The sequence below is a fragment of the Myotis daubentonii genome, chromosome 1 (assembly GCF_963259705.1).
Source record: "Myotis daubentonii chromosome 1, mMyoDau2.1, whole genome shotgun sequence".
NCBI lineage: Eukaryota > Metazoa > Chordata > Mammalia > Chiroptera > Vespertilionidae > Myotis > Myotis daubentonii.
In genome coordinates this window covers 131,106,485-131,178,573 of record NC_081840.1, presented here as the reverse complement: position 1 = coordinate 131,178,573, position 72,089 = coordinate 131,106,485, and the positions used below count along the sequence as shown (strand labels likewise).

At 45.1% G+C, this 72,089-nt stretch overlaps 1 protein-coding gene across 1 annotated transcript; it reads left to right on the top strand.

Moving 5' to 3' along the window:
- Window positions 1-12,286: 12,286 nt before the first annotated feature.
- Window positions 12,287-70,084, top strand: LOC132234758 (cyclin-Y-like protein 1). Its single transcript, XM_059696104.1, has 7 exons — window positions 12,287-12,482; window positions 36,262-36,394; window positions 41,577-41,612; window positions 46,124-46,175; window positions 50,109-50,228; window positions 54,737-54,903; window positions 70,018-70,084. The coding sequence occupies exons 1-7, from the start codon at window positions 12,287-12,289 to the stop codon at window positions 70,082-70,084; spliced, it is 771 nt and encodes a 256-aa protein (XP_059552087.1).
- Window positions 70,085-72,089: the final 2,005 nt, after the last annotated feature.

Here is a 72,089-nt window from a genome sequence, read left to right as displayed (position 1 = left end):
GGAAAACAACATTTGAAGAGACATTTAAGCCTTTGGATATTTTCTTTGTGAAGCTATTTTGTGATATGTGTAATGTAGTTCTTGTGATTTCTGATGCATTAAACTTTAAAAATAGAAATGATTTTCTTGCTATTACCCCCAGAGTAAGAAGGGAAAGTAGACAGCAAGAAGAATACATTAGAGCCCATGAGTGTCTCCCCATCACTATGTAAATGCCTAACAATGTAAGCACCTATAGCTGAAAATACATTTAAACAAATCAATAGAAAATTCTTCAGGTCCTCAGTAAATATCACTAATTTCTCTGGTCCTGGCCTGAGGCAAAAAAAAAAAAAATGAATAGCTGAATGAAGATTGTGAAGATAGGTCACAAGGAAGTAGAAATGTTTGTCAGCTAAAAATAATCATGAATACATGATTCAAATAAGAGTGTAAACTGAATGGAAGCTAAAAACCCATACTATATTTTTTATTACATTTGGAAACCTGTGACTATTAGATCTCACTAGAATACAAATTATTTTAAAACTAAATATAAGATCAAGAAAAAGTAGCTACTGAATGTTACCTATTCAAATGCATTTCATTGCAATAGATTATAAAATTATGAATATAGATGATGATTAGAATTTTGTTTTCTTAATGAAGCTTTGAAAGTTATAAAGCTGCTATTACACACTTTTTGAGCTTTCAGTACTGCCCTAGGTAAGCACTCAGAGGTTTTATAATTGCCTTCATGTCTAGATATTTCTTAAACATAAAATCTATACAAGAACCTACCATGCTAGTGATGATACTAAGGTTTATTTTGAATAGTCTTAGTCAACTGAAAAGTGACTTCATTTACATAAAACAATGAATACCAAAATAAGGACCAATGGCAAAAATGAAGTCTATGGCATAGACCAGAGTCCTACCGAGGTTCAGAAGGAAGGACTTCTGAACCCTGGGTTTATAATATAACTATATCCTTTATAGGTACAGTAGAGAATGGTGTGAGGCAGGAGCCCCTCTTGGGTTACATAGGTGTTATAAGTGGTTTTCTTCAGAGAGAGGCCAATTGTGTATGCTGACTTCGTATTACAGAATGGAGTTATCATCCCTGCATTTCTTCAGGGATGGTAGTAACAAGAGGCTTTTATGTGGAAATAGGCTAAACAGAAAATAACTACTTTCAGTCAAGCAGTTCCCGAAGGTGGAATCAAAGAATTCAAAGGAAACTGCATTCAAGAGGTATGATCAATGGAGACAAGAAATTGCATTTGAACGGGGGAAAACACCTGAAAGGGACTTGATGCCAACTGTCAACTTCATGAGATGACTCGGGTGGTTTCAGTTACATTTATCTAATTAAGTGAGTTCTTAATTTAAATTAAACTATCTAGAACGTTAAATATTTGATTTTGAAATGTATTTAAGTTCACAATTTACTAATACATTTAAAACACTGGGATTCACACTTGAAAAGCCATGAAATGTCATATAGCAGCCATAACATATTTCATCAGAGATCAAAGTGAGCAAATCTTATAAACTATAGAGACTTGAAAGTTACAGTTTTCCAAATGTGTTTAAAAAAAGTGTTGTGTTTTAGCTTCATTCAGTTTATATTTTTTATAATTTTAAAAATTGAAGTTTATTTCAACTAAAAAGCAAAAACAAAAAAGCAGTTTGCCCATATGTTTCTCCCAACCTGCCCAGGAATCAGAGGGCCACACAGAGTTCACCCCAGCCCTACATCATGGTGATGCCAGGAAGGAGACCCATGTGCCAGAGCCCAGCACTGTCATGACCTCCAGTCTCACCCATGGTGACAGCACCTTCTCTCTTCTGCCTCTGCCCCCGAAACCCTGCTCTGGACTTGACCCCACCCAAACATGACTCTTCTCCCCCTCTTCCATCAGGAACCTATTGTATGTAGATTAGGGGTCATCAGGGCTGAGAAATGTGCATGAATGACAAATCCATTCCTTCAGACCATCCTCTCAGCAAGGACCAGGGAGAGCCCGGGGAGAGCAGCACTGTCCCATGGCACAAGACAGGCCAGGACCCGACTGGACATGGTGTCAATTCTAGGGGACGGGCAGGAGGAGGGAGAGGGAAAAGTTAAATGTCCTGGCATCAAAGGATCTGTACAAGAGGAACAAGGTTCCCTCTGTGCTCTCCCATTGCCATCGAAAGACCCTAGCTGGGCCAAGTATATAAATTGATTATAACACTTCATCTGTAAAATGGGCCGACATTGCTACTGCTGTCTCTTCCCAATAAAGTTGTGCATCTGAGAGGGAGGGTGTGCAGGTCAGAGGGGTTGTGCAGGTCATACCCAGGACTTGTGAGGATCACGATCTGCTTTATGGCATGAAGGGACAGAAACAGGCAGAGAGGAAAGGAAAAGCTGCTCCAGGCAGGAGAGACACAGAAACATAAAATGTGTGATTCATGCTGGAGGTGAGGCTGAGTGAGATTACAATATTATTTTTCTAGAGCTATGACTCCTTTAATTTTGCTGGAGTTATTGGCTTTGTACAGTAAACCAGAGACTGTTTTTATCAACCTAGGGGAAGAAATGAGGGCCCAATCCCTGGGCTGCTGACTGGGAAGTGATTTATCTGAAACAAAGGTTGACCCTTTGCTGATAACAGAGTCTGAAGGGGGCCCTGGGCCCTGCTCTTGTCTGAGCTCAGCACCTCAGTCCTCAGTGACATGGGGACCGCTGAGGGCACCTGGCCTCCGCTAAACCAGGCCCAGCCACACAAAAGAAACAAACACCGGGCCGGGCAGGCAGGACATCCTCTCCAGCATTCCCGGGCCACCTGCCCTCCGGCCTGGAGTCACAGAGTCCTAGGGAGCAGCACCTGAACTGGCAGGAGCACAATGGACACTTTGTGCCTGACGTCCACCCAGGCCTGTCATACACTTCCCAGCCAGGGTCACATGGTGCAGGACTCATCAAACAGACCCATCTGCAGGACAGTTGCATTTGGATTTTCTCAACAGAGCTCACACTGTTTGGAAGACACAACTCATCTCTTTGCAGATTTGCTGTTTGATTTGCTGGAGTTTCCTGACCAAGAAGAAACAGCCCTTCCCTATGGACAGCATGTCTGCCTCTTCTATTTCCAAAGCATCTGCTTTCTCAATTCCAGGGGACCATCCAGACACCCGACATCAGCCTCTCCCTGAACCTCAAAGGCAACCAGGAGGGGAGCTGCCATCCAGGAGGGGTAGCCAGGCAGCAGGCCAGTTAGTGGGGGGCTTCGGGAGGGCTTGACCCACACCGCCTGCCCCCCTCCCCCCGCAGGCTTGAAGCCAGGAGCAAAGAGCATGGGGCTGCCCCACATTCAATGGTCACAATTCCTGGTCCCCAAGTAAGAAATGAACCAGAGCTCAAGGATTAGGATCATCAGAGCATGCACAGCCCTGAGATGGGGTCCCCTGGCACCACCGGAAGTAGTACCAGGCGGGTGAACATGAGATGAGGTGTCAGGACCACTGCCAGTCAACTGGCCACCAGAGGCCTGAGGGCAGGCTAGTGGGGAAAGGTGGACAGGAGGCACATCCTAGTGTGAACCGGGTCTGCTGTCAGGATCCTCTCCCCCTCTGAGGCAGCTCACAGAGCAACTACTGCATTTCTGAACTAAAAATTAACACACAGGTTTTGACAAAAAATATTTGTCTTTGTGAATTTATATATTTGGGATGTCCTAAAGAGGTTTTAAAAAACTTATGTAGCCCTAGCTGGTTTGGCTCAGTGGATAGAGCGTCAGCCTGTGGACCAAAAGGTCCCAGGTTCGATTCCAGCCAAGAGCACATGCCTGGGTAGCAGGCTCCATCCCCAGTAGGGGGTGTGCAAAAGGCAGCTAATCAATGATTCTCTTTCATCATTGATGTTTCTCTCTCTCTCTCTCTCTCTCTCTCTCTCTCTCTCTCTCTCTTCCCTTTCTCTTTGAAATCAATAAAAATATTTTTTAAAATAAAAATCATATGTATTTATATGTGAATCAATCAGGTTTATTACAAAAATAACATTTTATAAAATCAAAAAAGAGCCCTTCACTCCCGAAATCATTGAACACATGTGTGCCCCTCCATGTCCCTCCCTGGACTGGGTCTTTGGGGGCAGGGCCTTCACATTTTACCTTTCAGGAGCTGAGAGGGGCTGGGAGACAGACAGGAGAACAAGAACCACATTTTATTTCAGAAGATACCCAAAGCCATGGAGAACACAGGCTTGGTGATATGAAGAGGGGGTGACAGGGACTACATGGTCTCCTATTGTTGCCCTAACAAATGACTCAAAGGAAGTGGCCTTCACCACAAAGTGTGTGATCCCAGGGACTGTGGGTCAGAAACCGGAGGCAGTTGCATCCAGCTGAGCTCCTCCCTGGAAGGTCGGGAGACCCTGCTCCTGGCTCCTGGGGAACTGGAAGAGCCCTCTCCTTGCAGAGCACTTTCCTGCTGTGTCCCTGCCAGAGCCACTCCCAGTTCCAGGGCCTCCAGAAAACCTTGGTTCCTGGTCCCTTCCTCCAGCCTCAACTTCCTGCAGCCAGCAACTCAGACTGAGCCCCTCCCACGGGCATCTGTGACCCACCCACTTTCAAGAGCACATGGTTACTGAGGGCCAGGACCTTGGGGGAGAGCTGCACCTTCTGTACATTCTGTAGAGGGTCTGGGGTTGGTTGGTGCTGAATAAATGTTCATTCAGTGATTTAAAACAACCACACAAGAACCCCAGGTTACATTGGCCCACCTGGCTGACCTCAATGAGAGAGAAATATCAATCGGCTGCCACCTGCACACTTTCTACTGGGGATCGAGCCTGAAGCCCTGCAACCCTGCAACTCTGGCATGTGCCCTGACCAGGAATCGAACTAGCGACCTCTCCTCCTTAGTGCATGGACACCACTCAACCTACTGAGCCACACCAGCTGGGCTGATCAATTTTTAATTGGATTACTTATTTTCTACTATTGAGTTTAAAGAATTCTTTACATATTTGGGGTAGAAGTCTATTGTATTTAAGATTCGCAAATGTTTTCTCTACACTTGTCTTTTTAATGATTTCTGTCTAATTGTAGCATTTTTTTAATGAGTTTTAATTTATTAATTTTTTAAAATTTTTACACCTGAGCTTTGGTGGCATGGCTAAGAATCCTTTGTCTAACCCAAGGCCGCAAATGTGTTATCTAGGTTTTCTTTTGGAAGTTTATAGTTTCAACTCTTACCTTTATATCTATAATCTGTTTCAGTTAATTTTTTGTGTATGGTGTAGGTAAGGACCTAAGTTTTTGTATGTGTGTGCTTGCATATCCAATTATCCCCAAGCCTCTTGTTAAACAGATTTCAATATAGATTTAGCTTTAGTTTTAGATTCAGGATAGAGTTTCTCTCAGATGAGAGGAATCCAGGAGAGGAAGGCAGAACATTACATAAGAGATGCACTTACCATCATTGTACTAGCTTCATTGTTCATGAGCATTTGATATTATAAGCACAAACAAGTAAGCAAAAGAGAGCTTCACTCACCAATGATAAGGATATGTCTACAACTAGAGATTTGACCAAGTCCAAGTATTTGTACCTGAAGTCCAATATATCTGTATATTTTTAATGAGGATAATGCTGCCTAATTGGTAGAGTTGCTTTAAGGATCAGAAAATGCACACATATAAAGTGGTTGACATGTGGTAGATGCTCAACCCACAGTAGCTCTCTTGGTTATTATGACACTCCTGTTACGAGTACTGGAGAAAACAGGATCATGTCAGAGTGAAGGGCCACACGAATTTTCTGGATTTAGGTTTGCCGCAGAAAGAAGGCTTTATTAAAGGTGCTTCTTCAATAAAACTGTCTCTCTGTTTATTCCTGAGAATCCCTTATATGCTCATACGTCTATCCAAAATAATGAAAGGAAGACTATGCTTTTCATCTCTACCCTGGTGAAATACTGGTTTTAAAAAAATAACAAAAACCTGATCGAAGCGATTCAGGAAAATTTGTCATTAAAATCAAAAGACTTCCCTGTGTCCAACAAGTACACTTTCTCAGACAGCCTCTGTCGGGCAGGTGCATCTGCCTCCTGGTGCTGCTCCCACAGCAGATCCACCGGTGAATCCAGACACCAGGGGTGACATAGAAACCGCTCTCTTTCAGTACCTCTCCAGGAACATAAAGCCATATTTACATATGCAAACATAGGTAGCTCTATAGTAGAGCTGAGGATATCTAGCAATAAAATATACAAACTATTAGAATTCTAAATCCTCTTCCCTTTTGAGTCTAGCAACTGAAAGGAATGGAAACAGGCCAGACATTTTGCTGTGACAAGCCAAAACTTCACGGACAATGCTGAAAGGCAGGGAGATTATTTAGTTTCTTGATGTGAGCAAAAACTAAAGTTACCTGATCATTCATAATCATGAGACATGCTGAGGAAACTCTTAGAAACTTGGATTCCTTACTCATTAATAAAAGTCTGAGTATAATCTAACTTATTAGAGAAACTGGGGAATAAAAATATGCTTGGTCCCAACGCCAGGAAAGTCAATATCTTAGAAGGACAATACCCCGAAACAAAATAACAAATAGTAGATGTCAGGAACAGTCAGACTGAACCTACAGCTCATGTGACTAGATCCAAAGAGGCTGTGTTGGTGAAGGCATGGCAAAGATAACCATCCCCAGTCTCTACTCCTCAAGCCAGGCTTTGTTTTGTTTGTTTGTTTCTCCCTCTCCCATCACATGGCATTTGTATCAACTTTTGCCCCAAATTGTCTCCCTCTTGTGTATTTCCTCTACCAATGAACTCAGGACCCCAGGTACCCAAGGCAGAAATCCACAAGCCTCACTACATTGCCCCTCAGCCATTGCCAAGTATCTGATCAATTACAAAATTGTGCTGATTCTCTCCCCTTACTGTTTCTTTTTAAAGTGTGCGTGTGTGTGTGTGTGTGTGTGTGCATGCGTGTGTGTATTTTTAGTGATTGTGTTAGAGGGAGAGGACGGGAGAGAGATCGAGAGATGGAAGCATTGATCAACTGCCTCCTATGTGCCCCCTACTGGGGATGGAGCCTACCACCCAGACATGTGCCCTGACCAGGAATCAAACTGGGGACCACTTGGTTCATGGGTCACCACGCAACCACTGAGCCACACCAGCTGGGCCCCTTACTGTATCTTGAATCTGTTCACCATCCCCACTGCTACCTTTTCAGGCCTCGCCATTTCTTGCCTGAATTATTGCAACTGTGTCTTAGGCCCCTTGCCCGTTTGTTTACCTCCTTCAACCCATTCTCCAAAAGCAGCCAATGGACTTGCTGAAGTGAACATCAGCACGTCAGTGACTCCCAATGATAGAACAATAACATGTAAATTACATGGCATACGATTCCCCACCTCACATGAGCCAGCAGCCCTGCTTCATTCCCCAACCTCACCGCTTTCCATATCTTCCTTGTGCTTTTCATTTCGGTCTGTCCAAGCCAACATTGCTCCCCAAAAAAGTAAAAAATAAACAGAAGAGTTGAAATTTTAAAAAGTGTTATATTTAAGCTATCATATCTAAAATATTACCATTCCAGATAAATATATGCCACACACACAGACACACACACACACACACACACACACACACACACGTATATGTGCGATGGAACATTAATTAGCCACGACAAAGAAGGAAATCCTGCCATTTGCAACATGGATGGAATTTAAGGGCATTATGCTCAGTGAAATAAGTCAGACAGAGAAAGACAAAATTGTATTATATCACTTATATGTGAAATCTGAAAAGCCAAATGCATAAAAACAGAGTAGATGGCGGTTACTAGGGTCTGGGGGTGAGGAAATTGGAGAAATATTAAGGGTACAAACTTGCAACTAGTAGATAAGTCTTGGAGATCTAATGCACAGCATAGTGGTTCTAGACAAAAATATGTATTATACTGTAAACTTCAAAGTTGCTAAGAGAGAAATCTTAATTGTTCCCATTATAAAAATATATATAATTACAGGAGTTGACAGAGGTATTAGCTACCACTGTGGTGGCAATTATGTTACAATATATATATGTATCAAATCAACATGTTATACATCTTAAACTTTCACAGTGCTACATGTCAATTATATCTCAATAAAAAATTATCATTCCAACATGTGACATTAGCCACATGTCAAGTACTCAATAGTCACATGTGGACAGTAGCTACCATACCAGATAGTGGAAGTCTAGGATGCTTGAGTGTTCCCCAGTCTTCCCCATGCCTACCTATCTTTGGGATTTTCCATTAGCTGCCACCTCTGGCTGAAATTTTTTCTCCTCCTCATTCACATCCCACCACCCCACTGGGATCGTTGTTCCTCCATTATTGTGCCCTTCCTGATACACCTCCTTCAAATTATGTCTCTTTCATACATTCCCAGAGCATACTCAGCTTTCCTCAGCAAGGTAGGTTTTGAGTTTGTTTTAACTAGCGTCACAGATACCTCAAAATGTCCAACAATTAGCAAAACATTTGGCACGTAGCAAATTAAATGGACACTAATGGTTGCCTGCCAAGCCATAATTCCCGCCTTAGTCAGGCATCTACTCAGAGGCCATGAAGCCCCATTCAGCTCTAAGGTCAAATCCATCAGCACATGCTATTACCCTGGGGATTGTTATTGGTCTGGGATGGGCATGTGGCCTAAGTTAGTTCAATGAGCCAAAGGGGAAAGAAAGGCTTTTGCTTTTTCCCACAGTGTGATCAAGAAAGTGTGCTTCCCCTATTACTGCTGGCAGGCTTCTTATGAGGAGCCCTCCAACAGGGCAAAGACAAGGAGAGAAGACGGGGCCATTAAGTAGCCAGGAGTTGAAGTCTAGATTGAGTCTGGACTTCAAGATTTATGAGATAACAAGTTTCCTAATTGTTAAAGCCAGTTTGAGTGAGTCTTTTATTACCTGCTTCCCAGAGTATATAATAGATCTTATTAAATTATGTTAAATGAATGTTTATTATGTGACAGACATTGTTCTAGACCAGTGGTTCTCAACCTTCCTAATGCCGCGACCCTTTAATACAGTTCCTCATGTTGTGGTGACCCCCGACCATAAAATTATTTTCGTTGCTACTTCATAACTGTAATGTTGCTACTGTTATGAATCGTAATGTAAATATCTGATATGCAGGATGTATTTAGGCGACCCCTGTGAAAGGGTTGTTCGATCCCCAAAGGGGTCATGACCCACAGGTTGAGAACCACTGTTCTAGACATTATACAGATAATATCCCCTTTTAGAAAACCTATGTAAGCTTGATATTTTTAGTGTCTTTCAATTTTTACTTCTATGTTTTGTTAAAAAAAATCATCTTCAGAGATAAGATCTTCCTAGATGAATTAGGGCATTTTTTCCTTCTACTAGCCCAGAGGTGGGAAGCCTTCTTGGTGTCTGTTCCCTGGGACTTTAGATTGCTGGAGATCAGAGGCTGTGGAGTGTTCCCATTCTTCACCTTTCTGCTGTATTTATTGCTATTTGATAGTCCCCATTCTTCAGCTGTATATGGACGTTGGGTGGTAAATCATTTGTCTCTTTAATCTTTACATCATCAAGCCAACAAGATGTGACCGAAAGGACTGCACACGACCCACTGATACTGGATCTTGACTATATGGGATTTGGGTTCTGTTTCTTAGGGAGAAAATGGGAGTGGGGAGTGTTCTGTATTTGGGAACATACTGAGGTTGGTATCTGATGAGCTGTGGCAGAGAACAAGCTAAGCGTCAACTGAAAGGGCGAGTCATCGCGGGGCCGACGTGGGGCTGGCCGCCGGGCCCCATGAGGCACAGCCTGACCACACTGCTGGCGGCCTCGGGCACCGACTCCCCAGCCCACGGCGGGAGCCCGGCACAGGCCACCCGCCCGCCGCCCCTGACCAGACCCAAGTGGCAGCGGTAGCGGCGGCGGCGGGGCAGGACGTGTGCCCTTGCCCGAGGAGATGGAGGAGGAGGCGATCGCCAGCGCCCCCAGGGACTAGACAGAGGATGTGGACTTCCTGTCTGGGCTGGGACTGGTCGATCTGATGGACCGCCGGCAACTGGACTGGCCCCTGGAGCCCGGGCTCAGCTCGCCCTTGGGGGGGGGGGGGGGGCGAGGACTGTGCCCTCCATCTTGCCCTGGGTCCTCCATTTTTGGGCAGAGCCATGTGCTCGGCGGTGGCTTCTTCCCGGAGGCCCAGGCCTCTGCTGGCCACGCCCAGGATTTCTCTGGAAGAACCAATGATAATCAAGGGACGTGTGCGCCATAGAGATGACCACATCCTGTGTAACAAGACCCGACTTGCGCCTGGCCAATCGGAGGGGCCCACAGTCCCCTCCCCTGCCCTTACTATAAAACCCACAATCCCATCAGGCCTTGCTCTCTTTCGGCCACTGGGCTTACCGTTGTATCTGTGAGTGTGGTCGGGGAGCCGAACTAGTTCGAAATGAAGGACTCTTTGCTTTTGCCTCGGACTCGCTGGCTCCCTGATGGGCTTTTTGGGAACCTTGAAATCTGGGCACAACATCCACAGAACCCCTTTCCCTCTATTTTTCCTGGCCCGCTCATTTACGGTTAGGTTGGAGGCCATATGACTAAATCTAAATAAAGGAATAGGACTGTATGTAACATAAGCCACTTGAGAGCTGATCCTTGAAATAATCTTATGTAATAATCTATATTTACCTACAGGGCAACAAACCAGAGACAGTAGAGAAAGCTGGGGAGTGGGGATGGGGGGTTGTGGGGGCGGGGGGTGGGGGGGTGGGGGGCTGGGGAGTGTTGGGGGTGGGGAGCTCCCAGGGCGGATTCCATGGACACCCCCTCTCCGGGGTGGAAGTGCCCAGATAGAAGGCTGGCTGGGCGGCTCCTTCCTTCCCACATCTGTGTCCACCCGCATCCATGGAGCCTGCCCTGCGGGGAGAAGCCCCAGACACCGGTGACCCCGTGGCAACAGGATATCTTACCCTGCGCGCAGGGCCCTGGCTCCCTGGGATCTGGCAGCAGTGTTTGGGGCGCTGTCGGAAAAGTAGAAGGGGGTGGGGAGAGGAGAGTGAGCTCCTGGTGCTGTAGGGACAGGCTTATGCCCTTATGCCCGCTGTCACAGGCTTTCTCCTGGCTGATCCAGGGAAGGGACAGCGGGAGGAGGGGCGGAGTCCGCGGAAAGAGCAGGTGTTCTTAGGGTTCTGGGGCCTGGAGGGAAGACCTTAAATGTCTGGCACATGAAGTCTGAATTTTGTTGTGTGCGTCTCTGTCGTTAAGTGCAGGCACTGTTTACAACATAATCTTCAGTGTTGTCTCAAGCTTCCAAGAGCCATCCAAAATGCTATCTAATGACATTCCTAGGACTTTAGACAATAATATTATTAATAGCATCCAGTTACATCCAGGTTCTAAGGATGTAACTAAGTGCTATTTCAAAGAAACTGAAGTTCATCAGATCATTTCCCATTCCACTGTGGTCTCCACATGTTAATATATTGCTCATGTCACCAGACTTACATCTTTTATACTGTTGAATATTAATAATCTCTGCTTCCCTGATTTTTTGAGGTGACCTTTCTCTCCTATTCTTTTAATAAAGGAGACCGCTCCCTCTGGTCCTCTGGGGGGCAACTATTTGATTGAAGGGTTTGTAAATGTTTGTACATTTTGCAATTGCTGAACACGTCTTTTTCTCCCTGATACGTTTTCTGTTCTTCTCCAAAACGTGTACAGTAATTGAACATTGTGTTCACCTCTTTGCCATCGCCAAGGGCATTTGTAGGTTTCCTGCCCTCCTGACCACATTTGAGTGTGTTTAGGAAATTCTGTTTGGAGCCCGAGGCTGGGAAAGGGGATAGAGGGGCTGCAGGGCAGGGAGGGCCAGCATTCTGACCCACTGCCTTCCCTGCCAGGTGGGCACGTGGAGGGAACGCTGCCGTGATTGGTCCCTCGTAACCAGGTGACCACAGGCTGTGTTCTGGTTGGCTGGGGCCGGCCAGGAGCCCTGCCTTCAGTTGAGAAGCAGCTGTGGCAGGCGGTGGAGCTTCGGCTGCGCTCTCTTCTTGCAGTGGTTGTGATTCTCAGCACTTGCCTGATCAGCACACCTTTTAAATACGTGAGACTGCTGGCTGTCCTCACAGACTAGTCAACTCTGTGGAGGCGGCAGCAGCTGACAGCTGGGCGGGGGCGGCGGGGGCCCCTGGGTTTGCCCTTTTGGGGGTGGGGCGGGGGGTGGTTAGGGGGACTGTTGAGTGAAGGCAGTGACAGCGGCGCGGGTAGAGGTTCCTCATGGGGAACAAACTCAGCTGCTGCCTGAAGCCCAATGCCAGCCCCAAGGTGGGCCGGAGCTTGGAGTGGGTGAATCCACACCCTGAGTCTGATGCCTGTGAGGTGACTCAAGCTGCCAGGGCACATGAGGACTTGGGTTTCCAGTTCTGCACATGCCACCCTGTGCTGCGCCTCAGTGACCTGCAAAGGCCCAAAGGTAAGGAGTGGCAGGGGTTCGCTGATCTCAGTCACACCTCTGGGCGCTGCTGACCCCAGGACCCCCTAGATGGGCACCACCTCAGACTCCTCCTTGCCTTCTTTCTGGCATCCTGATCCTTTATTTTTCCCTGTCATGTCTGGCCAGTTTCTTTCCCTGTTCAGTACCCAAATACCCAATTCTTTCTTCCATCCCCACTCACCCTGAGACACTCCAGTTGGCCCTTCCTGTTCGTGGCTCTGTTTAGTGTCTCCTGGGAATCCAGGAAGAATTTGGGGTATATTCTCTCCTTTTTCTCAGTGAAAACTTTAACATCCCGACTTCCAAGGTTCCCTCCCATCTCCCTGTCCTTACCTAGCCTTTTGGTTCTTAGTGAAGGAATCAGGTAGGGCCCAGTGATACCCTTGTTTCTATCTGTTAAGACAGTTGATACTCTGAACAGTTCCGCTGCAAAGATTTTAAGGGTTGTTATGTAAACTCAAAATCAATAACCGACATAGAACCTATATAGTGTTACTACATTGGCTGTTTTCAGTTGCCTGGATAGAAGCTATTTATTCCTTCCAACTTATAATTTGAACACAGAAGGAAATGGTGGGAGAGGGAACTCAAAATTTCTCGAATCATGTGAAGTGTTACTGCCAGTCCTATAGAGAATAGTTGCTTGTTTGTTTTTTTACTTATAGGAGAACCCAGGGAGTTCTGGTTACTTTGATATGTCCAGGCTGACGCAAAATTTCCTCAGTCTTACTTCAGTGACCTAACAGACTTCCCTGTCACATTGCTTGTTCTAAAGGAGCGTGGGTGGTTCACAAGGTGTTGGTCAAAAGTTTCTAAAGAGAACACACATATGTAGACTTTAGTTTGTAACATAAGTCTAGGCAGTTAAGATGTAAAATTGTGCACAAGAATGTTTGTCTTCATCGTCTCCCCTACTGCCAGTAGGTTTCTGTTTAACTGTAAGAATGTTGAGGTCAAAGTTCTGAAGACCAAATTCCTGAAGAGGGGTTTGGGGAGTGGAGAAGTGGGAGGAGAGAGGGAGGAGAGAGGAAATATGGTACTTGGTTTCAAATAATTCTGGGTAACAATATAGCTAATGAAGACTGTGATTTGTGAAGTAGGAAACATACATTTACAAAGATGTTAAAGCCTCTTTGACCCCTTTTTTTTTTTTTTCATTTAAATGGCAGAGATTATTTCATAGAGAAAACACATCATAGCTCTTATTCTATTTAAACTCTAGTTGAGCTTTTCACTCCTTTAAAAGTTAGAATAATTAAGCCTAGGGGTTCACCTGGATCTTGGCTATGTCTTTATAACTGAAAAGTACTCCCTGTTCAGTATATTAAAATAGTATGAGAAAACGAGCAAATTACGTGAATTAATGAATTGTACCTTAAACACAAAACAAGTGAGAACCTCTGAAAATTTCTGTTCACTCTGTTTGGTGCTGTAAGGCAAGCCTCTGAGTGATTTTATAAACCAGGTAGTAGATGGGTGGTGTTGGATGAGAGACCAAAATAGGACCTTTATACACTTCTTTTAAGATTTACAGCTCACTCCCCTGTATAGCCCATTTGGTCCTTCTAACTGCAAACAAGTCCCGTGTATATTCTTCTATTGCTGATGAAGAAACTGAGACTTAGAGATGTGAACGGATGTGTGACCAGCCGCTGAACAGGAGAGGCTGACATGCAGGGGATAGATGCGCCCAATTCAATTTGGTGATGCATCCAGCGCTCCTTAGAATGCAGCCTGTATGTTATAAACTCTCCACAAAGCGAGCCTATTTAACTTGCTCCAGTCTTGATTATTTCCATTTGAAATTATTGTATACAACTCAGAAGCAACAATTACCACTCCATCTATGTCTAAAACAGCAACAACAACAAACTGATGAACAACATAGATCCACAGACATAGAAATATGAAACAGCTGATGAATCTCAGAGGGAAGGCTGGAGTGGGTGGGTGGGTGGGTGGGACTAGATCAGCCGTGGGCAAACTATGGCCTGCGGGCCAGATTCGGCCCGTTTGAAATGAATAAAACTAAAAAAAAAAAAAAAAAAGACCGTACCCTTTTATTTGAATTTATATTAGTTCACACAAACACTCCATCCATGCTTTTGTTCCGGCCCTCCGGTCCAGTTTAAGAACCCATTGTGGCCCTCGAGTCAAAAAGTTTGCCCACCCCTGGACTAGATCAAGCAAAGAACTTGCGTGCATATATGCATAACCCATGGACACAGACAGTAGGGTGGTGAAGGCCTGGGGGTGGGCTAGACAGGGACAATTGTGGAAAATAGGGGACATCTGTAATACTTTGAACAATAAAGATTGAAAAAAATCACTTTGATGAAAGTATAAAAAGTCACTGTCGTGAAAGTTTCCCCGGAGATTAAAGCATTGAACTTTTATATTATCCTTTTAAACATGCCACAATGAATAGCCCCAAGTAAGCCACAGCTAACTAAATAAGTTCATTTTGTGAATGGCGTTAGAATTAGCCAAACGGTGAAGAACATTTGCCAAATACAGCTCATGTGATTTGGGCATATTTGATATATTAGCAGGTATCTGACACTAATTGGCCACAGTTTAATTTGTTTCTTAACACTGTTTCTGAAATGTGCTTGTAATATCAGGGTGAAAGAGAGTGACTGTATTTCTAATTGATAGGTAGAAGTGGGGAAACACATAAATAATCCATAGATTATTTAGGTGCACGTTAAAAAAAAAGTCTAAGACATAGCCTGGTTTTACTGCACATGTATAGCAAGATTCTGCAATTTTGAATTTTCTCAGTAGAATTTTTATATTGTTGCTTTTACTAAAATTGGCTGATTACCATTACTTAAAAGTCGTCCCAACAGTAAGTGATATAAATTGATGTGTAGCTAATTTTTAAATTATGAATTTTTCTACTCAACAAAATTGTATGCTTTTTTCTCTTCTTCCTTCAGGTTTAATCCCTTCTGACCATCCTGGGGCTGGCACAATTTTCCTGAAGAAATGTCAAATGACTGGTAAGTCAAGATAGGATTTAGGTCACAGGTTTTTGTTTGAACAAATAAAAAACATTTCAGTTGTTTACATATGAGGATTGAATTTGTGATCTTACGTAGTGCTCAAGCAAAGGATCCTGTCTCACATTAGAATTGGAAGCTATTCAAACTCTCTCGCCCTATGCAATGCTGTCAGGGTACATCAGAGGAACAGAGCCCTATGGGGTTCCCCAGAAGCCTAGCAGGAGCATGTGCAACTATGTCAATTTCCTGTGTCCTGTTTGACTTTACTGTAGGACTTTACTGCTTCTGCTTGCCTGCGTATTTCCTTAATGTTATGTTCAGTCGCGTTTACTTGCTTAAAAAGGCACACGGATTGAGTCTTTCCGTTGATTGTGACAGTTGAAGTACAGGCGGGGAAGGGTCCATTTTATTTGAATCCATGCAGCTCAATAAAGAGTGGGGGTTCTAACATGCGTTTTCATGGCATGTGTGCATGACTGTCTGGAGCTGATCATTTTGCTTAGGAATGCTGCATTTCTCAGTTTCTTCCAGAACCAGGGGCTGCTCACCTGTAGAGAGAGGGTGAGAGAGTAAAGGAAGTGCTATCCCATGCCCCTCTCCTCAGTCCTAAGGAATGTGTGCCTATGATGCCCCTCCCACGTTAAAGGAGGCAGAGTGGGAAACAGAGTTCAGCCCAAGACCCTCTTTGGAGCTTTCATTTTTCTTCAGATCTTTATTAGAGCAAAATGATTTTGTGTGTTGTACACTTGTTTACTTAGGTTAGCCGCATCATTTTAAAGTTTAAATTGGATAGGTTACTTTGCAGTTGAGTAGAGACGCATTTAATTTCTTAGTAAGATATTCTAGGTGGTTACCTAAGTGGTTCAGGATGCTTGCAGGTGCCTGGCCAGAAACTGGTTCTTAGAGCCCTCAACTGTTAGATCCTGGTGGTTCAAGTACAGAGGGTGTCCACGTAGAATTGGAAACTACGACCGAGTAGTGGCTCAGAGGCACAACAGATAAGCTTTTTTATTAGCTAAGTTTCTCCCCTGGCTTTGCCCTTTGCCCTTTCCTTCTGGACATGAGAGACTTTTATTTGTACCTAAAACAGAATATCCATTAGGTCAAAAGTGTAAAACTTAGTTTTAAGATACTGCTAATAGGACCCATCTTGCCAGGTGCTTTAAATTTTATATTTTGTTGGAAGTTATAAAAGAAATGGAATAAAATTTGGTCTTATCTATATATATAGAAAAAGCCAGCGACTAGAACACTGTAATGGGTGGGGTCCGGCCAGTCATTTTGATGCCCACTGTGGTCAGCAAAGTAACCGTATTGTGGGGGGGCTGGCTGGGCCAACCTCCTGCAGCCCCTCCCCCAGGCCGGCCCCACCCCTGCTGGGCCCCCACCACTTAGATTGGCCCACAGCCCCTCCCCCAGGCTGGCCCTGCCCCTGATTGCTCCCCGCCCCAATAGGGGGCAGGGCTGGCCAGCCAACCTCCTGCAGCTCATACCCCCAGCCGGCCCACTCCTGATCACCCCCCACCACCCTGATCATCCGGTGGCCCCTCCCCACAGCCAGCTCTGCCCCTGATCGCCGACCCCCCACACACCCAGCCCCTCCCCACAGCTGGCCCCGCCCTCAATCAGCCTCCCCCACCCCTATTGGGGGCAGGGCCTGCTGGCCAATCACCCATGGCCCCTCCCCACAGCCAGCCAGGCCCTGATCAGGCCCTGGTCAGGGCAGGCTGGCCAGCCAACCTTCTGCCATTTCCTCCTCTCAACAGGCCCACCCACATCTATCCTGATTGGGGCCTGGCCAGCCAGACTCCACCTGTGCACGAATTTGTTCCCTGGGCCTCTAGTTTTGTATATTAGTAACCTTTCAGGTAATCAGTAACTTCTGTTTTCCTATGGCATTTGTATTAGTATTGATCAGTTAATTCTTTTTATTCTTAGTGGGAGGAAAGAGGAAGAACAACTATTCCCACCATGTAAGTAAATACTTGAAAAGTTATGTAAGAAATTAATCATTTGAATTAAAAATTGTCTGCCATAATTGTAAAAAATCTATAATGAGTCCAGTATCATTAGCATGAACCTGCTTTAGAAGATTTTCTTAATCACTTCAGTTACCTTAGTTAACAAGTTTACGTATTCAGGAAAGTTTTTGGCTTAGTAATGGTCATTTTTTAAGGGGTTCTGACCTTTAAGTTAAATGTCAGTAACATGGTTGTGATATAAAGATCTGCCTTAATTTTTTGCCTTAACTTTTAATTTTGCTTTTTAACAAAATTAACAACAATATAATAGCTAAGGCAATTTTTGTGTTATCTATTGACTTATTGTTTTAGCAGCTGAACGCTTAGCTTTCTCCCTCCAGTGTGGTCTTTTTTCCCTCCTTCTGTTCTCCCAACATGTATCATGGTTTTTAGTAAATCCGAATCATTGTTTCTGTTATCATGACTATGCAAATATTTGTTACCGTTGAGCCATCTAGTTCTCTGGCTATGCCTTTTTCTTGTATACCCTTCACTCTTTTGATCAAAAAATGTATACGCACTCTGCATGATTATGTTGGTGTTTATTAACTTACTAGGGGCCCTGTGCATGTGATTCATGCACTGGTGGGTGGTGTGGCCTGTGGGGATAGGCCCGCTGTGGGAGCAGCCGAGTGGCACATCATAGCGACCGGTCATTCCACCATTTGGTCGTTTTGCACATTAGGCTTTTATTATATAGGATAGTTAATTTATAAAATTTGAAAGAATCTACAGAAGTGAATAATTTTGTGAATACCTGTTTTCAAACTGGTAACCATTCTGGTCCAGGCACTGCTAAGAAAACTAAGCAATGGAATCAAAAATGTCAAGAATTATTTATTTTAGTCGATATTTGTGTGCCCTCAATTTGTCACCTATTGCCGGTTTTATATCTCCCCATTAAAAAAAAGTCTAGTCAGAGTTTAGAATAAGTTTTCTTTATTCAAAGCATAGTCTGACTTTACCTATTATTTTGAATCAATTAAACCTGAAAAGGAGTGAAAATTGAGTTATCATCTGTAAAAATGTGTATTCCTTTTTGGTACCCCCTATATTACTGAAATTTGAGCACTGCTACACTTCTTCAGAATAATCCAAACCCCTCTTCCTCATCAACATGATCTCCTGTAGCCAAAGGCAGCAAGTAGGCTGGTCTCTCTGAATTCAGAAATAACTGCTTTATATCTAACAATCTAGTAACTTGGCAGAGAAAGATGACTGTTGGACAAAAACTCTACGTTTATGCTTCATTAACATAATACCTAGTAAGTTTTCATTTTTATGTTGTGGAATTCACTTTTTTAGTGTATTCACTTCTTCTTTTCTATTTTTCTTTCCGAACATGCTGTGACATTTGTCACAGGCCTCTCAAAAATATTTTCCATGTACTGACCACATTTGTTCCATTTCTTCCTGGAAGCCATCTCCGTAGCCTTTTGCTACCCTCCTCTACTATGCACTTGTTCTCTGAAGGCCTGCTCTGGGCCTGCTTTTAAGCATATTTCTTTAAAGTCATCTGGGATCTCACATACTGTTCTCTTGTGTTGGATCCCTGTTTTCTTAGATCAGCAATTTTCAACCTTTGTCATCTCATGGCATGCCTAAACTAATGGCTAAAATTCTGTGACACACCAAAAAAATATGTGTTTTACCAATCTAAAAATAAAAAAGTATAATTGTGATTCATTCACTTTTGGCATCTATTGTGGTGTTGGTTCTTGTCATTTTGTTATTTGACAATGTAAGGGAAAAGGTCAGTGTCCCTGCCCAAGGAGTCAGGTATTGCATTTTGTAAATATTCTTGCCGCACACCAGTGTGCTGAGTGGTACACTGGTTGAAAATCTTTGTCCCGTGTTTATGTTTTCCTCTGCATTGTGATTCTCCTTTGTTTCACTGAAGCACTTTTTGGTGGGAAAGGATACATGGGCAGATATTGTTTGAAGATCTAGCCTGTCTGAAATGCCTCCTACTTAATGAAGCAGAGAATTCTAGGTTGAAATTAATTTTTGCCGTTCTAAAGACATTTCTACTGTTTTCTCATTATAGTGTTGCTCTTAAATATATTGGTAATGTATGATACATTGTATATTTGCAACTTCAATAATTGCCTCCACCCTTTCTTCTCTGGAAATGTTTAGAGGCTTATCTATTCCTGGGATTGTGAAATTTGATGGTATGTTTTGGTATGCACTTTGCATTTTATTGTGGCCATCAAGACTCCAGGTCTTATCTACTTTCAGGGGATATTTTTGTTTCTTTCATACGTTCTTCATTCCTTCTTTTTCCTAACATTCCCATTACTCAGACGTTGGAACTCTTAGACCAGTATTCCTGGACAAATCTCTAAATATTTCCCCCTCCTATTTCCCATTTTGTCTTTTTCTGCTTCCTGGAGATTTCCTTGACTTTGTTCACCAACCTCCTTTTTTAAAAATTTTTATTGATTTCAGAGAGGAATGGAGAAATAGTAACATCAATGATAAAAGGTAATCATTGATCGGCTGCTTTCTGCACGACCCCTACTGGGGATTGAGCCCGAAACCTGGGCATGTGCCCTTAAACAGAATCAAGCCCGGGACCCTTCAGTCCGCTGGCCAGTGCTCTATCCACTGAACCAAATTGGCTAGGGCCGCCAATACTTTATAATTCTGTTTTGTTTATCTAGTTTTTAATTGATAGTGTTCTCTTATATCCTGTCATTTTTTATAGCATTTCATTCTTTTACCAGTACAATGTTTTGCTTTCCTGAAGTTTATTTACTTACTTGTTTGTTTGTTTACTAGAGGCCTGGTGCACAAAGTCGTGCGCAGGTAGGGTCCCTCGGTGATTGGGACCAATGGGGGGGAGTGGCCTGCAGGAGGGAGGGACCTTGGGAAGTTGGCCAGCCAGCCCCCCCTAATTGGTAGCAGCAAGCAAGGCACGGCCAATTCCATGAGGAATCAGGCTTACTCCACCCTCCTGTCTGGGTCTAGGGTGTGGGTGAACGAGATTCCAGGCTGTCAGGGCCCCAGCTGCAAGTTCTGGGTTAGTGGGCATCATAGCTACCGGCCAGTCGGCCAGTTGTTCCGGTTGTTAGGCTTTTATATAGAGAAAATTTGCTGTTCAGAGAGAGTAGAAGGATGGGAGGTAGGAAGCGGGAGAGGGGGGAGAGAGAGAGAGAGAGAGAGAGAGAGAGAGAGAGAGAGAGAAAGAAAGAGAAAGAAACATCTATGTGAGAGATACATCCACTGACTGCCTCTCAAATGCTCCCCCACCAGGGGAAGGGAGTGAACCTAAAACCCAGGTACTCGCCCTTGACTAGGAACCAAACCCTAGACCTTTTGGTGCAAAGGACAATGCTCTAACTACTGAACATCACTGGCCAAAGGAAGACTGATTTATTTATTTATTTATTTTTGCTTCTGAATTTTATCGCTCACATTAATGATTTCCTTTTATGCTATTGGTTTATTTTATACTGGAGGCCCGACGCATGAAATTCATGGACTGGTACAGTCACTAGGCCTGGCCTGTGATCAGGGCCATCTTCCCCAGCTTCCCGCTGCCAGCCCTGCTGCCCACTACCACCCACCCCGTTTACCATCAGGTGATCGGTGTGTGATGGCTAGGGGAAGGGACTATGAGAGGTAGTCAGTGAACCTCATAGTGACTGGTCCAGCAGTCATTCTGGTCATTCTGCCGTTTGGGTCAATTTGCATATAGTCCTTTTATCATATATGATAGAGGACTAGTACATGGGTGGAGGCCGGCAGGCCTGCCCTGAAAAGCGTCCTGGATCAGGGTGGGGGAAGCCTACAGGGTGGAAGGGCCACTGGGGCAGGGGCTGTGGGGTTTGCAAGCTGGCCCTGTCCCCAATCTGAGTGGGGGTCCCCGCTGGGGGCAGGGCTGGCCTGGGTAAGGGGCCACCTGGAGTATGCAGGAAAGCCACGCCCCCAATCAAGGTGGGTGGTCCCCACTGGTGCAGATCCAGCCTGGGTGGGGGGTCTGGGGTGGTTTGCATGAAGGCCACACCCCTGATCGGGGTAGGGGTCCCTGCTGGGGGTGGAGCCAGCCTGGGTGAGGGGTCTGGCGCGATATACTGGCAGGCCACACCTTCTGGTCAGGGTGGGGGTCCATGTTGGGGGTGGAACCAGCCTGGGTTATGGGCATGGAGTGATTTGCAGGCTGGCCACACCCCCTGATCAGGTTGGGGTCTCCGCTGGGGGTGGGCCTGGCCTCTGTGAGGGGTCTGGGGCAGTTTGCAGGCTGACCATGCCCCCAATTGGGGTGGGGGTCCCTGCTAGGGGGCGGGGCTGGCCTGGGCGAGGTGCTGAGGGTGGTTTTCAGGCCAACCACACCCCCAATTGGGTTGGGGTCCCCACTGGGGGCAGAGCCGGCCTGGGTGAGGGGCCTGGGTGGTTTGCAAGCTGACCTCATCTCCAATCAGGGTGGGGGGGTCCCGGCTGGGGGTTGGGATGGCCTAGGCAAGGGTCCTGAGGTAGTTTATAGGCCAGCCAAGTCCCTGGCTTTGTCAGGACAGGCGTGTGGAAGATGTCTGGTCTAATTAGCATATTTCCCTTTTATTAGTATAGATAGGACAACTCATTTGCTGATACCACAGATTCTAAATTGTCCTATGAAAGTAATAACTAATAAATGTGATGTTCTTAGCATGTAGATTTTAGTAAATGCTTTCAATTTGCTTTTTCTTTATGAGTTCAGATTTTTTAAATTAAATTCATTGGGGTGACATTTGTTAAAATCCTCATTTAGATTTCAAGTGTACATGTCTATGATACATGATTGCTACATTGCATTGTGTGTCCACCACCTAAAGTCAAATCATCTTCCCTCACCATATATTTGGTCCCCTTTACCCTTTACTTACCCCCACACCCCTTCCCTCTGGTAACCACCCTACTGTTGTCTATGTCTATGAGTTTTAGTTTTATATTCCACATATGAGTGAGATCATATGCTTCTTAGCTTTTTCTGTCTGACTTCATTTAGCATATAACACCCATGTTGTGACAAATGGCAGTACTTCCTCCTTTCTTATGGCTGAGTAGTAGCCACACACACACACACACACACACACACACACACACGCACACGCACACCACATCTTCTTTATCCAAACATTTACTGAGGACCCTTTATTTTCATGTTTTGGCCATCAGGAATAATGCTACAATGAACATACATCTTTGCGAATAACTGTTTTTCAATTTTTCTGGTAGATAACCAAAAGAGGGGTTGTCGGGTCATATGGTAATTCTCTTCTAGTTTTTCTGAGGTAATTCCATACACTTTTCCATAGTGGATGTACAGTTTATATTCCTACCAGCAGTGAATGAAGGTTCCTTTTTCTCCACAACTTCTACAACACTTGTGATTACCATTCTGCTTTGGTCTATCTTTCTTGTTGGCTTCCTTCAGATGTGTGGTGGTCCCCGGCTGTCTTTTTATATCTAACAAAAGGCCCAGTACACAAAATTCGTGCACTGGAGGGTGGGGGTGGGGGGCATGGGTTGTCCCTCAGCCCAGCTGCACCCTCTCCAATCAGGGACATCCCCCTCATCACAATCCAGGACTGCTGGCTCCTAACCACTCGCCTGCCTGCCTGCCTAATCACCCCCAACCACTTCCCTGCCAGCCTGATTGACACCTAACTGCTCCCCTGCCAGCCTGATCTCACCCTGAACTGCCTTCCCTGCAGGCCATCTTGTGACAACATGGGAGTGGCCATCTTGTGATGACATGGGGGTAGCCATCTTGCGGCAGCCATCTTGTGACAATGTGGGGCGGCCATCTTATGATGATGTGAGGGGCAGCCATCTTGTGATGACATGAGGGTGTGAGGGTCAATTTGCATAGTACGTCTTTATTATATAGGATTGGAAGCACAAGGTGTGAGCATAATTTTTTTTTCATATTTACTCCAGAATTTCATTATTTCTTTTTTTGTTTAAATAGGTCTTTATTATTCAGGTTATTACAGTTGTTCATCTTCTTTCCCCCCATAGCTCCCCTCTACCTGGTTCCCACCCCACCCCATGCCGTTATCCCCCATTGTCCTCATCCATAGCTGTTCAATTTTTGTCCAGTCTCATCCTGCACCACCCGATCCCCTTCCCCCCAAGAATTGTAAGTCCACTCCCTTTCTATGCCCCTGATTCTATTATATTCACCAGTTTATTCCATTCATTTTGTTTTTTATTCACTTTATTTTTAGATTAACTTGTTGATAGATATGTATTTGTTGCCACTTGGTTGTTCATAATTTTTATCTTTACCTTTTTCTTCTTCCTCCTCTTCTTAAAGAATACCCTTCAGCGTTTTGTATAATACTGGTTTGGAGGTGATGAACTCCTTTAGCTTTTTCTTATCTGATCTGGGAAGCTCTTTATCTGACCTTCAATGCTAAATGATAGATTTGCTGGGTATAGTAATCTTGGTCCTGGTTCTTGCTATTCATCACTTTGAATATTTCTTGCCTCTCCCTTCTGATCTTCATATCTTTTGTTGAGAAATCCTCTGACAGTATGGGTATTCTCTTGTACGTAACTAACTGCTTTTCCCTTGCTGCTTTTAAGATTCTCTCTTTGTCTTTTGCCCTTGGCATTTTAATTATGATGTGTCTTGGTGTGGTCCTCTTTGGATTCCGCTGATGGGGGTTTTCTGAGCATCCTGAACTTGTAAGTGTATTTCTTTCACCAGGTAGGGGAAGTTTTCTATCATTATTTCTTCAAATAGGTTTTCAATATCTTGCTCTCTCTCTTCATCTGGCACCCCCATAATTCAGATGTTGGTACATCTGAAGTTGTCCCAGAGGCTCCTTACACTGTCTTCATATTTTTGGATTCTTTTTGCAGTGTGCTTTTCAGGTTGGGTGTTTTTAGCTTCTTCAATATTTCAAATCTTTGACTTGATTCTTGGGATCCTCTAGTGTGCTGTTGGATCCCTGTATAATATTCTTTATTTCAGTCAGTGTATGCTTAATTTCTGATTGGTCCTGTTTCATATCCTTAAGGGTCTCACTAAATTTCTTGGAGGTTTCTAGAAGATTCTTGAGTAACCTTATAACCGTGGTTTTGAACTCTGTATCCAGTAGTTTGCTCTCCTCCATTTATTTCGTTTGTGACATGTTTCTTTGTCTTTGCATTTTGGCTGCTTCCCTGTATTGATAGAGTGGCTTTGTGTGTTAGGTGTCCTGTAGGGCCCAGTGCCTCAGCCTCCCCAGTCACCTGAGGTGGACGCTCTTAGTGCACTCCTCTGTGGGCTTTGTGCACAGTCTTGTTGTAGTTAAGCCTTGACTGCTGTTGGTATCACTGGAAGGAACTGACCTTCAGGCCAATCGGCTGTGATGACCAGTTGGGCCTACAATGGGAGAACTGCTGTGCTGGAGACACCCTTATGGGGCAGGACTTGTTTCAGTGAGTCTTTGATGCTCACTGATTCTGCTCCCTGGGTGTGTCTCTTAGGAATCTGAGGAGTTCTAATCTGGTGTGGTCTCACTTTGACCACTGGGTACACTGGCTCTTGGATCTCCAAGGAGGTGCAAAGTCAGCCACTGCCTGAAGCCACCCAGCAGGAGCTACAGAGAGATCTGCAGATTCCTCCTCTTTGTTTGGGGTTTGGAGGTGCCCAGATGAAGCGCAGCTGTGAAGCAGTGCGGGCTGCTAAGGAGCCTTAGGCCTTCTTTTGGAAGCTCTGGGGTTCTTTGACCCAGTTGCAGTTTGTTAGATTAGGTTGCAAAAGGCCAGGCCATTCATATGAAAAGCCTCTGTGCACAGCTTGGGTGAGGTTGTAAATTGGGTGGAGTGTGGTCTCAGGGAATCACAGGGCGGTGCAAACAGCAATGGTTACCCATCAGCCCTGCCCCGTTAGGTTCCTGGGTCTCTGTGTCCCGTGGCCCTGTGCAGGAACAATGATCGCTGCAAGCACCTCTGTGAGAAAGCCGCCCTCGTGTTCTGGCCTGATGCCAGACAATCCAGTTTCTCCCCATATGAGTCTGGGTCCCCAGAGTCCCACCGAGAACTGGATTTCAGAGCATTCAGGAGTTTGTATCTCCCTCCCGACTGAAAAAGACAACAGCGTACCCTGTTGCCAGCCCATTTCGCATGCCTGCGTACCTCTGCTCTTCCACACCTCTGCATCTCCTACCAGTCTAGATGCGCTTTTCTCTTTCCCTCTAGTCGTTGGACTTCCGCTCAGCCAGCCTTCCCATGGTTCTGGATGATATCCATTTTGTCTTTTAGTAGTAGTTTTGATGTAGTTGTGGGAGGCAGCAAATACAGGCGTTTACCTATGCAGCCATCTTGGTTCTCCCGTGAGTAGGAACTTTTAACTGACAGGACTACACTGCAAGAATGTGGGGTCTGCATTTTGAGCCTGCCTTGGGTTCTGTAAGACAAAGTGGCTTTCTTATCCTTATTCCAGTCACTCTCTTTAGACACCAAAGTGTGCTTCCTCTGTTTTGTTCTTATACTTTGGGTAGCTTTTTTATGCCTTTAATTCTAATGACATATCTCTGAAAGGAAGGGGAAAGGAAATGGAATTGTGGTCAATTTAAAAATCTCAAACTTACAAGTTCTAACTCAAACTTGTAAAGTAAAGTGTAAATCAAAGTTTAAAGTTTTAATTCAATGAAGTTAAAAATATTAATTCAGAGAATATTTTTGGTTACTTTTATAGTTAGCATACTGCACTTTTCTACAAAAGCCTTGGTTAAGAGTTCTATTCAAACTGCATTTCATCAAATTTTCCCATTTCTGTGCCACATAGATGGAGCAGTTCACATTAATGCATATAAGTGTTAGAAATTTTAAGTGATTCAGAAGTGATTATTATTTCTTAATATCCAAAACTTGTGAAAAAGTAGAGAGAAAACAGTAAAGTTCCATTTCATTTTTTAACTAGATGCCCGGTCCTTGAAATTCATGCACGGAGGGGTGGGGTGGTCCCCCAGCCCAGCCTGCACCCTCTTCAATATTGGACCCCTTGGGGGATGTCTGACTGCCGGCCTAAACCGGCAGTCGGACATCCCTCTCACAGTCTAGGACTGCTGGATCCTAACCGCCTGCCTTCCTGCCTTCCTAGTTGCCCCTAACCACTTCTACCTTCCAGGCTGATTGCCCCCTAACCACTCCCCTGCCTACCTGATTGATACTTAACTGCACCCCTTATAGCCCGATCACCCCCAAGTGCCCTTCCTTGCTGGCCCAATCACCCCCAACTGCCCTACAAGCCTGGTGAGCTCCAGTTGTCCTCCCCTGCAGGCCTGGTCACCCCTAACACCCTCCCCTGCAGGCCTGATCACCCCTAACTGCCCTCTACTGCTGGCCTGTTCACCCCCAAATGCACACCCTGTCAGCCTAATCGCCTACAACTGCCCTCCCTTGCCAACCATCTTGTGGTGACCATCTTGTGGCAGCCATCTTGTGACAATGTCACGCAACAATACCTAGGCTTTTATCATATAGGATAGGTTAAGATGGGACAGGAGGCAGGATTTCAACAGGTACTTGATAGTAAGGTTTGAGTTGTCACTTACACTCCTAGGCATGATAATTTTTCTAGACTTTGCTATTGAACTTCAATCTGAGGATCCCTGGGTTCTCTGTTCTGTTCATTGGTCTATATGTCTTTTCTTGTCCCAGTACCAGGCAGTTGTGAGAACCATGTCTTGCTAATATAGCTTGATATCTGGTATTGTGATCCCTCCAACTTTGATCTCCTTTCTCAGCATTGCAGTGGTTATTCAGGGTCTTTTTTTATTCCAGATAAATTTTTGAAAAGTTTGTTATAGATCTTTGAAATGTTCAGTTGGTATTTTAATGGGGATTGCATTGAATCCGTAGATTGCTTTGGGTAATATGGACATTTTAATGATGTTGATTCTACCAATCCATGAACATAATATGTAAATCCATTTGTTTAGATCTTCCTCTATCTCTTTTTTCAATGTCCTATAGTTTTTGGAGTAGAGGTCTTTTACATCTTTAGTTAAATTTATTCAAAGTTATCTTAATTTCTTTGGTGCACTGATAAATGGTATTTGTTTTCATTTCCCTTTCTGTGAGTTCATTATCCTATATAATAAGAAAGAAACATGCAAATTAACCGTCCCTCTGCTATGCTCAAGCCACACCCACAAGCCATGCCCACAAGCCAATCCAAGTGACTATGCAAAGTATCCAACAAGGATGGCGGTTAATTTGCATACGCAGGTGTCACGTGCCCCAGGAGGCGATGGTGGCCGCAGCCACAGGCTCCTGGAACCATTGCCAGCCCCAGGAGGCACGCCAAGCCACACCCATGGGAGCCCAGGATTTTCGCAAACCCTGGGAACATCCCTCCGCTACACTCACCAGGTTGAGTATGCAAATTAACCCAACAAAGATGGCAGGCCTGTGGGCAGCGTGCATGTGCATAGGCACCGAGTGGCTGGGGGCAGGTGTCCGACTTTGGCTGCTCCATGCCAGTGTGCAGTGCGTGGAGGCATGGAGCGGCCAGCCACAGCGGGGCGGGACACCTGGCTTTCGCCACACCCCAGCCGCTCTGAGCCAGTGAGCAGCATGTGCGGGCACCCCACCCCACTCAGGCCGCTCTGTGCCTGTGGGCAGCACGTAAGAAGAGCCTCTGGACAGGGAAGGCGGGCCTGCGGAGGGCGACCTGTACTCCCCACATGGTGGCGATGGCAGCCGTGAGCGTGCCAACCAGAGCCTGTGGGTCAAGCTGAAGTGCCAAGGAATGGCTGCACAAGTCCCACCTCCTGGCCCAGAAGGTGTGTGATCGCCGGGACAGCCACTGTGGAGGGCCAGACTGATGTCCTCCTGGCCACACCATGGGGGTTTGCATATCTGCAAAGCCATATGCCTCCGGTGTGCATGTCCTCTCCTCCCCCACTTGCATGCAAACATCCCACAGGGCATTTTCACCCTTGCGTGCCTGCAACAGTCCTGGAACATGGCGCGCACAAGTTCCCCCCGCCCCTCTACTGCCATTCCATCAACCCCCGCATGCCTAAGACCCACAGGATGTGCACACGTCCCCTCCGACATGCTCAAGTCCTTTGGAGAGTGTCTGGGTGTTCTGGGTTCTGAGGGTGGGTGCCTGTGAGATGAAAGTGGGAGGGTGGGGTTGTGTTGCCCTATTCCCATGGAGGCCAGTGCAGCTATGAGATCACCTCTTGGGGCTAATGCAGGTGCTGAGGTGGGAGCAGGTGCAGACAGACACACCTGGTGGGCTCGGGCGGCCCTCACTGAGGTGCCTTTGGTCAGCATTCAAGATCAAGAACCCAGAGGAGGCGAAGAGGTCTGTCCTCTCAGTGAAACGATGGGAGAGTCAGGGTGACTGCAGAGGAGGAATGGGCACTTTGGGTGCCAGCACCCATGAGCATAGGCTGCCCTGACTGAGCCTCGCTCGCATGGGTCCTAGCGCACTCCTGCAGGGCAGCCGGTGACAGGATGTGCGTTTCCGAGTTAATGAGAGAAAACATTGATTCTCCCGCTGCCCGTGAAGGTGGAAAGTGAAGCGGGGAGACATGCAGGGAGTGAGCAAGGTTCCCTGTCTGGGGGTTCCAAATCTGCTGTTGGTTCCTTTCACCGCTGACTAGAGATACACAGAGTGTCCCCCCAAAATGTATACACACTTTGAATACCTACTAATTCCAATGGTTTTAAGCATGAGAAGAAAGAAACAACAATGGAGCTGTCATCTGTTAAAAGTGCGGGCACAAACAAGCAGTCAGACATTTCCCAAGGGGTCCTGGATTGGAGACGGTGCAGGCCATACTGAGGGGCCCCCTTTCCCCCCACCCCCATGCATGAATTTTCTGCACCGGGCTACTAGTCAACACTAATAAAAGAGAAAAATGGTAATTGGCGTACGAGCTACCCTTTTCATTGGCTAATCAGGGCTATATGCAAATTAACTGCCAACTAAGATTGGCAGTTAACTGCCAACTAAGATTGGCAGTTAACTGCCAACTAAGATTGGCAGTTAACTGCCAAGAAGATGGCGGTTAATTTGCATATGTAGGCACAATGCAGGGAGGCGAAAGGGAAAGCAGGAAGAAGCCCCCTGCCACTGACAGTGATCGGAAACCCAGGGGGGAGCTAAGAGCGGGGGGCAGGGCAAAGGCGGCCCCCCAGCCATGATCGGAGAATCAGGCGCCTTTTCCACCCTGGCCAGAGATAGCAGGAAGTAGGGGTGGAGCCAGCGATGGGAGCTGGGCACGGTTGAAGCTGGCAGTCCCAGGAGCTAGGGGTCCCTTGCCTGGGCCTAAAGCGAAGCCCACGATCGTGGGGCCGCTGCAGCTGCAGGTCCCCGCTGCCCAGGCCGGACGCCTAGGCCAGAGGCGTCAGGCCTGGGCAAGGGGTCGATCCTGCGATTGGAGGGTGATGGGGGTCAATGCCTGAGGGCTCCCAGTATGTGAGAGGGGGCAGGCTGGGCTGAGGGACACTCCCCCCCCACACACACACCCAGTGCATGAATTTCGTGCACCGGGCCCCTAGTCTATATATATAAAGAGCCAGGGTCCGTAATGTCCAAAGCAACTGAAGGGACGACCAATTAGCACACTGCGCATGCAGCAGGCTCGGGAGAGCAGGGACTGGCAAGTGGGCTGAACTGCTGCCCTCTCAGAAAACGAGAGAGACAGGGCTGATCAGCTTCTGCAGGTGCTGGCGAGGCCCGGAGAGAGAAGCAGGGTCTGATCCGCAGCCTCCATGGCATCTGCTGATCAGCCCTGCCTCTCTCTCTCTGGGCCTCACCAGCAGCCACAGCTCTCCCTCTCTGAGAGGTCAGCAGTTCAGCCTACTTGCCAGAAGCCTGGGGTGGCTGCTGATCAGCCATGCCTCTCTGATCAGGCCCTGAGATAGGCCCAGAGATCCTGACTGGCATAGAAACCGACCAATCAATCAAATCTGGGTGAACTGTGAGGAGCCAAAGGCTGACTAGGAGGTGGAGCTTTTGACGCTGACTGGCATTGAAAGTGACCAATCAGAACATAATCTAGAGCCAATGGCTGCCTAGGAGGCAGAGCTTTTGATGCTGACTGGCATCAAAACCAATCAGTCAAAACCTAATCTGGGGGTTAATGGGGGGGATGAGGACACATTTGTAATACCTTAACTAAAAATTAAAAAAAAAAAAAAAAAGAAAAAGAAAAAGAAAAAAAAAAACCTAATCTGGGTGAACTGTGAAGGCAGAACTTAATGTGGGGGCTGAGGAGAGGTTTTAGGGCAAAGGTTGTTTGGTGTAAGGTGTAAGAAAGCGGTTCAATTTTTTAATGACCAGTTTGGCTGTATAGTGCATAGTGCTGGCTCTCAATCAAGATATAGTGATTATGTATTTTTGTCTGCCAAGTGCATCTCCTCCTGCTGAAAAAGGCTTCCCTCCCCGCTTTAAGCGATCCTATCCTATATAATATATCTATACTAATAAAAGGGTAATATGTTAATTAGACTGGGTTGACCCACCATCCTCTGGACGTCCAACTTCCTTCTGGACAAAGCCATGGTGGTGGGGGCCAATGCAGATGCAGTTAGGGGTAATCAGGCCAGTAGGGGAGGGCAGTTGAGGGTGAGATCAGGCTGGCAGGGGAGAGCAGTAGGAGGCAACCAGGCCAGCAAGGGAGGGCCATTGAGGGCAAGATCAGCCCATCAGGGGAGGGCAGTTGGGGGTGATTGGGTCAGCAAGGGAGGGCAGTTGGGAGCGATCGGGCCAGCAGTCAGAAGCAGGTGGGGGCAATCAGGCAGGCAAGCAGGCGAGTGGTTAGGAGCCAGCAGTCCCAGATTGTGAGAGGGATGTCCAACTGCCGGTGTATGGATTGGGCTTAAACGAGCAGTCGGACATCCTGAGGGTTCCAGATTGGAGAGGTTGCATCTGGGCTGAGGGACACCTCCCCCAGTGCACAAATTTCATGCACCGTGCCTCTAGTGCTGCTATAAAAAAGAAGGAACTTTTACCATTTGCAACAGCATGGATGGAACTGGAGAGCATTATGCTAAGTGAAATAAGCCATTCGGAGAAAGATAAATATCACATGATCTCACTCATATGTATGATATAATGATGAACATTATTTGATAAACAAGAATAGATCCAGAGACAAATGGCAGCAGGGAACGGGGGAGGGAGTAAGAAGAGAAACCAAAGGACTTGTATGCATACATACTAGCATAACCAATGGACACAGACACTGGGGCGGTGGGGGCTTGCCCACCAAAGGTGGGAATGGCAGGGGGAGTCAATTGGGGAAAAAGTAGACATATAAAACTTTAGACAATAAAAACAATAATAATAATAAATAAGTAAATCTACGAACCCCTTCCCTTTCTTGAAAAGATTGTAAAAGTCAATCTATTCTACCATTTGTTCTGAATGAGTGAAGATACAATAGGATTTTTGCCGCGTGTATTCTAGTGACCTACTGAAATACCTATAAACACTACCTTGTCATTAGCATTTAGGCTCTTTGATTCTTTTTTAGTATTTGCATTTTTATCTCTGTATTTCTGTGGAGTTTATTGAGGTTGTAAGCCAGCAACGGTGAAGTTTTAACCATAAAGAACAATTGTTTTACATATTCAAGCAAGATGAGAGGAACGTAGTCATCTGGCAGCCAGTATATCCAGGATTTGCTACGAGGTTTAATGCTGCCACCATAGTGGGTACTAGATACTTGGTACTGGAAACTTTGAAAAATTGGGAGTAGACCTGGACTGATGGGGAAGTACTCAGTGTTGCTTTGATTGGACCTAACAGTACTATACTGTAAAGTGTTGTTTTACTAAATGAACCCCCATAGACCTGTGAGCCCATGTCTGATTGAAAATTTTCAGTGTTTTAACATTATTTTCAAATAGAATACAATGTACATTTATAATGGAAAAAAATTTAAATAGAGGAAATGGGAGCAAATATCACCCAAAGTTTTACTAACTAGTCTATATTTTGGTGCATTTTCTCCTGTTCTTTTTACTCCCCTCTATATAGGTTTCTGGTCATAATTGACTTTATTATGGTGTATTATATGCCATATTGCACCTGTGTAGTAGTAAACCTTCCATTTAGAAAAAAAGTATTTGAATGAGTTTTCATATTTTATGCTGTATTTGTCTGATGAGATCCGAAAAGTAAAGTATATGTTAACTGCATGGCTTAAGAAACATATGAGAGTTTTAGCGATAGTTCAAATATTTCTAGCTTGAAGGAGAATTTATTCCTCCAAATAGTGATTGCTTTCAAATTATGCCATCTGGAGCTTCTGGTTAATGAGGAGTAAGTGGCTTTAAAGGGAAGCATCTGGAACAGGCAAAATGATATTTTATCTAGAATAATAAAAGTATAATATACTAATTTGACCCCACATCCTTCCGGATAACCAACCTTCCAGATGAAGCCAGGGCTGCGAGGGAAGCCTGGGTCTCGGGTGCCAGAGGGAAGCTGGTGCTGGCAGCCAGGGAAAGGAAGGCCCACTCCTGCATGAATTTAGTGTATCTGGCCTCTAGTATCATATAAAGATATTTCTGATTATTGGATACTGGCAGTTTTTAAATGCTCTGTATTTTAAAAGATATCAACCGGATAATGTCCCTTTCCTGTCTTTTGTGTATATGAGGGGGACACTGATGGGAAAGTATGACAGCATGATGAAAGCTATTTTATAGGAATGTGAGGAAGGAAGGCTTATCTGAATTAGTTTATAATAACACAGACAAACTGACACAGTAGGCAGTCAGGCAGACACGGACAGAGTAGGGACGACAGGCCAAGGATGTCCCCAAAGGAGAGAGCTGTTGGTGCCTAGCAATGGGCAAAGCTGGGAACCCAGCACCGTAGGGTGGGCCCGCCCAAGGGTGACCTTTCCTCCCTTAGCCTATCATGGGCCATGCAGTTTACAGCCCCTGAACTTTCATACCGCTGGTCCCCTGGCCTTTCCTCCCCCAGCATATGGACACCCTTAAAGAGAAACAAGGGGCCCAGAGAATAGCCTCATACAACTTCCATGCAAGCCCTTGCATCCTGACTCCCTTAGCATTAAGCCCTGAGGACAAAAGAGGTTCTGGCCCGATGCTAACAATCTTAGTAACAAAGCCTCAGGTCTGCTGAGCTCAGAGTCAGAGTTTGGGTCAAAGTAGAGGTAATATCTAGGCCTCAGTTGGTTTCAGCTTCAGGCCCAGCTTAGGTCCCCTAAGACCCTCCCTAAAATTTCTGCCTTTAGGTAAAAGCCCTTAAGATGAAGGACCCAGCACCTGTGCTCTCTCTCCCTTGAGCATGCCTGTAGTTTTCCCCGCCCTCTTCTCAGGTGCTCTCACTCTGGAGCATGCCCATGCCTTCCCCCTCTTGTTCCCGGGCGTGTATATTCTTCCTTTCTTTCTTCTAAGTCCCAGGGGCCCTTCTTCTGCCTCTGTAACTTGTGTGTTGAGCCCACGCAGCAACACTGGCTCCGCTCTACCTCTGTGACTTTCTAAATATACTTCCTCTTATAATTTGAGTTCTTGGCTCTAAATTCTTCCTCAGCCAAACTCAACGACAAAAGTCAAACATCTGGTGCCATTTTGCCACTAACAAAATGAAGCTAATTAAAATTGTTGGTATTCTGTCATATTAAAGAATACTACTATTAATTTCAACTACTTACAGTGACTAGAATTGGGTTTTGGTTTTACTCTAAGAGGATTTTTCTAACATCGTTTGGGCCATTTTCCTATTTGATTATTGCTGTATTGTTGGGGTCTTAACAAATCAATGGATACGTCTAAAAGACATGAATATTTCTAGTGTTTTAAAGATAATTTATTCTCTAGCATATCTCAAAAAGTCATTGTCATATCTCTGACACCACTGCAGGTAAATTCTAATTGGCATCTGTAATAGGATTTGCCTTCCAGTTGCAATTGATTTTAGATAATGGGTCAAACACTTGTCGCACTCCTAACTTGCCCCAGATTCTGTGCTCAGCAGGTTGGAGGTATAAGAGGTGTGAAAGTTCTGTCTTCCCTAGAGACGCTCACTTTTTATGAGGGGGATGCCCTGGAAGCAGTTGATACCGTGTAACAAGTAGTAACTCAGGTGTGTGAGAGTAGAGAAAGGGAGCAGTTGTGTCATGTGGCTGCTGGCAGAGGTGTCCTGGAGGTAGATGGGAAGTGGGATTAACCTTACAGAGAAAAAGTGGAAGAAAAAGGCCTTGTAGTCAGAGAGAGCATCTGAGTGCGGCAGGGTCCTGATAAGTATCTTGTAGCTCAGGGAATCTATATATATCAAAGCCTAAGCAACCGAACGAACGGTAGCTATGACCACCAGGGGGCAGACATTCAATGCAGGAGCTGCCCCCTGGAGGTCAGTGTGCTTCCACAGCCAACCTCCCAGAAACCCTCCCCCCACCGGCCAGCCAGCCTGATGGCCCCAATGGCATAGCCAATCTCCTGCAGTCTCTCCCCTGGGCCTGGCAACCTCCCACAGCCCCTCCCCTTGGGCGACTGGCCAACCCTTTGCAGCACCTCCCCCTGACCAGCCAACTTTCCATGGCTGTTCCCCAAGGCCGGCCAACCAACTTCCCGTGTTTCCTCCCTCCAGCTGGCCCCAATGGTCCTGACTGCAACCTCCAATGACACCTCCCCCTGGTCAGCTGGCCCCAATGGCCCCGATCAGGCTGGCTGGCCAACCTTTCATGGCCCGTCCCCCTGCCAACCTCCCACAGCCCCAGTCAGCCCTTATTGAGGGACCCTACTCGTACATGAATTCGTGTATTGGATCTAGTTTATATATATAAAAGCCTAAGAGACCATTACAACCAGTCAACCAGTCGCTATGATGCCCACAGACCACCAGGGAGCAGACACTCAATGCAGGAGCTGCCCCTGGTGGTAAGTGTGCTCCCAAAGCCAACCTCCCACGGCCGGCCAACCTCCCATAGTCCCTCCCCCTGGCTGGTCGGCCCTGATCAGCCCGGATCAAGGCTAGGCAAGGCGGCCCCAATCAGCCCTGATCAGCGGCCAGGCCAAGCAACCCCTACCTGTGCATAAATTTGTGCACCAGGCCTCTAGCAGAATTCGTAATATCATGTTATGTACCGTATCATCTGAGGTTCTCTTTTGAGTAATGTAATAATGGTCTTATTTTAACATGAGGAGAGTGTTAAATTCTCAGAGGTGTTTGATCTATTTTTGGATGTGAGAGAATCTTAAAACAATACTTTTGAATTCTCAAGGTAAGGAAACTGAGTCCCAGAGAGAACTCTGGTCCCTAACTTGTGAGCCGCAGGCCAGCCCCAGCACACACACACACCTCTGCCTCAGATACATGTATTTTGTCACACTGTCTCCTGAACTAACATTTATTATTGGCTGCTATGTACTTCAATAAAATGCTCTTGCTTCAATATTATAGAAGGCAGTATGTCTTAATGTAGAAAATAAATAGTAGAAATAGAAATCTTGGCAGTTTTCATTTCTCAAGGAAAAAACACTAAAATCTTATTTTAAATATTTTAGATTGTTATAAAGGGAATTTATCATAGGTGTTTGCCAAGTTGGATTATAGGTAGTATGTCAAGGGCAGCATTTTATGACCCCTTCGTCAATTCTCATCGTTGGAAGTGAGAGCATGTAGTGGGTTTACCGTAGAGCTGCACATGGTATTGCACTGAAGCAGTTCCTAGAGTATGAGAACAATTGTAATGCTTAAGTGTTTGACATTTTAACCAAGGAAAAACACACTTTTATAGGTTTAACTTACTGTGATATTTTCTTCTGTTCCCCTTCCCATTCAGGTGTCTCCTGGTCACCTTAGGGAAAAGTACAGCTCCTGTGCTACACTATTTGTAGACAGCACTATTTCTCAGCCTGATTTGAAAGTCACCTTGCAGTGGTGAGTACAGATAGGGGACAGACCCCTTATCCTGCCCATATGTACTTTCATTTGATTGTCCTTTTCATTGCTCAGGTTAAAAAACTGGTGTCAATTATATATTGATTTCCACTTCCATTTTAATCTTAGAGTGAATGGAAGAAGGGAAACCCACTTAACAATTAAAAAATCCCCCCAAAGTGTTTACCTTTACATGAGGCATTTCTGTTCCTGAGACATTGTTGAACACCATGAAAGGAGAGGTGTGTTTTACTGAATGTTTCTGGAATAAAGCATTTCTTCATGAGATACAGGCCCAAAACCATGTGTACTACCCTGAAAGCTGCTTTTGGAAGAAGGGACAGCTTGCCCCCTACTGGCACCAGAGTGTATCTGCAATTACAGTTCATTGGATTGTGTCAGATTTCCCCCATCATACTTTCTTTTTTCCTGCACTATTTCTATATTGAAATGCACTCTCCTTCCAGGAAAAATGCATCAAAGCAGTCTAAAGGAACAACTTTTCAAGATAATTTCCTTGAGGGTTATATTTGTTCAACTGAGGTTTTAATTTCATAGATGTATTAAATTTAGTTTTATATATATATATACTAGAGGCCCAGTGCACAAAAATTTGTGCACTCGGGGTTGGGAGAGGAGGTCCCTCAGCCTGGCCTGTGCCCTCTCACAGTCTGGGACCCATCAGGAGATAAGGACCTGCTGGTTTAGGCCTGCTCCCGGGTGGCAGAGGGCAGGCCTAATCCTAGGTGTAACCCCTGGTCGGGCTCAGAGCAGGGCCCATTGGGGAGTTGGGGCCCCGCCTCCTCTCATGCACAGAGCAGGGCGGATTGGGAGGTTGCGATGCCACCCCCAGTCATGCTCAGGGTAGGGCCGATTAGGGGGTTGGGGCACCACCCCCTGTCACACTCAAGGCAGGTCCATAGGGAGGTTGCAGCGCCACTCCTGTCATGCACAAAGCAGGGCCGATCAGAGGGTTGGGGCTCCGCACCCTGTCACACTGATCCCGGTGCTGGGAAGCCTCACTGCTCCGCTGATCCCAGGGCCAGGACGCCTCTCGGCTCCCCTGATCCCTGGCCCGGAGGCCTCTCGGCTCCGCTGATCACCGGGGCCGGGAGGCCTCTCTACTCCGCTGATCACGGGGCCGGGAGGCCTCTGGACTCCGCTGATCACCGGGGCTGGGAGGCCTCTCGGCTGATCACCGGGCCGGGAGGCCTCTGGACTCCGCTGATCACAGGGGCTGGGAGGCCTCTCGGCTCCGCTGATCACCGGGGCTGGGAGGCCTCTGGACTCCGCTGATCACCGGGGCCGGGAGGCCTCTCGGCTCCGCTGATCACCGGGGCCGGGAGGCCTCTGGACTCCGCTGATCACCGGGCCGGGAGGCCTCTGGACTCCACTGATCACCGGGGCCGGGAGGCCTCTCGGCTCCGCTGATCACCGGGGCCGGGAGGCCTCTGGACTCCGCTGATCACTGGGGCTGGGAGGCCTCTGGACTCCGCTGATCACCGGGGCTGGGAGGCCTCTCGACTCCGCTGATCACTGGGGCCGGGAGGCCTCTGGACTCCGCTGATCACTGGGGCCGGGAGGCCTCTCGGCTCTGCTGATTACCGGGGCCGGGAGGCCTCTCCGCTCCGCTGATCACCGGGCCCGGGAGGCCTCTGGACTCCGCTGATCACCGGGGCCGGGAGGCCTCTCGGCTCTGCTGATCGCGGGGCCTCCGACTCCGCTGATCACCGGGGCTGGGAGGCCTCTCAGCTCCGCTGATCACAGGGGCCAGGAGGCCTCTCGGCTGATCACCGGGCCTGGAGGCCTCTGGACTCCGCTGATCACAGGGGCTGGGAGGCCTCTCGGCTCTGCTGATCGCGGGGCCTCCGACTCCGCTGATCACCGGGGCTGGGAGGCCTCTCAGCTCCGCTGATCACAGGGGCCAGGAGGCCTCTCGGCTGATCACCGGGCCTGGAGGCCTCTGGACTCCGCTGATCACAGGGGCTGGGAGGCCTCTCGGCTCCGCTGATCACCGGGGCCGGGAGGCCTCTCGGCTCCGCTGATCACTGGGGCCGGGAGGCCTCTCGGCTCCGCTGATCGCGGGGCCTCGGACTCCGCTGATCACCGGGGCCGGCAGGCCTCTCGGCTCCGCTGATCACCGGGGCCGGGAGGCCTCTCGACTCCGCTGATCACCGGGGCCGGGAGGCCTCTCGACTCCGCTGATCACCGGGGCCGGGAGGCCTCTCGGCTCCGCTGATCACCGGGGCCGGGAGGCCTCTCGGCTCCGCTGATCACCGGGGCCGGGAGGCCTCTCGGCTACGCTGATCACCGGGGCCGGGAGGCCTCTCGGATCCGCTGATCACCGGGGCCGGGAGGCCTCTCGGATCCGCTGATCACCGGGGCCGGGAGGCCTCTCGACTCCGCTGATCACCGGGGCCGGGAGGCCTCTCGGATCCGCTGATCACCGGGGCCGGGAGGCCTCTCGGATCTGCTGATCACTGGCCCTGAGGCCTCTCTGCCCTGCTGCTTCAGGGCTGTTTGGCTTCGCTCTGCTTGGAGCCTGAGTATGCAAATTAACCGCCATCTTTTAGCTTCTATAATTGAAACATTGTATCTTTTGGAGTTGTTGCTTCAGGAGCTCAGAGCCCTGCAGCTTCGGGGATCCTTGACTTTCTCCATCGCTGGGGCAACCAAGCCTCCTATTCTCAGCTGCCTGGCTGCCAGCCGCCATCTTGGCTGACAGTTAATTTGCATATCTTGCTGATTAGCCAATGAAAAAGGTATCGGTTGTACGCCAATTACCATTTTTCTCTTTTATTAGTATAGGATATGTATATATAAATATATATATATACGTATATATATATATATAAAGATATATAAACACATCTTCCATTCACTACATTATATCAATTCATATATAACAAAAGCAAAGCAAAAAATCATGAGGGAGGTGAAGTTTTGGAAACATAGTCACAGTCAGGTTTACGCTTAAGCAAACATAACAGTGTCATGATAATGAAAACTATTCATTAAAATCTGTGAGTTCATAGTCCACAATTGGAGATGCACTTTAAAAACACCCTAATATGAAACCTTCAAGCTTACTTAAGAGCAAATTAAAACCAAACTAGGATGTAGAGCTTCCTGAATCCCATTGTCGTTGTCCAAGGATCATTATTGGTGTCTCCCCAGGATGAGAGGGTTGACTTTCCAGAACACAGTTTGGGAAATTCTACCTGAAAATATTAAAATCCTCATTCCTAATTTTATTTTTCAGTCCTTAAACATAATTTAATTTTGTTTATATTGTACCAGCTTTTTGGGCAAATTAAATTCTCAGTAACTTCTATGTTAATTAAAAACAGCCAGTTCACAATCATAATAATGTAAGTTTCTTCTCTCATAACAACAGTTGAGATCAAATTGAGTTTCAGCAAAACTGGAGCCCGTCTCTCTCTAAAGTCCTGAGATTTGGCACCCAACTCACAATCACTGAGTCTTTTTCTTCAGTCTGGCCACTAAATCTGGGAGTAAAAAACCAGTCCTTTCTGGCTGCATTTCATAGCTTCTTTTAAATTAGATGATTCTGGTGTTACAATATATAATTCAAGAGTTGTTTTGAAGATTAGCCTTACTCAGACAAGTGGGTGTTACGCTTTTTTTCCTCCAAATTCATCTAATTTTTGAAAGTACAGTAAATTTTCATTTCCTCTTATCAAGTTTTGAAAATGATCATTTAGTACATTTACTGTTGGTAAAATAAAAGTTTAGAGAGAATATTAATAGAGCTCATTGGCTTTTAGGAATGGTTCTGAAAAAATGTTTATTGTGGGGTGATAGTGCATTGTTCTCAATGGGATGGGTGAGCCTTATTAGAATCACTTATGCAATTTTATCTAAATGTGTCTCTAAACACATGCGTTCCATTTCTCCTTCCCTAACACACACTGTCACTCTCACAAGCCTTCTGATAAGCTGAGGAGGGATGGAAGGCATTTTTATATGGAGAAAAGCATCTGGGATGATTTTGATTTTAACTCTAATTCATGTGTTCTCAAACTTTGCTACACTTTGTCATCACCCGAGACGCTTCCAAAGTTAACCAATGCCGGTTAAATCAGAGCATCTCAAGGTGGAAGAAGGCAGTTTGCAAAACTCCTCTGATGATCCCAGTGCACAGCCAAGCTTGGGAACCACACTGCCTGGTTAGAGGGTAGAAGAAGGAGAAACTGCTTCTCACTCTTGGTGGGACCTTGTCAGTTTTAAGCCTTGGTTACTTTCTCTGAAAAATGGGTTGTTGAGTTAAATATCATCACAAGTTCATTGGTTCCTTTCAGCTTATATGCTTTAAATTCTATGATTTTAAAATCATTTTGAAGATGAAACTGTTTGAAGCACTATAGAAGTGCCCATTTTTGATGCTAACAATGCTACAGGCCTTTTTACAACTGCTAATATTCTATAACCTAGCTATCAAATTCAGATTTGCTTTTCCTCAATTATTTGGAGCTTCATTTTTGACATTTGGGGCAAAGAGAAAAAGCGTATAACTTGATCTACAGCACTTTTTTGTTTCATTTTACACAGCATCTGGGAATAACATAGGGATATAGTAACTTACTCAGTATATGAGGACTTACATCTGCTCATTAAAATTTTATTTAAACTAATTTGGAGATAAATGTTTTTAATACTACACTGTGTATAATTTTAGTGCATTGTATTCTTATATTTGCCATTAAATTTTCTTAACAATTATGTAAAAGTGACCTTAAATGATTCTCTTTGGTATAGAGCATTTTATTTAACTTTAGGGGAAGAAGGAAAATAGGTGGGCAGGTGGAAAAACTACTGTGGCTTAAATTTAAGCATGTGTACAAGTAGATCTAACTTGTACAGGATGAAAGGTTCTCTGAGTAGAAAGGCAAAAGATAAGGCAAGAGTGTAATAACTTATATGTTATAATAATCACCCAAAACATGTCTTCTAACAGCATATTCCTTAGCATTTTGGTTTTCCTAATTTTAGTAACTGACAAAGAAACTACCACAAGGCAGAAAGTGCTTAGGCGGTACTTTCTGAATGAGAATCTCATGGCCACTGGGCAGCTGGGATGGTCTTCCCCCACCACACCCCTTTTAAAACCTGTCTTCAGACCTGACATAAATTCAATTATTACTTTTTCTTTTCTCCACAGCCTGGCACTAGCAATATATTACCACATAAAGAACAGGTGAGTTTTAAAACCAGTCTTGTTATTCTAGCTAATAAACTTACAAGATATAAAGTTAGTGTTAGATTTTAACTATAGATATTATTGGAGTAAGCTATAGTGCTTTTATTACATTGTTGAAGCGAACCATTTGTTTTTGTCTTAGGACTCCTCATGCTTATGTTATTGAGGATCCCAAAGAAAATTTGTTTATGTGGGTTATATTGATATTTACTGTATTAGAAATTAAAATTGAGAGTTTAAAAATGAATCCCTTGTATGTTGAAACATGGTTTTTATAGCACTGTTGAAATTTTGAGCAGGATGCTGCTTTGTTGTGGCAGATTGCCCTGTGTGTTACAGGATGTTTACAGCTTCCCCTGCCTCTCCTCACTAGATGCCATTAGCACCATCTTCCCAGGCCCCATTTTGACAACAAAAAATGTACCTACCATGGCCGAATGTTTCCTGGGGGCAGAAACACCCCTGATAGCGAGCCATAATGTTAACATAATTCTTTATAAAAGAGAATCATTTTCCACAATAAATTGGTCGGATGGAAATTGTGTCACTTATTTACATTTTGCAAATCTCTTTATGTCTGGTTCAACAGAAGACAGCTGATTCTCATTTACACCCTGTCTTCAATTGTTAGTAATTACCTCAGTCATCTCAATAATTTGTTTTGAATAAACAATATGAAGACCCAGCCTCATGTATCTTTATGGCTAGAAAAGTTTGTATTTTCAAAGCCTTCAGATAATTTTGGATATTCTTTGATACTATACCAGAAGTCCACAGAAGCTGTCTTCTGAAATTAGTTACAATGGAATTTTAAATCCTATCCTTGAACTTGTACTAAGGTCTCTGTTAAATTAGTACCCCCGCATTCATCTTCTATGCTAAATGAATCTCTTAAATTGTAAGTAATTTTCTAATAACATTGTGCATTGGTCATTTGGAAAGTATCGGCTCACATTTCTTTATACAGTATCAAAACACACTTTTGTTAGGTAGCATCACATAACCACCAGTCTTCCCAGAAAAACCTTTAGTTATTGAAAAACTGTTAGGTCACAAAAAGGGTACAAGTTTTCCCCAATCTTGATTTTGAGCTTGATAGCTGGAACTGTGCAATTGGCAAGAAATGTACAAGTTATATTCCTGGAAGTGACAGACTCACTTTTCAGTCTTGAGTGAATGACTCTTGTATTATCAAATAAAAATATTATTCTCTGAAAACAGTAGAGCATTCATCTCACAACTAATTCCAAGTGCTTTTCGTTAACAACCACATTTCAGTAGGCAGAAGTGCTTAATGCATACTTCCCCTTGCAGCGTTTCTCAACCTGTGAGTCACGACCCCTTTGGCGGTTGAACGATCCTTTCACAGGGGTCGCCTAAGACCATCCTGCTATCAGATATTTACAATACGATTCATAACAGTAGCAACATTACAGTTACGAAGTAGGAACGAAAATAATTTTATGGTTGGGTCACAACATGAGGAACTGTATTTAAAGGGCCAGAAGGTTGAGAACCACTGTAGAGTATAAAAAGAAGATTCAGAGAAAAAAAAAAAAATCCGACCAAGATGGTGGCATAGGTTAACGCCGGAGTTTGCTGCTTTGAACAACTACTTCAAAAGTGAAACCAAAAAACGGAAGGGACATCACCCAGAACCACAGGAACGCTGGCTGAGTGGAAGTCCTACAACTAGGAGGAAAGAGAAACGCACACGGACACTCAGAGGAGGCGCAGTGCTGAAGTCAAATTCTGAGGTGCGGAGTGCTCGGAGCAGGCTGGCGGCGGAGGGTGCGGTTGGCGTTTTCAATCGGGAGGGAGTCGCAGACTCTGAGCTCCAGACCCGGGCGAGTCTTTAGGGACCCAGACTCAAACGGGAGAAGCGGGACTGTCTGGCTTCGGTCAGAGCGAGTGCAGCTTTCTCTCCAAGCTCTGCAGCGGGTGCTGGGACTCAGAGAGGCAGAGCCCCTGGGGACAGGACTGAGAGCCGCCATAACTGCTCTCTCCGGCCCACCCTGTTGATCCTGTGCGACCCGCCCCGCCCAAGCCCTGCACAGAGGCATTTGCCGAATAGCCTCAGGCAAAGGCTAGATTGGCACCTCCCTAGAGGACAGAAGTTCTCTCCCTGCTGACACAGCTGATTCTCATAGCCACTTGGCCTGGAGGTCAAACCCTCCCTCGAATTAGCTACAACAATCAAGATTCAACTATAAGACTGCGAACAAAGACCACTAGGGGGTGCACCAAGGAAGCATAACAAAATGCGGAGACAAAGAAACAGGACAAAATTGTCAATGGAAGATATAGAGTTCAGAACCACACTTTTAAGGTCTCTCAAGAACTGTTTAGAAGCTGCCGATAAACTTAATGAGATCTACACGAAAACTAATAAGACCCTCGATCTTATATTGGGGAACCAACTAGAAATTAAGCATACACGGACTGAAATAACGAATATTATACAGACGCCCGACAGCAGACCAGAGGAGCGCAAGAATCAAGTCAATGATTTGAAATGCGAGGAAGCAAAAAACATCCAACCGGAAAAGCAAAATGAAAAAAGAATCCAAAAATGCGAGGATAATGTAAGGAGCCTCTGGGACAGCTTCAAGCGTACCAACATCAGAATTATAGGGGTGCCAGAAGATGAGAGAGAGCAAGATATTGAAAACCTATTTGAAGAAATAATGACAGAAAACTTCCCCCACCTGGTGAAAGAAATGGACTTACAGGTCCAAGAAGCGCGGAGAACCCCAAACAAAAGGAATCCAAAGAGGACCACACCAAGACACATCATAATTAAAATGCCAAGAGCAAAAGACAAAGAGAGAATCTTAAAAACAGCAAGAGAAAGAAACTCAGTTACCTACAAGGGAATACCCATACGACTGTCAGCTGATTTCTCAACAGAAACTTTGCAGGCCAGAAGGGAGTGGCAAGAAATATTCAAAGTGATGAATGCCAAGAACCTACAACCAAGATTACTTTATCCAGCAAAGCTATCATTCAGAATTGAAGGTCAGATAAAGAGCTTCACAGATAAGGAAAAGCTAAAGGAGTTCATCACCACCAAACCAGGATTATATGAAATGCTGAAAGGTATCCTTTAAGAAGAGGAAGAGGAAGAAAAAGGTAAAGATACAAATTATGAACAACAAATATGCATCTATCAACAAGTGAATCTAAGAATCAAGTGAATAAATAATCTGATGAACAGAATGAACTGTTGATTATAATAGAATCAGGGACATAGAAAGGGAATGGACTGACTATTCTTGGGGGGGAAAGGGGTGTGGGAGATGTGGGAAGAGACTGGACAAAAATCGTGCACCTATGGATGAGGACAGTGGGTGGGGAGTGAGGACGGAGGGTGGGGCGGGAACTGGGAGGAGGGGAGTTATGGGGGGAAAAAAAGAGGAACAAATGTAATAATCTGAACAATAAAGATTTAATTAAAAAAAATAAAAAAAATAAAAAGAAGATTCAACTTTAAATAACATTATTCATTGTCACTGCTTTATCAAAGATGTGCTTAAGTAAAGCATGTTTCTTGTCAACAAGTGGCAGTGAAGAATAGAATGACTGCAGGCGCAGGTTGGGACCCCTCCCTTGATTCTTGCTCAGAAACCAGTTTTACTGACTTTGGCTTTTATCCAGTCATTGCAAATGTCAGTGTAAATGCAGGCAGTGCCTCAATATTTCTATACAAACAGTTTTGGCCTCATGGGTCTCCTGAAAATGGTCTAGTGGAACCACTGAAGCCTGCAAAACACACTTGGAGAACCGCCGTGTAAATGAGCAGAGTGCAGTAGTGTGGAAAATTAAACCTAAAGGATCCCAGAAGACTGGTTTCCCTCACTCGGTTGGAGCATTGTCTTGTACACCAAAGGGTGGCAGGTTTGATTCCAAGTTAGGGCAGCACATACCTAGGTTGTAGGTTCAATTCTGTAAGGCCACATAGCTAGTTTTCCAGTTCCATGTATAGGAGGCAGCCAATCCATTTTTCCCCCCTCAAATCAATAGAGTGGTCACTTTTAAAATACAAAGGCAAACTTTAAACTCCGATTATTGTAAAGAATGAAGAAGAAATATATAATAAGAATATAATATAGGAAACTAGTAAGAGAAAAAAACAGTGAAAAAAAACAGGAATCTCATTCTCACATGAAGAATTGCCCACTACTACTGCTTTGTAAAATGTTCCTGTGTCTGCCAGTGAGAGGTTAGAGGACTGGCCATCGATTTGGTTGCCTAGCATTGCCTATTAGGGAGGGTCAATGCTTATAAAGGCAGCTCTGGCAGGTCATTGTAGAAAAACTTTCACAGAATTTGATGTGCTGAGTAAAAAGAGGTCAGAAAATTCCTACAGGATCTAAGAGAAGAATTTGTAAAAGGACTTTCTTTGTTGAAGGTTAAGCTCCCTCCACCCCTCTCTACTCCCAGCAGATGTGTAGCTAACATGACAATTCCTGGATTAGTTTTTTTTCAATCACGTTCTTATTTTCTAGAAATACAAATAGATCCAAGGACATTTTTGATGAGAGACTCCATCCTGTCACAGTAAGTGCCAGTTGTATTGAGGTTGTCTTTTTCTCTCAGACAGTTGCGTTTATTCCACGCTGATTTGCTTCAAAAGAAATCACTAGTAAAAAATTACTTTCTCCAGCTTGGTGTTAACATTACCTTCCTTTAAGTTTTCTTCCCCACGCCATGTTGTATCTAATTATTTTACAAAAGGAATCCTATACTAATAAAAGAGAAAAATGGTAATTGGCGTACAACCGATACCTTTTTCATTGGCTAATCAGTGAGATATGCAAATTAACTGTCAGCCAAGATGGCGGCTGGCAGCCAGGCAGCTGAGAATAGGAGGCTTGGTTGCCCCAGCGATGGAGAAAGTCAAGGATCCCCGCAGCTGCAGGGCTCTGAGCTCCTGAAGCAACAACTCCAAAAGATACAATGTTTCAATTATAGAAGCTAAAAGATGGCGGTTAATTTGCATACTCAGGCTCCAAGCACAGCGAAGCCAAACAGCCCTGAAGCAGCAGGGCAGAGAGGCCTCCCGGCCCCGGTGATCAGCGTAGCCCAGAGGCCTCCCGGCCCCGGTGATCAGCGGAGCCGAGAGGCCTCCCGGCCCCGGTGATCAGCGGAGTCGAGAGGCCTCCCGGCCCCGGTGATCAGCGGAGTCGAGAGGCCTCCCGGCCCCGGTGATCAGCGGAGCTGAGAGGCCTCCCGGCCCCGGTGATCAGCGGAGTCGGAGGCCCTGCGATCAGCAGAGCCGAGAGGCCTCCCAGCCCCGGTGATCAGCGGAGCCGAGAGGCCTCCCGGCCCCTGTGATCAGCGGAGTCCAGAGGCCTCCCGGCCCGGTGATCAGCCGAGAGGCCTCCCAGCCCCGGTGATCAGCGGAGTCCAGAGGCCTCCCGGCCCTGGTGATCAGCGGAGTCCATAGGCCTCCCAGCCCCGGTGATCAGCGGAGCCGAGAGGCCTCCGGGCCAGGGATCAGGGAAGCCGAGAGGCGTCCTGGCCCTGGGATCAGCGGAGCAGGGAGGCTTCCCAGCCCCAGGATCAGTGTGACAGGGTGCGGAGCCCCAACCCTCTGATCGGCCCTGCTCTGTGCATGACAGGAGTGGCGCTGCAACCTCCCTATGGACCCTGCCTTGAGTGTGCCAGGAGGTGGTGCCCCAACCCCCCAATCAGCCCTACCCTGAGCATGACTGAGGGTTGCATCGCAACCTCCCAATCCGCCCTGCTCTGTGCATGAGAGGAGGCGGGGCCCCAACTCCCCAATGGGCCCTGCTCTGAGCCCGACCAGGGGTTACACCTAGGATTAGGCCTGCCCTCTGCCACCCGGGAGCAGGCCTAAACCAGCAGGTCCTTATCTCCTGATGGGTCCCAGACTGTGAGAGGGCACAGGCCAGGCTGAGGGACCTCCTCTCCCAACCCCGAGTGCACAAATTTTTGTGCACCGGGCCTCTAGTCTATATATATAAAAGCATAAGCGACTGTCTAACTGGTAGCTATGGCGCGCACTGACCATCAGGGGTCAGACACTCAATGCAGAAGCTACTGAGCTGCTGTGACTTGGGAGCTGTGGTTCTCAGGTGATGCACCCGGAACCAAAGAGGAGGGAGCCAATTCTGGGGTGTGTAACCCGAGAACTGCCCTCTTGCAATCCGGGACCCTTTGGGGGATGTCGGAGAGCGGTTTCAGCCTGATCCCTGCAGGCCAGACCAGGGGACCCCCATCTGTGCACGAATCTGTGCATCAGACCTCTAGTGTTATATAAGAAACTAGAGACCCAGTGCACAACATTCGTGTACTGGGGTGAGAGGTGCCTCAGCCTGACCTGCACCCTTTCTCAGTCCGGGAGCCCTCGAGGGATGTTGGAGAGCTGGTTTTGGCCTGATCCCCGTAGGCCAGGCCGAGGGACCCCACCTGTGCACAAATCCGTGCACCAGGCCTCTAGTTTATAATAATAAAAGTGTAATATGCAAATCGACCAAAAAACAGAACAGCAGAATGACCTTCCAGATGAACTTCGGATGACCATGCTATGACACACACTGGCGCCAGGCTTGCCAAGGTGGGTGCAATGTGATTGGTCAGGGGGCCCTGCCATCACCCCACGATCACCCTACAGAGGGAGGTCAAGGCCCCAAAGAGGGAGACCCATACCTCTGGCTGGCGGGGCGATCGATCGGGTGGGCGGGGGAGCTCTGTGATCGCCCCAATGAGGGAGGCCCGGGCCATCCTCTGTGTGGTGACCGTTTGTGGAGCCCCAGCTGTGTGGGCAGAGCCCCACACCTAATTGTCCTAAAGAGGAAGACCCAGGCTACCCCTACAGACAGCACTGTCATGCGTGGGCAGGGCCACCCTCTGCAGGGTGATTGATCTGGGGGCCCCCGCAATCAATCAACCCACAGAGGGAGGCCCAGCCCACTGGCTAACAATGTGGTGGTGGGTGTGCAGGGCCAGCCAGTGATCACCCCACAGAGGGAAATCCCAGGCCAGCCAATGATCGCACCCCATGTCTGTCCCCCGCAGAGGGAGATGACCAGTGATGGGGTAGGGGTTGGCAGGGCCACACCAATGGCAAGCAGTGGCAGCAGTGGGGGCACGGCCAGCTGCCAGTAGGCAGGGGAAGGAAAGCCCCAATAGGCCCTGATCACCATTCAAGCCTAGGAACCCTACCCGAGGGGTCCCAGATTGTGAGAGTGCACAGGCTGAGGGCCACCCACCCTTGCATGGATTTTGTGCACTGAGCCTCTAGTGTTATATAAGAAACTAGAGGCCAGGTGCGCGACATTCATGTACTGGGGGTGGGAGATCCCTCAGCCCAGTCTGTGCCATTTTGCAGTCTAGGAGCCCTTAGGGGATGTCTGACTGATGGCTTACATCCTTAGCACTGCCGCGGAGGCGGGAGAAGCTCCTGCCACAGCCACTGTGCTCGCCAGCCATCAGCCTGGCTTCTAGCTGAGCAGCACTCCCCCTGTGGGAGCACACTGACCACGAGAGGGCAGCTCCTGTGTTGAGGCTCTGCCCCTTGGTGGTCAGTGCGCATCATAGCGACCAATTGTTCCGCCATTCGGTCTATTTGCTTATTACCTTTTTTTTTTTATAAATACTTTTTTTAAAAAAATATATTTTATTGATTTTTTACAGAGAGAGAGGGAGAGAGATAGAGAGTTAGAAACATCGATGAGAGAGAAACATCGATCAGCTGCCTCCTGCACATCTCCTACTGGGGATGTGCCTGCAACCCAGGTACATGCCCTTCACCGGAATCGAACCTGGGACCCTTCAGTCCGCATGCTGACGCTCTATCCACTGAGCCAAACCGGTTTCGGCTGCTTATTACCTTTTTATTCTATAGGATATGTCAGTAAGAACTGAGTTTCAGCCTTGTATAATTAGTGAGCTATAGTGGGTCAACATGCCTGAAAAACAAAAAAATGTATATTTTTAAAAGAAAATTTTCAAGAGCATCAAGCAATATGAATATTTGTACATAAACCTTATTAGATATGTCAGAATCTCTAGAATAAAATTAAACCACTATTTAAATATTGAATTAATTAGAATGACAAAAATTTTCAAATGTCTTCAGATATGCTCTATAACAATATGTGGCTGGTGAGCACTGTACACACAGCACAGCCTTAGAGACCGATGGTTACATTCTCAAAGTTGATTGCAGAGAAGTATGACATGACGACCAACAAGTCTTTGGAGCCTAAAAATAGTTCACATTTAGACAGAATATTGTAGGTGAAGGTGGAAAGGAATATATAAATTTTCTGAGGTTGTGCCTGTATTTATCTTTAATGAGTGTCAATATTCAGTCACTGTTTTTTAAGGTCCCATTATTTATATTTAAAAGGCTAAAAGACATGTCACCCGATCAAAATTATTTTAAGCGGCACATGGGCACAAGTGGAACATGGTTGTTACAAAAGTTCTTAATATTTTTCTTCAATGGGTACTTTCTTTCAGGAAGAAAAGGTTCCTGAGGAATTCTTTCATCATAATCCTGATCCCGAATCAATTTACAGATTTATTCGACCTTTTTTCATTGCCTATAAGGCAACAGGAGGATATGCCATAACAACATTGGTAAGATAGTTCTTCTTTCAGAACTTTATTAAGGGAAACCTATCAAAGGATGTAAAGTTCACACATTTGAGCTTAATAATCACTGTGATTTAAAATGTCCTTCCTTTTCTTACCACAAAGCGATTGCTCTCAAAGGCAGCAGGAGGGAGAGGTTTCCAATTTCTCCCTCCAGACCTCAGGAGACATAGGCACACCAATGCACAAAACGCACGCATACAAGGTGTGCTGATGGGGCAGGATGGGGGCAATAACAGAACCTTCTGGGCCCCAGGCAGTGACAGGTTCAGTGTAGGTCTAAGGTGAGTCGCAGGCTGCATTCCCCGCGCAGTTGTAATGTGTGTCCTGATGGAGAACTAGAGCCCTAAGTTCTCTGTTCCTTGGATGATGGGTGTTCATCCGTCCTTTCTGTCCTCTTGTGCCTGCCTGTGATGTTTCCAGGATTCTAGTGCCAGTAGGACCTGAAAGGGCTTTGCTGGTTGTCTGCTCAGCTACAGCTGTGTAAGGGCCTGTGTGTCATTCATCCAGGATTCCTGTGGAAAGAGTGTGTCATTTGGAATGAGTGGTCCATTCTAGTGAGAAGGAATGGGGATTGTATCACTCCTCCCTCGGACAATCCTAAAGGGGAATGTCTCCTGCTTGGTCCGAGGGAAGAGTACTTAGTGCAGTGCCTCCTCCTTCAGTGTTCAGTCAGAATTTTGGAGAGGCAGCCTGTGCTTCTGAATAGAGACCCATCAGTGGGCACTGGACCAGACGCAGTCCTTTCCATGGAGCTGCCAGCCATCTGGAGTGCTGAGCACAGCTGATCAAAGGCGGGAGTGGTGCTCCCACCTGAAGAGCTAGGGAACTCAGCAAGGAGAGCATCTGGGGTAGAAGAGGGGGATTCCTTTTCAAACACATTAAGATGATGCACCTGTGAGACAGAGGGGCATCTCTAGAGATCATCCTACTATATAAAAACCCTGGGTCCGTCACAACCGGAGGTTCAGCCAACCGGAAGTCAGTCCTGCAGTCAGCACTGGGTGGCCATGGTGACCCAGCACTGACTGCTGCAGCTGCAGGCACGATGACCCAGCACAGACTGCTGAGGGGACTGCAAACTAGGCCCAGAAAGAGGCCTGAAGAGAGAAGCAGGGTCTGATCCATAGCCTGTGTGGCAGCTGTTGATCAACACTTGCCTCTCTCTTTCTCCCCAAGCCAGGCCAGCAGCAGCCCCTCCATTTCTCTCCAGGCCTCCACCAGAGCTGCTGATCAGTGCCGCCCTTCTGATCAGGCTCTGTTGATAGGCTCAGAGACTCTGACTGGCATAGAAACTGACCAGTCAGAACCAAATCTGGGTGAAGTGTGAGGAGCCAATGGCTGCCTAGGAAGCAGAGCTTTTGATGCTGATTGGCATAGAAAGAGACTAGTCAGAACCAAATTGGCCAGCAGAGGAGGGCAGTTGGGGGAGAGATCAGGCAGGCAGGCAGAGGCAGTTAGGGGTGATCAGGCAGGCAGGCAGAGGCAGTTAGGGGCAATCAGGCAGGTAGGCAGGTGAGCAGTTAGGAGCCAGCAGTTCCAGATTGTGAGAGAGATGTCAGACTGCCAGTTTAGGCCCATGGGGTTGGGCCTAATCTGGCAGTTGGACATCCCCCAAGGGGTTCCCGATTGGAGAGGGTGTAGGTTGGGCTGAGGGAACACCCCACTCCATGCACGAATTTGATGCACCAGGCCACGCGTTTGAATATGTGGAATTAGAGCATGAATCTGAGCTACTGGCAGGGAATTAGTATTAGCTATTCCAGTACCGAGAAAACGTGTGAATAAAAAGTGCATGGAAGATAGAAGAATAACAAGAGCAGGTATTTAGTGGATATTTATGGAAGGAGCAACTACTTGGCAGCATTGAGCACTTTGACCTCACTCTCTTTCTGGAACCTCGCATAACTTCCTTTTATTTTCTTGTTTCCCCCTGTTTTTGATAACACCCTAAGCTATGCCTGATGATTTCTCCTTCAGAGCTGAGTCCTTACAGACCTAAGTGCAGAGGATAGAGGAGAGACATGGTTGAATAAAGTGTTTGCTTTTATGGAGCTTCTGCCCTAGTGAGGAAGATATAAATATTTCTTTAACTGAGTGTTGTTAAAAGGTGAATATCTCAGGTAGTAGTAAATATCACGAAGGTACAGCAGGGTGACGTGATATCATGCTGAGAGGGGCTTGCTACTTTAGAGAGGTGATCAAGAAGAGCCTCTGTAAGAGATGGCATCTGACCCTGGCCTGACTGAACTGAGGAAGATGAGGAGCTCTGGCGTTATGTGCAGAGGGAACAAGTGCCAGCCTCTGAGACGGGAACTTATACTTGGTATTTGAGTAAGAGTGAGGTATGGCCAGTGTGGTCAGAGTGTGGAATGAGGGAAAGAATGTAGGGCATGAGGACCTAGAAGGGCAAGTGCTACCTGATTGGGCCTTGCAGCTTGCAGGCCATGGGAGGAAGTGACATTTTGATTTGTTTGGTGGAAACCCTTTGGCAGAGTTGAGCAGGGTGGGGAAGTGCTCTTGATTACAAAAGCTATCCTGGCTGCTTTGGGGAAAATGACTGTAGCTGGGAGACAGAGTGGAGGCTGAGAATTCAGGGGCAATAACAGTGATATGAGTGAGAAGTGACAAATAGACTAGGAAGCAGTCTCACTGTCAGTGACAGGCAGAGATAAGAAGAGTTGCTAACAGATTGCAGCAGGTCAACTCAATTGGACGTCTTTGGACAAGCACCTAGGCAAATGGCAGTGCCCCACATGACATTAGGGAATGCGTGGGGAGTGGGGAGCTGGGGTGAAGAGCTCTGGTTTGTATGTGCAAACGCACCGATGACCTTAGCAGTAGTAGTTTCAGTCGAGTGACAGTGCCAGGGGCAGACTGCAGTGGGTGAAGGAGAGAGTGGGAGATGAGAAGCAGCTTCAGGGCATTCACTGTAAGCAAACAGAGAGGAGCAGTCTAGGGATTGTGGGGGGTGGGATGGGTGTCACATAAATACATTCATATTGGGGAGAATCTCTGGCCCAGGAAAGTGTTCAAGAAGAGGTAATTGTGGGAGGTGTTCTTCAGAAGTGGGATGGGATTGACTTCACTGCTAGAAGAGTTTCAGTGAGAAGAGAAATCTCAATTCTACTGACACAGGAAGGCAAGTGGTATAAATGAATGAGTAATGGCACATTCTAGATCTGCAGAAGAGATGAAGGAAAGTTGAGTGATTTCCAATGTTGTATATGTCTCTAATTAATTATTCCCAGAAAGTTGACAGTTGAACCTTGTAAGGAGGTTCATTCATAGGATATCTGGGAACATTTAGCTTTGGAAGATTGGTGCAAACTTTCACTAATAACACATAATGTTCAATAACCTTTTGCTTTCCAAAATACAGTTGGGTGTTAACACCTTTGGTGAATGTGAGCTGTCAATCTGACAACCTCGGACAGTAAACATACTCTTCTTCAAAGAACCCTTTGACGAAACAGCAAATCACAGCTTGCCTCTATAATCTTTGCTTAGCTGTTAACTTCACCCAGTTCTTTGTAGAATAGACATGTAATACATGTGAAGAAATCATGAGATCTCACCAGCTATCTGGCAGGTTTATAGGAGAACCAGGGAGATAGAGACCGGCAGCTCTGCTACCACCTGAAACCAACAGAACTGACCAAGCTTCAGGTTGTGTAAGACAGAGATGGATTTCACAGAATTATGATGGAGATGTGAGGCTTAGGGGATATGAAATGACTATCCTTGGTGTGCATGTGTGTTTCTTACAAAGGCACTAAGTCCAGGAATACCTGACAGTTGTGGAGACCTGCCTCAGACACACCTGTTTGCACTGCCTGTGCTGCTGCACCACACAGCAGCCACTGGGGGGCTGTCTTTAAAAAAATTTTTTTTAATCCTCACCAGAGGATATTTTATCCATTGATTTTCAGAGAAAGTAGAAAAGAAAGGGGAGGAGAGGAGAAAGAGAGAATCATCAGTATGAGAGAGAGACATCTATTGATTGCCTCCCGCATGAGTCCTGACTGGGGCCAAGAGTGGAACCAGCGAGTCTATGGTGAGCAGGCTGGAAATTCACATGGGAAAGTAGGCAGTAGAAGTGTCTGATTTGCAACTGTTTCTTGGTCTCTGGCTCTAACTGGCCAAGCAGTCTCTCTAGAACATGGGTGGGCAAACTTTTTGCCTCGAGGGCCACAATGGGTTCTTAAACTGGACCGGAGGGCCGGAACAAAAGCATGGATGGAGTGTTTGTGTGAACTAGTATACATTCAAAGTAAACGTCATTACATAAAAGGGTACGGTATTTTCTTTTTTTAGTTTTATTCATTTCAAAAAGGGCCGGATCCGGCCCGCGGGCCATAGTTTGCCCACGGCTGCTCTAGAAGCTAAGAATAAAAGGCATGGCAAAAACTGATGAAATCTATCATTCCTGAAAGTTCTTATCACAGAACTTAAACTGAACTAGAATCAAAAACCAGTGTTCTACTTTGCAGGTTTACATAGAAAGACTTTTATCTTATGCTGAAATCGACATTTGCCCATCTAACTGGAAACGCATTGTTTTGGGAGCGATTATTCTGACATACAAGTATCTGCACGATCAGATTATGTGGACTTTTCACTTCGTCCCATTGCTAAAGGGCATTACAATCAAGGACTTGTGAGTTTGCAAGATTTTGATGAAGTTTCTAACCATTTTCGAATACCTTATTTGCCCCCATAAAGTTTACAAAATAAGAAATATTTTGAAAGGTTACATTGTGCAGAGGACTGAACTAGGCATAAAATTACATACATTTTTCTATCCATATTTGCTTTGACATTTCATACTCCTCATTAATTAGTATGTCTTCATGTGTTATTATTGTAATAATCTGTGTGATGATTTGGTATATTTCTCTGGTAGCAAACTTTGTAGAAACTCACATCCAAAAACAACAGTAATGTTAATACCTTCATGGCTTTCTTAACGCTGTCTACCAGTTCAGGTCTTTTATTCCCCCCTTTTAAAAATTTCATTTATTTTCAATAAGAGTTTACATTCAATATCTATATATAAATAAAAGCCTAAGCGACTGGCTGCCCAGCCAGTAGTTATGATGTGCACTGGCCACCAGAGGCAGACGCTTAACGCAGAAGTGAAAACCATAGGCGTGGGAACATGGAACAGACTGATGAATCTCAGAGAGAATGGGGGAGGGCGAAGGGCAGGAAGAGATTAACCAAAGATCTTATATACATACTAGAGGCCCAGTGCACAGATTCATGCACTGGTGGGGTCCCTCGGCCTGTCCTGCAGGGATTAGGCCAAAACTGGCTCTCTGACATCCCCCGAGGGGTCCTGGATTGTGTAAGAACACAAATCTGTGCACAGGGCTTCTAGTTATTTTATATGAGTCTCGGGTGTGCAGCATAATGGTTAGAAAATCATGTGCTTTGCAAAGAGTTTTCCCCAGTATTTTTAGTACTGACCTGACAGTATGCATAGTTACTGCAGTATTATTGACTCTCTTTCCTATGGTGTAATTTATATCCCCATAACTGCATTGTAATTGCCAGTCTGTACTTCTCAATTTCTTCACCTTCTTCACCCAGCCCTCCCACCCCCCAAACCTCTTCTCCTCTGGCAACCATCCAAATGTTCCCTTTACCTCTTAGTCTGCTTCTATTTTGTTTGATCATTTATATTGCCTTTTAGTGAAATCATATGTTATTTGTATTTCTCTGACTGACTTATTTCACTAACATTATACCCTCTAGGTCCAACTATTCTCTCACAAATGGCAGGATCTCATTCTTTTTTATGGATGAGTAATAATATTCCACTGCTTTTTTATCCACTCATCAGTCAATGAGCACTTGAGTTGCTTCTACAGCTTAAGGATTATAAATAATCCTGCAGTGAATATAGGGTGCATGTATTCTCTCAATTAGTGTCCTGGTTTTCTTCATATGTATACCAGGGGTGGAATCACTGAGTCACAGGCAGTTCAATTTTTAATTTTTGAGGAACTTCCATACTATTTTCCACAGTGCCTGCACCAATATACCTTGCCACCAAAAGTGCACGAGGGTTCCCTTTTCTCCACATCCTTGTCAGCACTTGCTGTTTGTTGATGATAGCCATTCTGACAGGTGTGAGGATATCTCACTGCGGTTTTAATTTGCATATCACTGATGATCAGTGATGTTAAGCATCTTTTCATGTCTATCAGCCACCTGTATGCTCTCTTTGGATAAGTGTCTTTTCAGGTCCTCTGTCCATGTTTTAATTAGATAGCTCATATTTTTGGTATTGAGCTGTACATGTTTTTACAAGGTGTTGAGTTATATATGTTTTTTATAAATTTTGAATATTGAACCCCTTATTAGATATATCATTGTCAAATATGTTTTCCCATCAGTGTGTTGTCTTTTTATTTTGTTGATGTTTTCTTTTGCTATCCTAAAACTATTAGTTTGAGATAGTCCATTTCTTTATTTTTTCTTTTATTTCGCTTGTTCAGGGTAATCTATCAGCAAAACATGAAGAGAAATATTCCAGATTTTAGTGCCTATGTTTTCTTCTAGGAGTTCAATGGTTTTGACTCTTACATTTAAGTAAATAATCCATTTTGAGTCTATTCTTGTATATGGTGTAAGAAGTGGTCTAGCTTCATTTTTTGAATGTATCTGTTCAATTTACCCAACATCATTGACTGAATAGACTGTCTTTATACCGTTGAATGAAGTCTCCTCTTTTGTCAAACAGTAATTAAACATATAGGTGTGGGGTTATTTCTGGGCTTTCAATTTTGTTCCATTGATCTATGTTTGTTTTTGTGCTAGTATCATGCTGTATTGATGACTATAACCCTGTAGTGGAGTTTGATATCAGGTAGTGTGATACCTCCAACCTGTTTTGTTTTCCTCTCAGGGTCTTTTGTGGGTCCATATAAAACTTTGGATTAGTTGTTCTACTTCTGTAAAAGATGGCATTGGCGTCTTGATAGGAATTTGGTTGAAAGAGATGATTTGAGGTGGTATGGACATTTTAAAGGTGTTAATGCTTCCTGTCCATGAGCATTTACATGCTTCCATTTATTTGTCTCTTCCTCAATTTCTTCTTTGGTGTCTGATAATTTTCCAAGAGTTTTCCCCTCAAAGATAAGAGTGGTGGCTCTGAATGGATCCATTTGTTGCTGTGGTGATGTGCCCAGTCCTTTTGTTGGCACATCTGTACTTTACTAATCCCCTTCCTGCTATCAGCCTGGTGAAAATGTCTGCAAGTTCTTCAGGGCTAAGAAACAGCATACGTCATTCCTTTCACCTGAGCACTAGAGTGGAGCCCTGTGAGTGAGCAAGAAGAATAAACCTACAGCTGCACTAATGGCACTCTGATAATTGAGCCCGTAGTCAACAGCAATTGTGCACAAGAGATATAACCTCCTTCCCCTTGTCCCAAACTCAAAGGGGACCACAAATTGTTGAACCTTGTTTGCCTGTTTGAACATTAGTGTATTAGCCCAGCTGGGTAGCCTTTATTTGTTTCAAAACTAAACTCAGAGCCAACCTAGTAGCTTAGAAAGACAATTTTGAAGAGAACCAAGTTGACTAAAATGGCCCTGTGGTGGTTTTGTGTTTTCCTTCTTCCGCAGAAATGAGTTGGAAAGGCAATACATATGTCTACTGCGGTTTCATTTTTATGTTTCCACCAGTGTCTATGCCCAATACTATTTTGACCTTCGGTCCTTAGCAAGTGACCATGGATTGTTGCCTGTTGCATTTACTCCTCTTCAAAAAGAAAGAGCACTGAACCTAGAGGTAAGGCTGTGGAATCACAAAGTGGGGTTTTCTGCCAGACTCAAAAACCAATATCTGTGCATAAATCATATTGTGTAGTGACTAGGAAAATGAAAAGCTGTTTTAAACTAACACATTGAATAAGACTTATTAACTCTTTCACATTATATTAGCAGTATTTTTATGGTGTATATAAGAATTCCACATTATAAAAAGTATCTTTTCTGTGACCACGATTCAGAATAATTTAAATCCATTTTAAGCTTTGATGGTTTTTTTTGAAACTGTATTCTATTTTATAACCATACATGAATCATTTCCTACAATTGTATCATTAATCATATCTACAACCATATTCTACTTATCACTCTTAACTCAGTTTGCAAATTCATGTCTTTTCTGTATAGATCACAGTTCAGTACCTTTAGTTTGTTAGACAAAACTAACCTGAGAGAGTGATACTTAGATTGTAGAATATGTATTTCAAACACTGGGTGTAGAAAGTATATGGGTTTTTAATGGCAATTGTAAAGTACGTGCAAAAAAAGTAATATTTATGGCTTATGAATTCTGGGAGTATACAATACAATTACAACTGAAATGGACAGTTTTTGTGGTACTTAATAGTCCTTTAGAATAAGATGTGCGTCTACCTTAATGTGCAAGTGAAATAGTACCTTTATGGTGCTTCGGTCACTAGACCTTTCCTACCTTTCAGGAAAATACAGCACGTGCCTGCCTCATTAAAATTTGCTTAGAGCAAATGCTAACTAATGAAGATTGGGTAGAATGTAAATCACTGAGTAAACAATGACTTTTCCCAACTGCATATTTATTATATTTAAGGAACCAAGTGTACAGACAACAGATGACCCTGTTGTTAGGAAGACTGTCACACCTTTGACATCATTGAAAAAACCCAAACTTTAAAAAAGCCTAAGTTCCCCTTTGCTCTGTCAATCTAATCAGAGTCCCTAAACTACTTAACTTCCTGGATGAACATAAACTAGGATCCCAAGGACCAAGCAGTGTATACGCTAGCTCTCCGAAGAGGCAATAACTATAATCCATATAAAGAAGTGGGAACGTGTGGCTATCAGTGCTGCTTTCCCTGTGAAGGCTGCAACTCCTTTATTTTGAATGTACCTGTGCTCTGTCTCATGTCTCCCCCTAGGCCATTTCCAGATATTGTGAAAACAAAAACCTGTGCAGGGTGGCCATAAAAAAATCTGGCAGCTGTGCTAACCTTACTGATGTGCAGCATGGCCATGCCATCTTATTTTAAGGAGGAATGAGGGCTGTGACATGATGAGCCCCTCATCTGCAGACTGGAGAAGAATCACCGCTCCTGCTCCAATCCCAGCTAAGTTATTTCCTTTTAAGGGAGACGGGGGCGGCGGCCGGGGTATTGACATAATGAGTTTCTCACCTACCAAAACAAGGACTGTAGAAATATAAGATTCCCTATTCTGGCAAGTTTAGTATTTCCTCTTAAGAATAAGTGAAAGGTTTTAACCTGATGAGGACCTTTTTTAGCCTATGCTTAGTTTATGATTAGGTACTTAAAGCCAGTCTCTATATTAAAAAGTAAGGAAATAGTAAGATCTTTTATTGTAACTTTTTTTATTAGTATCTTAGTATAGACTGCATACATACTGTGGACAGTGCTGGAAGTTCCACAGTGATAGATTAAAAGGCTTCATTATACATTAAGTTTGCTACTTCAGTAACTAATTTAGGTGGGCATACTACACTGAATTCCCCTTTGAAAATATAGTTTCGTACTTTTTCAATTTACTTTGCCTCATTTTTAAAGTGAACATGAATAAAACGAGATTTTAAATTTGTTTTATATTGTAGTATACATTTGAAAAGTTTTGTTAACTGAAAATATGAGAATTTATCTTAGATGTCAACAAAGGTGATGAACATACATTAACATTTTTATTCCAGATAACAATCTATTTTACCAGGGTTTTTTCCCCTTCTTTGCAAACTATTTTCTTTTTCTCAGATTTTATATGTCCCACCATTCTGCCTGCTAACCTTTATATATTGCTTGCCTCCTTTCTCTAAATTGCTCTTTTTGACAACTTTTGTAGTAGATGCACAGTAAAATTATTTAATCAGTCACAGAAAAACTAGTATTCTTTGGAAAAAATTTTATCTTATCCCAAATGTTTAATTGTGAGATATTTTCCCCATTGTCAGTATTGCATTCTGTACAAGCATTAATTTCACTGGCTTGTGTGGGGTATATTTTTAGCTTCTGGTAATGCACACTTGTTTCCAGATGTTTCAAAAGTACAGGACACATTACAATGATGTGTGAAGCACTATGATTGCCAATAACTTCTCATATTTTAAAACTATCCTAGCATGCAGTTTGCAGCTCTGTGGAACCATAAAAGACCCACTCAGGGGGCAGACTCAGTGAGCACCAAAGCCCCATCGAAGGAAGTCTACCCCCAGAGGGGTGTCTCCAGCACAGAAGTTCTCCCACTGCAGACACAGCTGATTCTCACAGCCAGTTGGCCTGGAGGTCAATTCCTCACAGTGATAACTACAACAATCAAGGCTTAATTACAACAAGACTGTGCACAAAACCCACAAGGGGGTGCACCAAGAGTGTCCACCTCAGGTAATTGGGACACTTAGCACAGAAAGGCACTCTGTCAACACAGCGAAGCACAAAAAATGCCGAGACAAAGAAACAGGATACAAATGACAGAATTGGAGGAAAGCAAACTGCTGGATATAGAGTTCAAAACCACACTTTTAAGGTCTTTAAAGAACTGTCTAGAAGCCGCCGATAAACTTAATAAGGCCCTCGAAAAGACTGGTGAGACCGCTGATAAATGTAGTGAGATCTTCAAGAAGACTGGTGAGACCGCCAATAAATGTAGTGAGATCCTCAAGAAATCTAATGAGACCCTTGATGTTGTGATAAAGGACCAACTAGAAATTAAGAATACACTGACTGAAATAAAGAACATTATACAGACTCCCAACAGAAGACCAGTGGATCGCAAGAATCAAGTCAAAGATTTGAAATACGAAGAAGCAAAAAACACCCAACCGGAAAAGCAAAATGAAAAAAGAATACAAAAATACGAAGATAGTGTAAGGAGCCTCTGGGATATCTTCAAGCGTACCAACATCAGAATTATAGGGGTGCCGGAAGAAGAGAGAGAGCAAGATATTGAAAACCTCTTTGAAGAAATCATGACAGATAACTTCCCTACCTGGTGAAAGAAATAAACGTCCAAGTCCAGGAAGCGCAGGGAACCCCAAACAAAAGGAATCCAAAGAGGACCACACCAAGACACATCATAATTAAAATGCCAAGAGCAAAAGACAAAGAGAGAATCTTAAAAGCAGCAAGAGAAAGAAACCCAGTTACCTACAAGGGAGTACCCATACGACTGTCAGTTGACTTCTCAACAGAAACTTTGCAGGCCAGAAGGGAGTGGCAAGAAATATTCAAAGTGATGAATACCAAGAACCTACAACCTAGACTACTTTATTCAGCAAAGCTATCATTCAGAAGTGAAGGCCAGATAAAGAGCTTCACAGATAAGAAAAAGCTAAAGGAGTTCATCACCACCAAACCAGTATTATATGAAATGCTGAAAGGTATCCTTTAAGAAGAGGAAGAAGAAGAAAAAGGTAAAGATACAAATTCTGAACAACAAATACACATCTATCAACAAGTGAATCTAAAAATCAAGTGAATAAATAATCTGATGAACAGTATGAACTGGCGATTGTAATAGAATCAGGGACATAGAAAGGGAATGGACTGACTATTCTTGGGGCGGGGGGAAGGGGTGTGGGGTGAGGGAAGAGATAGGACAATAATTGTGCACCTATGGATGAAGACAGTGGGTGGGGAGTGAGGGCAGAGGGTGGGGTGGGAACTGGGTGGAGGGGAGTTATGGTGGGGAAAAAGAGTAACTAATGTAATAATCTGAACAATGAAGATTTAATTAAAAAAAAACAGAAGAAAATGTAAAATATTTACATGACTGCATAACTTCATGGAAATACATTAGAAAACCTCGTTGAAATAAATAATTCCCTTGGAAAATAAAAATTTCCAAAATTGTCCCTATTAGGGATAAAAGTTTAAGCTAATCAATTTTCATAGAAGAAACAGAGAACAATCTAAATGCCCATCTAACTAAAACTAGTTGAATAAATGATGGTATATCCAAACAACGAATACTATGCAGCAAAGATCTCTATGAACTGATATGGAATGTTTTCAAGAAATACCAAATTTTAAAAAGCATGATGTAAAAAAGTATATATATAATATAAATAATTTTATAAGAAAAAATGGGAATTAAGCTGACATATATTTGCGTATTGTTAAAAAAAGAAATAAGGATAAACCAGAAAGTAATGAAAATCTTGAAAGTAAAAGAATGAAACTTCTCTTTGCTTATCTCTTTATACAGTTTTCACTTTTGAACCATGTAAATGTTTTGCATGTTAAATCAATAAAAATTTTAAAAGCAAACCCTGATAAAAAATAAAATAAATAAAATAAAACTACCCTAGCATACCTGAACTGAAAAGAAGTATTTGTTATTTATTCACCCTCTATACTCTTAATATTATATCCATTTCAGTAAAATGATGGCAACTAATATGTTGAAACATAAATTTATATGATAGTAAAGTTTAAAGTAAACTGAGGATTTAAATGAAGTAAGAAGAGGAAAAGTTTTGGTTGCTTGAGAGTGTTTGCCTTCTGCTGCGTGTATCTTGTGTCATTAATTTGTCATGTGTATTGCTGAACAGTGTCTTTTAGGTATAGTTGCCTTGGCTGCCAAAGAGCTTAGCTTTGAGCAATTTCATGCATTAATTCAGTAAGTAACCTTGGAACATTTAAAATGCCTTGTGGACAGATTGCCATTTTAAGTCTCTTCATACTAGGAAAAGGTACTTAGGTTTATATACCTGAGGATTAATTTGTTTTCAAATTTAAAAATAATTTTCAAATGTATATTTAAATTACTCAAATTTCTAAATTAACTATCAAAATACACTTTTTATAACATCAAAAGCTCTTTCATTATTTCAATGAAAAATAATTTCAGTTTACTGTTTCTCTGTCCTCAATATTGATTGCTAGTGGGATCAATATTTGAATTATTTTTTAATTTTTGTCAATATATGCTTTCTATACTTTTCATTAAAAGGGCCATGTTTTCATTAGAGCATTTAAACTTGTTATTCCAAAAGAAACGGTCAGGATAGCTGTGGTGGTAGTAGTATAGTAGCATTTGACTTGAAATATTAGGTTTTTTTTAAAGGAATAATAAATGTACAACTTAGCTTTGGTATTCAGATATTTGTTAATGATTTTCAGGCTTTAAAAATTCAAGTTTTGTTTGTTCTCAAAGTCATCTTAGAAGAGGTTCACCTCATTCCTTAAAGACCTGTATAATTATTGAATAATTTATTGATGCCAGACACTTCCCCTAAGAGATGAAGAGATTCCCTACCAGGTAGGCATTCTATCTAATTGGATACACACACACACACACACACACACACACACACACACACACACACACACACGCACGCACACAGTTGTCCGCAATAGCTTTTGCTTTTAATGGCTAGATTTGAATTTGAAAATTTGAGACACTTACAAAAATCTCCTTCTGGATATGTGCATTTTAATGTCTAAGACAATTTAAGATTTTTCTCATTTTTGGATATCGTAAACATCATGATGGTACTCATACTAACTTCTTTTGACCCCCCAGAAAAACGTCATTCAGAAGTGTGCCCACATGAGGAGACGCTGTCTCGCACCAGTGTTCAGTGTGGGGAAGCACACTTGGAGCATTGCTTTTCCTGAATTCTGTGTTACTCACAGTGGTTTGTATAAGAAGATGCTTCTGCTGGCTTTTATTAGTTTGAGTTTAGTATATTTTTCCTGCAACATGTACTCTTGATGTTGCTTCTGAATCTCAGAATAAAAAGCTCTTATCTGATAATAATTTCCTTTCCTCACCACTCACTTGTTACGTAACCACTCTGAACCTTCCTTTCACCCTGCCCTTCTGGACTGCAGGGGTTATCAATAATGTGCTAATTATGAAATGTGCTCAGTTCTTCTGAATGTTATCTTTTCTTTGCTCTTAGAAATGTCTGGCAAATGACACCTTACCCCCTTCTGGAAGCTCTTTCTAACCCCCACTCCCTTTCTTACCTATGTGATAAATCATAGCACTAAGTTCTCTTTCTATAGTCTCATAATTCCTTTTGTTTATATCTTTCTTTCCATCTTTACCTTTTGTCTCCTGGTTCTTTCTTTTCTCCTCTAAACTTTGATATTCCATAAATTTCAGTCCCTGGGTTCTGGATTCTGCTTCTTTTATGGGTATTGATTCTCTCAGTGACCTCTAGGTGTTAATCCAACGTGTACAGTACCCAGTGCCAATCTCATATCTTTGGTGGCCTGTTAGTCTCAGTTGTCTTACTAGACTTGCCTTGCTGAGGTCAGACGTCTTTCACTTGACAAAGGCTTATTGACCCTATATTAGGCCCTGGGCTGCTGATGTGGGATAGAATTTATTTAATGGTTCCTCTTCGGTGTTATAAACAACAATTGATAATTAATGATCATTTCCATTATGGCAGCGTTTCTTAGTGTTTGTGGTCTTTTGTTGAATGCACAAAGCAAACCGGAAAATAGTAAAGGTATGCCTAAGTTTATTTTTTGAAGTCAGGGGGGACCTTATATAGCAGGGATCATTTGAAGGATGAAGAAGTTTTCTAGACAGAAAAGCTGTGGGAAGATTTCCCAAGCAGTGAGAATAGCAAGTATAAAGGTATAATCAATGAGGGTATAACGTGTCTGGAGAAACATACACCAGCCTTTACTGCAGCATAGTACACCAGAAAGGCACCTGTAGGAGATGAGACTAGGCTGTTATATAAATAAGGTTTAGAATATGAAGATCCTTGTATATTATGCAAAAATACTTGAGACTTCTTGTCGCCAAAATTAGAATAAAACAAAAATTAGGATTCAAAACCATGTCTTTGGCTTCATTTTACCACATTTTTCCCTTTAGGCTCTTTTTAGGAGAAGGAGAGAGAGCAAGGAAGGCTGAAAATGGAGGAAAAGGAAAGTAATCTTATGTTTATTGAATAAATGATTGCTGATATTTCTCATTTGGGAGTGGTTGTGAAGGTAGATGCTGTGAATTGAATCAAATTGAATTTCCCTATTTAAGATATTATCCCTGGAAAGAATTTCAAATCCAGTTTTCATTAGAAGTTAACATTCACTGGTTTTATGGTACACAATACTATAAAAAAATTGTGAGATCATGTAGGTATATCAGACAATTAAAGTCATCTTTCTAATATTAACAACTAAGCACTTATCTTGAGATCCCCAGGAAAGGAGTTGGGCATGCTTGGCAGATCAGCCTTTGGAGGAAGTAGCTGTGCCGGGCAGAGAGGGCCTGAGCTCTGGAGCTGAGAGCAGTAATTGTTATGGAGCAAAGCAGGGTAGATACAGTCCTTTACTCTTAAGTGTTGCCTGTTCTTATTTGATAACATGAATGAATATATGTTGTTGAGCCCTTTGAATGTTACATTACTTTAATTTTTAATTTTTAAACTTTGGGATTATAAAGTGAGAGCTTAAGGCAAGAGAGGTGACAGTGGACACCAAAGGATCAAGAAGGATAAAGGGTAGCAGTCAGATGAACTGGATGAGAAACAAGGGTCAAAAGAACGTCACTGAGACCTGGAGTGGGAAGTGGTTGCAGGAGCCTGGGAAAGGTGTGGTCATAGTGTCTAGGAGGGGACAGGTGGAAAGCCAGGCCTCTGGCCCTAGAATGGTTGGTACAGTCACTCCTGGAGTTTTCTTTTTCTGGAACCATAGCTCCTTGGAGGCCAGAAGAAATTAGCCAGCTATGCGCCAGCAAAGCGTTATATGTTGTGACTTGGGGTTTGGCTTGACTGTGGTTTTGTGTTGGTTTCAGAGAGAAATGATTTTTGGACCAGGCCCTGTGGACTGATTTCCCCAGCTCTGGAAGCTCAGGCCTCAAGCGAGAGGAGCCAGCCTGTGAGGGCTCCACCCTATGGGGCCCCCACATTACAACCTGGAACTCGGAGACAGCGGGGCCTCAGGCAAAAGGGCATACCGGCCATTCCAGGTGAGGTCTGGACAAGGGATGAGGAGGGCAGGGGCCCAGGTCTTCAATGGAGAGTTACCTCAGCACCCACTCTAAGGCTGCTGGCTTTGATCCCACCAAGAAGGCCACCAGCAGCCTTGCCAAGGACATGAAGACAGCCAGCTATATGGAGATGCTAGTGGCAGGAGGCCCTGTCTTACATGGGGCAGGAGAGCCACAGACAAGTCCCATGGGTGTAACTGTGGTGCTGGGGGTGCCCTGGTGCAGCGCAGTGGGGTGTAGCTTCTGGCTGGTAACAGATCAGGAGGTCTTCAGGCCAGGCCCCTTCAAACCTGACTATATGACCCTTTGCTTCTTTGGTTAAAGTAGGGGTAGATAGGCCTGGACCAAGGAAATAAAGCCTAAAAGGAAAGACACAACTCTCCTTTGTTCCTGACAGGGCGAGCACGAAGCCCACTTTTCAGGTATGGGAGTGGCTGCCCTACTGGATCTGCCCCTTCGGGTCAAGCTGCCCATGATCCCGGGGAGCAGTAATTTATACTATATGATGGAAGTTCAGTGAAAAGGTAATTTTTGCCTTGATGTTGGTTGTCTTTGCCAATTTCTACCTGCTTTGAAAGTCAGGTGCTACATTATACAAAGTCCACTAACAGAATTCGCATTAACATTCACAGCAAAAAAAAAAGTCAAGCCCTCATCTAATCCTAGGTATTGTTTAGGATTCATGCCAAACACTTTCATCTTGTATGGCTCGCACAGAATCGTGGGATGGACAGGTATTATTCTTAGTTCTTTCTTAACATTGAGAAGCATGTTAACTCTTTTTTTTTTTTTTTTGGTAACAACACAAGATATACAGATTTAGTGAGGTTTTTTTTTTTACTTAGAAATAAATATGTTTGGTTCAAAGGTGGAATATTAATGCTATTTCATTATTTCATGATTTTAACCAATAAGTTGTTAACACAACCTTCTCTATGGTTATGTTTTGAGAAAAAGTCTATCTCCTACACAACAGTGAGTATAAAATGGAATTGAAGTGAGTTGACCTGCCTCAGTCCTGTAACTTCACTTTAATGGAAGAAGGCTCTGCCTCCCGGAAGGCACTCCATGATTTCCCCCAACCTCCTGTCCAGTCTTTACTCGCACCCAGAACCTCCGCTTCCTCCAGTTGGGGTCTTTCAAACCTCCTCTCACATACCATGGGAATGCTTCTGTGCCTTTCCTCACCTTCCCCCAAACCTGGCGTACCCGTCCCTCTTCTCCTCAGTCTATGGATTTCAACCATATTTCAAGATTTTATTTTGTGAACTATCATAGCCCCCAGTGAGCTTATATTTCCTTGAAATTTGCATTGCACTTGTTTGTATAATTTTACTCAACACTACAATTTTATAATTACAGTTTTATAACTTAACTCATACTGGGTTATGGTGTGTAATTCCCTCAAATCTCTTCTTGTTTACAGTCCTCAATGCTCCACACACTGTCACACCTCCCCAGTCCTTAACTCAATAACAAACATTGAAAGAGTTTCACTACATTTTTTTTAATGTTTTCTCTGGTTAATATCACAAAATATTCTACAAAGAAGAATTCTGAGGAACCCTCTACCCGTCTACTCTCTGTGATTCAGAAATGAGTAGGGCCGCTTGATGTTTTATATATGCCTAGTAAACATGATTTCTTAAAGCAAGTTTAGCATCTGGGAAATAAATAAATAAATAAATAAATCTGTTCTACTAAGGCAAGCTGATTAAAAGCATACTTGCCTCCCACAATTTAACTGAGTCAAAAACACAAGCTTTCCCACAGCATGCTTGCCACCTATACTACTCCTCTTCCTTTTTTATCCTCTTTTTTTAACCTCTAAACTTAGCCCTGTCTTTCTTTTGCCTGCTTCCTCAGTGTATTGTTTACTGCGAATTGGACATGCTTGGGTATTACTATTTCCTGTGAAACCCCAGGAGCCGCTGGAAGGCCAGGCAGCAGGCAAGGTGATGTCCAGGACCCAGGAGCCGCCTTGCCTACGGTCGTGATCATGATCAAAATGGGAAAGCCGGTCCGCAGGAAAGATGGCACGCCGGTACCCAGGAGCAGCCTTGCCTGCGGCCCGTGATCGTGATTGGAGAGACGGGCCGAAGGCAAGGCAGTACCCCGGGACCCAGGAGCCGCCTTGCCAGCAGCTTGAGATCCTGATCATGATTGTGATTGTCATCCGAAAGCTGGGCCAAAGGCAAGAAGTACCCAGGAGACCCAGGAACCGCCTTGCCTGTGGCCCATGATCGTTATTTGAAAGCTGGCTTCAGGCAAGGCGGCAATGCGAGACCCAGAAGCTAACTTGCCTGCAGCCCGTGATTGAGATGGAAAAGCCAGACCACAGGCAAGGCAGCATCCCGGTCGGAGGAGCCGCCTTGCCTGTGGCCGTGATCATGAATTGAAAGCTGGGCCGCACGCAAGGCGGCATTCCGAAGACCCAGAAGCCAACTTGCCTGGGGCCTGGCTTTCTGATCACGATCACGATCATGATCAAGATCACGATCATAATCACAACCAAAACCACTATCACGATCACAATATAGGCCTCAGGCAAAGCCTTCTGGGTCTCAGAATGTCGCTTTGCCTGTGGCCCAGCTTAAATCATGATCACGGGCCGAAGGCAAGGCAACATTCCGTGACCCAGAGCCGCAATGCCTGTGACCCAGATTCGTGATCATGATCGTGATCGTGATCATAAAGCCAAGCCTCAGGCAAGGCGGCACACCAGGACCCTGGATCCCCCCAGCTGCAGCTCATGATCGTGATCAGAAAACTGGGCCACAGGCAAGGAGACAGCAGGGACCCAGGAGCCAACTTGGCTGTGGCCCATGATTGTGATTTGAAAGCCGGGCTTCAGGCAAGGCGGCATTCTGAGACCCAGAAGCTGCCTTGCCTACGCCCCTGATTGAAATGGAAAAGCCAGACCACAGGCAAGTGGCATCCCGGGTCCCTGGAGCCGCCTTGCCTATGGCCCGTGATCATGATTTGAAAGCTGGGCCACAGGCAAGGCGGCATTCCGTGACCCAGAAGCCGCCTTGCTTGTGGCCTGGCTCACCAATAATGATCACCATCACCATCACGATCACAATCAAGATCACGATCATGATCACGATCAGGATCATGATATGGGCCAGTGGCAGGCGGCTTCTAAGTCTCAGAATGCCCCCTTGGCTGTGGCGGAGATTTCAAATCATGATCACGGGCGGCAGACAAGGCGACATTCCGAGACCCAGAAGCCGCCTTGCCTGCGGCCCAGATTCATGATCGTGATTGTGATCGTGATCGTGATCGTGATCGTGATCAGAAAGCCAGGGCTCTGTCAAGGAAGCGCACCAGGACCCAGTATCTCCCTTGCTGCAGCTCATGATCGTGATCAGAAAAATGGGCCACAGACAAGGAGAAAGCCGGGACCAAGGAGCCGACTTGCCTGTGGCCCATGATTGGGAATTAAAAGCCAGGTTTCAGGCAAGGCAGCATCCCGGGTCCCAGGAGCCGCCTTGCCTGCAGCCCGTGATCATGTTTTGAAAACTGGGCCACAGGCAAGGAGACATTCCGTGACCCAGAAACCGCCTTGCCTGCGGCCTGTCTCTCCAATCAAGATCACGATCATCATTATGGTCACAATCAGGATCACGATCATGATCACAATATGGGCCTGAGGCAGGCGGCTTCTGGGACTGGTAATGCCACCTTGCCTGCGGCCCAACTTTCAATTCACGACACGGGCCGCAGGCAAGACGACATTCCGAGACCCAGAAGCCACCTTGCGTGTGGCACAGGTTCGTGATCGTGATCGTGATCGTGATGTTGATCGTGATCATGATCGATATCGGAAACCAGGCCTAAGGCAAGGCAGCACACCAGGACAGAGGATCCGCCTTGCTGAAGCTCATGATCGTGATCAGAAAACTGGGCCACAAGCCAGGAGACAGCCATGACCCAGGAGCTGCATTGCCTACAGCTTCTGATCAAGATCGAAAAGCCAGGCCACAGGCAAGTCAGCAGTCTGGGACCCAGGAGCCGCCTTGCCAGCAGCTTGAGATCGTGATCATGATTGTGATTGTGATCGGAAAGCTGGGCCAAAGGCAAGAAGTCCCCGGGAGACCCAGAAGCCGCCTTGCCTGTGGCCCATGATCGTGATTTGAAAACTGGGCTCAGGCAAGACGGCATTCTGAGACCCAGAAGCCGCCTTGCCTGCGACCTGGCTTTCTGATCACAATCACGATCACCATTACTGTCACAATCACGACCACTATCACGATCACTAGACGATACAGGCCGCAGGCCAAGGCTTCTGGGTCTCAGAATGCTGCACTGCCTGCGGCCCATCTTCAGTCACGATCACAAGCCGCAGGCAAGGCAACATTCCAAGACCCAGGAGCTACCTTCCCTGTGGCCCATGATTGTGATTTGAAAGCTGGCTTCAGGCAAGGCGGCATTTTGAGACCCAGTAGCTGCCTTGCCTGTGGCCTGGCTTTCCGATCACGATCACCATCATGATCACAATCAGGATCATGATCACGATCACGATATGGGCCTGAGGCAGGCGGCTTCTGGGTCTCAGTATTCCACCTCGCCTGCGGCCCAGCTTTCAATTAATGATCACGGGACGCAGACAAGGGGACATTCCGTGACCCAGAAGCCGCCTTGCCTGCGGCCTATCTCTCTGATCAAGATCAGGATCACCATCATGATCACAATCAGGATCACCATCATGATCACATTCAGGATCACGATCATGATCACGATCACGATCACAATATGGGCCGGAGGCAGGCGACTTCTGGGTCTCGGAATGCCCCCTTGCCTATGGCCCAGCTATCAACTCATGATCACAGGACGCAGACAAGGCGACATTCCGAGACCCAGTAGCTGCCTTGCCTGCGGCCCGTGATTGAGATTGGAAAGCCAGACCACAGTCAAGGCAGCATCCCGGGTCCCAGGAGCCGCCTTGCCTGTGGCCCAGATTTCAAATCATGATCACGGGCCGCAGGCAAGGCGACATTCCATCACCCAGAGGCCGCAATGCCTGTGGCCTGGCTCTCCAATCACGATCACAATCACGATCACAATAAGGATCACGATCATGATCACGATCACGATCACGATCACGATCACGATATCGGCCTGAGGCAGGCGGCTTCTGGGACTGGTAATGCCACCTTGCCTGTGGCCCAACTTTCAATGAAGACACGGGCCGCAGGCAAGATGACATTCCGAGACCCAGAAGCCACCTTGCGTGCAGCACAGTTTCGTGATCGTGTTCGTGATCGTGATCGTGATCGTGATCCTGATCGATATCAGAATCCAGGCCTCAGGCAAGGCCGCACACCAGGACAGAGGATCCTCCTTCCTGCAGCTCATGATCGTGATAGGAAAACTGGGCCACAAGCCAGGAGACACCCATGACCCAGGAGCTGCATTGCCTACAGCTTCTGATCGAGATCGAAAAGCCAGGCCACAGGCAAGTCAGCAGTCTGGGACCCAGGAGCCGCCTTGCCAGCAGCTTGAGATCGTGATCATGATTGTGATCGGAAAGCTGGGCCAAAGGCAAGAAGTCCCCATGATCGTGATTTGAAAGCTGGGCTCAGGCAAGGCGGCATTCTGAGACCCAGAAGCCGCCTTGCGTGCGGCCTGGCTTTCTGATCACGATCACGATCACCATCACTGTCACAATCACGACCACTATCACGATCACTAGACGATACAGGCCGCAGGCCAAGGCTTCTGGGTCTCAGAATGCTGCACTGCCTGCGGCCCATCTTCAGTCACGATCACAAGCCGCAGGCAAGGCAACATTCCAAGACCCAGGAGCTACCTTCCCTGTGGCCCATGATTGTGATTTGAAAGC

Coding starts and splice junctions, on each gene's coding strand:
- LOC132234758 (XM_059696104.1), top strand. CDS start 12,287: ATGGGGAACAAACTCAGCTGCTGCCTGAAGCCCAATGCCAGCCCCAAG. Junction 36,395..41,576: donor TTGAAAGTCACCTTGCAGTG/GTGAGTACAGAT, acceptor TTTTCTCCACAG/CCTGGCACTAGCAATATATT. Junction 46,176..50,108: donor AGAGACTCCATCCTGTCACA/GTAAGTGCCAGT, acceptor ACTTTCTTTCAG/GAAGAAAAGGTTCCTGAGGA.